This window comes from Syngnathus scovelli, chromosome 7 (assembly GCF_024217435.2).
Source record: "Syngnathus scovelli strain Florida chromosome 7, RoL_Ssco_1.2, whole genome shotgun sequence".
Classification (NCBI taxonomy): domain Eukaryota; kingdom Metazoa; phylum Chordata; class Actinopteri; order Syngnathiformes; family Syngnathidae; genus Syngnathus; species Syngnathus scovelli.
Genome location: NC_090853.1, coordinates 19,950,015 through 20,019,758, shown reverse-complemented (window position 1 = coordinate 20,019,758; position 69,744 = coordinate 19,950,015). Strand labels below are relative to the sequence as shown.

Here is a 69,744-nt window from a genome sequence, read left to right as displayed (position 1 = left end):
AGTCGCTGGTGTCCACTTGCCAGGTGGGCCACCAGAAACGCTGTGCCACCACGTACCTCGTGCGTGCAGCGCCGGGATGACAGGCCAGGCGTGAGTCGTGCGCCCATTGCAGCACGGCCGATCGCAGGCCTTCAGGGACGAACAGGCGACCCTCCGGGCAGTTGCTAGGGCCGGGTTGATCGCGTGATGCGGCTTCCACTTGGCGTTCGATCTCCCATGTAAGAGCCGCCACCCGAACCGAGCTCGGGAGGATAGTGGGAGGCGGACCCTGTCCCTCCTCCCCACCAGGAAACAAACGCGACAGGGCGTCCGCCTTCGCGTTACGGGAACCCGGTCTGTAGGAAAGAGAGAACTCAAACCGGTCAAAGAACAGAGCCCACCGTGCCTGTCTCGCGTTCAGTCTCTTGGCCGATCTCAGATACTCCAAGTTGCGGTGGTCGGTCCAGACAATGAACGGAGTGGTGGCGCCCTCCAGCCAATGTCGCCACTCCTCCAAAGCCAACTTGACGGCGAGGAGCTCCCGATTACCGATGTCATAGTTCCGTTCTGAGGCTGACAAACGGCGAGAGAAGAAGGCGCACGGATGGAGACGATCGTCTTGGCGGCTGCGTTGAGACAACACCGCCCCGACACCCACGTTCGAGGCGTCCACTTCGACCACGAACTGTCTGTCGGGATCGGGAACTCTGAGGATGGGAGCGGATGTGAACCTCCTCTTAAGCTCCTGAAATGCTTGTTCTGCCCGTTCTGTCCATTTGTATGGAGAGGCGGGGCTGGTAAGGGCGGTGAGTGGCGCGGCCGCCGTGCTGTATCCACGGATAAAACGGCGATAAAAGTTCGCGAAACCTAAGAATTGTTGCAGCCGCTTGCGTGTCTCGGGAACAGGCCATGACGTGACCGCCTCCACCTTCCCATGGTCCATTTCGATGGATCCCTCACGCACCACGTAGCCGAGGAATTTGACAGAGGAGGTGTGGAACTCGCACTTCTCTGCCTTCACGTAGAGCGAATTCTCTAGGAGGCGTCGCAGCACCGCCCGAACATGCTTGATGTGTTCAGGAAGCGAGCGGGAGAAGATGAGGATGTCGTCCAAATAAACGAACACAAATTTGTCCAGCATGTCTCGTAACACGTCGTTTATCAGTGACTGGAAAACTGCTGGGGCGTTGGTGAGCCCAAACGGAACCACCAAGTACTCGTAGTGTCCGCTCGGGGTGTTGAAAGCCGTCTTCCACTCGTCTCCCTCCCGGATGCGGATCAGGTGGTAGGCGTTGCGAAGATCCAGCTTGGTGAAGATGGTGGCACCCTGAAGGCTCTCAAAGGCGGAAGAAAGAAGAGGCAGAGGGTATCGGTTCTTTACGGTGATTGCGTTTATTCCCCGGTAGTCGATACACGGACGGAGCGTGCCCTCCTTCTTCTTCACGAAGAAAAACCCCGCTCCCGCAGGTGAAGAGGACGGCCGTATGATGCCGGCTGCCAGGGACTCCCGGATGTACTCCTCCATAGCCCGGCGCTCAGGAGCGGACAGGGAGTAGACGCGCCCCTTGGGAGGGAAGGTGCCGGGCAACAGGTCGATGGCGCAATCGTAGGACCGGTGTGGAGGAAGAGAAGCGGCCCTGGCTTTACTAAAAACCTCCTTGAGTTCGTGATAAACTGCTGGGACCTTGGAGATGTCGGGACTGTACCTGGGCGGGGCTCTGCCGAGTGGGCTGGTGGCCGCCTTCAGGCACACTCGATGGCAGCGTTCGCTCCACTGCCGTACAACCCCCACCTCCCAGTCCAGCACCGGGTTGTGCTGCCGCAACCAAGGGTGCCCCAGGATGAGCTGCTGTCCTGGGAGGGAAAGAAGAAAAAACTGGATGGTCTCGTGGTGATTGCCGGAGAGCAGTACCTTAACCGGTTCTGTCACGAACGCCACCTCGCCAATCAGGCGGCCATCAATGGCACGCGCGGGAATGGGCGGGCTCAGAGGGAGGAAGCCGACACCCCACCGACGCGCCAGGCTAATGTCCATGATGTTCCCCTCCGCGCCGGAATCCACCAAGGCTGCCACGTTCTGGTCGCCCCCCGCAAGCTGGACACGTGCCTGCAGCGTGAGCGTGCTGGGACTGGGAGAGCCGGTGCTGGTCGAGCTCACGCGGATCCCCCGACGCCGCGTGAGCTCCGGCCTTTTAGCGGGCACCCCGCCACCCGATGGCCCCCCTCCCCACAGTAAAAACACAAGCCCAGCGAAAGGCGTCGATGGTGCTCCTCCGAGGAGACCCGAGCCCCTCCCAGATCCATGGGCTCGGCGGGTGGAGTGGTGGGCGGGTCCCCAGCAGACGGAGGAATGTGGCCACGCGGATTCCGCGGGGACCTCCTCTCCCGATCGCGCCGCCGCGTCCGGATCCGCCGGTCTACTCGGGCCGCCAAGTCCATCGCGCCCCTCAGGGTTCGCGGGCGATCGTACGACACCAGTTCGTCCTTCATATAATCCGCGAGGCCGTTTAGGAACGTGCTGACGAGCGCTGGCGCGTTCCATCCGCTGCTGCCGGCCAACGTCTGGAATTTAAGGGCGTACTCCGCGACCGATCGGCTACCCTGACGCAGCGTCGCCAGTTCCTCGGCGGCGTCTTCGGCGGCGGATCCCAGGTCGAACAGGAAGAGCAATTCCTCTGCGAAGGCGTCGAAGGAATCGCATGCCGGGGCCATCCGTTCATACTCTGCCAAACCCCATAGCCGCGCCTCGCCCGTGAGGTGGGTTAGAACGAAACCGACCTTGGCTGATTCTGACGCAAACGTGACGGGCTGGAGGCTGAACATTATGCGACAGTTGGTCACAAACGCCCTCACGTGCTTGGGATCGCCGTTGAACTTTTCAATGTTGCCGAGGCGGGGCTCCGGGACGTCCACGAGCCTCCTGGCCTCGGCAGACGGGCGGTGCGGGGGTGCCATGACAGCCGGGGACGCAGCCACCGACAGTCTCTGGAGGGCTTGGGCCATCTCCTGCTGCTGCAGCTGTTGTTGCTGACCAACCTCGATCAGGTTCCGGATGTCGGCGGACAGGCTGCTGATGGCGGTCTCGGCTCGCTCCAGTCGGCCCAATGCCGTCTCGTCGTTCGCTGACTGCATCGTGTTGGCCAGTCTGTACTGTTAAGGATCGGACAGTACAGCCAAGTGCGTAACGACGGACTTTATTTGAAGGGGATGATGGGAACAGCTGGCGCTGGAGCGGCGATCGGGCTGGAGAGGACAACGATTCTGCGAGGGTTTCGAGTAGTCAAGTGAGTCAATTCTCTCCGGGAATGATGAGCGAAGCAGCATCAAGGGACAGACTGGCACTCGGGTCTGCGCTGGCAGCGCTGATATAGCGCTGTCCATGAACCCGTGGCAGGTGACGGTGATCCCACTGACAGGGGGGCGTGGTCCCGTCGCAGGTGGCACCAGCACGTGACAGTTACGGCCAGATTCTTTTAGACTAGTGGTCCCCAACCTTTCTTGCGCCACGGACCGGCTACGCGTCAGAAATATTTTTGCGGACCTGCCTTTATATATATAAATAAACAATAAATCTATATAAATAAATACTACATTTATAATAAGTATATATACCGTATTTGCCGGTGTATTGGTCGACCTTTTTCGATCCAAAATCGACCGAAAAAAATCGACCTCGACTTATACACCGAGTCATAAAATTTAACTTCGTATTCATCGCTTCAAATGTGATGGTAACCAAGGCCGTTTTTCATGCATCTCATTGTGCGTTGCACTTAGAAAATTTGAACCGGGCGGCGTGCGCGAGTGCGCGGCCCGCTGGAAGTCGAATGAGGCGCCGCGACCACCTCCGCGGTGCTTATAAACAGCCGATCCGCTCGGCGGGGGCTATTTTCGGCCACTTGGCTCGTGCGCACGGCCTCCCGGATGTGCCGGGCGGGTGCGCGAGCTCGCCGGCCGCTGGAAGTCGAATGAGGCGCCGCGACCACCTCCGCGGTGCTTATAAACAGCCGATCCGCTCGGCGGGGGCTATTTTCGGCCACTTGGCTCGTGCGCACGGCCTCCCGGATGTGCCGGGCGGGTGCGCGAGCTCGCCGGCCGCTGGAAGTCGAATGAGGCGCCGCGACCACCTCCGCGGTGCTTATAAACAGCCGATCCGCTCGGCGGGGGCTATTTTCGGCCACTTGGCTCGTGCGCACGGCCTCCCGGATGTGCCGGGCGGGTGCGCGGGCTCGCCGGCCGCTGGAAGTCGAATGAGGCGCCGCGACCACCTCCGCGGTGCTTATAAACAGCCGATCCTCTCGGCGGGGGCTATTTTCGGCCACTTGGCTCGTGCGCACGGCCTCCCGGATGTGCCGGGCGGGTGCGCGAGCTCGCCGCCCGCTGGAAGTCGAATGAGGCGCCGCGACCACCTCCGCGGTGCTTATAAACAGCCGATCCGCTCGGCGGGGCTATTTTCGGCCACTTGGCTCGTGCGCACGGCCTCCCGGATGTGCCGGGCGGGTGCGCGAGCTCGCCGGCCGCTGGAAGTCGAATGAGGCGCCGCGACCACCTCCGCGGTGCTTATAAACAGCCGATCCGCTCGGCGGGGGCTATTTTCGGCCACTTGGCTCGTGCGCACGGCCTCCCGGATGTGCCGGGCGGGTGCGCGATCTCGCCGGCCGCTGGAAGTCGAATGAGGCGCCGCGACCACCTCCGCGGTGCTTATAAACAGCCGATCCGCTCGGCGGGGGCTATTTTCGGCCACTTGGCTCGTGCGCACGGCCTCCCGGATGTGCCGGGCGGGTGCGCGAGCTCGCCGGCCGCTGGAAGTCGAATGAGGCGCCGCGACCACCTCCGCGGTGCTTATAAACAGCCGATCCGCTCGGCGGGGGCTATTTTCGGCCACTTGGCTCGTGCGCACGGCCTCCCGGATGTGCCGGGCGGGTGCGCGATCTCGCCGGCCGCTGGAAGTCGAATGAGGCGCCGCGACCACCTCCGCGGTGCTTATAAACAGCCGATCCGCTCGGCGGGGGCTATTTTCGGCCACTTGGCTCGTGCGCACGGCCTCCCGGATGTGCCGGGCGGGTGCGCGAGCTCGCCGGCCGCTGGAAGTCGAATGAGGCGCCGCGACCACCTCCGCGGTGCTTATAAACAGCCGATCCGCTCGGCGGGGGCTATTTTCGGCCACTTGGCTCGTGCGCACGGCCTCCCGGAGTTGCCGGGCGGGTGCGCGAGCTCGCCGGCCGCTGGAAGTCGAATGAGGCGCCGCGACCACCTCCGCGGTGCTTACAAACAGCCGATCCGCTCGGCTATTTTCGTCCACTTGGCTCGTGCGCACGGCCTCCCGGATGTGCCGGGCGGGTGCGCCAGCTCGCCGGCCGCTGGAAATCGAATGAGGCGCCGCGACCACCTCCGCGGTGCTTACAAACAGCCGATCCGCTCGGCGGGGGCTATTTTCGGCCACTTGGCTCGTGCGCACGGCCTCCCGGATGTGCCGGGCGGGTGCGCGAGCTCGCCGGCCGCTGGAAGTCGAATGAGGCGCCGCGACCACCTCCGCGGTGCTTATAAACAGCCGATCCGCTCGGCGGGGGCTATTTTCGGCCACTTGGCTCGTGCGCACGGCCTCCCGGATGTGCCGGGCGGGTGCGCGAGCTCGCCGGCCGCTGGAAGTCGAATGAGGCGCCGCGACCACCTCCGCGGTGCTTATAAACAGCCGATCCGCTCGGCGGGGGCTATTTTCGGCCACTTGGCTCGTGCGCACGGCCTCCCGGATGTGCCGGGCGGGTGCGCGAGCTTGCCGGCCGCTTGAAGTCGAATGAGGCGCCGCGACCACCTCCGCGGTGCTTATAAACAGCCGATCCGCTCGGCGGGGGCTATTTTCGGCCACTTGGCTCGTGCGCACGGCCTCCCGGATGTGCCGGGCGGGTGCGCGAGCTCGCCGGCCGCTTGAAGTCGAATGAGGCGCCGCGACCACCTCCGCGGTGCTTATAAACAGCCGATCCGCTCGGCGGGGGCTATTTTCGGCCACTTGGCTCGTGCGCACGGCCTCCCGGATGTGCCGGGCGGGTGCGCAAGCTCGCCGGCCGCTGGAAGTCGAATGAGGCGCCGCGACCACCTCCGCGGTGCTTATAAACAGCCGATCCGCTCGGCGGGGGCTATTTTCGGCCACTTGGCTCGTGCGCACGGCCTCCCGGAGTTGCCGGGCGGGTGCGCGAGCTCGCCGGCCGCTGGAAGTCGAATGAGGCGCCGTGACCACCTCCGCGGTGCTTACAAACAGCCGATCCGCTCGGCGGGGGCTATTTTCGTCCACTTGGCTCGTGCGCACGGCCTCCCGGATGTGCCGGGCGGGTGCGCGAGCTCGCCGGCCGCTGGAAATCGAATGAGGCGCCGCGACCACCTCCGCGGTGCTTATAAACAGCCGATCCGCTCGGCGGGGGCTATTTTCGGCCACTTGGCTCGTGCGCACGGCCTCCCGGATGTGCCGGGCGGGTGCGCGAGCTCGCCGGCCGCTGGAAGTCGAATGAGGCGCCGCGACCACCTCCGCGGTGCTTATAAACAGCCGATCCGCTCGGCGGGGGCTATTTTCGGCCACTTGGCTCGTGCGCACGGCCTCCCGGATGTGCCGGGCGGGTGCGCGGGCTCGCCGGCCGCTGGAAGTCGAATGAGGCGCCGCGACCACCTCCGCGGTGCTTATAAACAGCCGATCCGCTCGGCGGGGGCTATTTTCGGCCACTTGGCTCGTGCGCACGGCCTCCCGGATGTGCCGGGCGGGTGCGCGAGCTCTCCGGCCGCTGGAAGTCGAATGAGGCGCCGCGACCACTTCCGCGGTGCTTATAAACAGCCGATCCGCTCGGCGGGGGCTATTTTCGGCCACTTGGCTCGTGCGCACGGCCTCCCGGATGTGCCGGGCGGGTGCGCGAGCTCGCCGGCCGCTGGAAGTCGAATGAGGCGCCGCGACCACCTCCGCGGTGCTTATAAACTGCCGATCCGCTCGGCGGGGGCTATTTTCGGCCACTTGGCTCGTGCGCACGGCCTCCCGGATGTGCCGGGCGGGTGCGCGAGCTCGCCGGCCGCTGGAAGTCGAATGAGGCGCCGCGACCACCTCCGCGGTGCTTATAAACAGCCGATCCGCTCGGCGGGGGCTATTTTCGGCCACTTGGCTCGTGCGCACGACCTCCCGGATGTGCCGGGCGGGTGCGCGAGCTCGCCGGCCGCTGGAAGTCGAATGAGGCGCCGCGACCACCTCTGCGGTGCTTATAAACAGCCGATCCGCTCGGCGGGGGCTATTTTCGGCCACTTGGCTCGTGCGCACGGCCTCCCGGATGTGCCGGGCGGGTGCGCGAGCTCGCCGGCCGCTGGAAGTCGAATGAGGCGCCGCGACCACATCCGCGGTGCTTATAAACAGCCGATCCGCTCGGCGGGGGCTATTTTCGGCCACTTGGCTCGTGCGCACGGCCTCCCGGATGTGCCGGGCGGGTGCGCGAGCTCGCCGGCCGCTGGAAGTCGAATGAGGCGCCGCGACCACCTCCGCGGTGCTTATAAACAGCCGATCCGCTCGGCGGGGGCTATTTTCGGCCACTTGGCTCGTGCGCACGGCCTCCCGGATGTGCCGGGCGGGTGCGCGAGCTCGCTGGCCGCTGGAAGTCGAATGAGGCGCCGCGACCACCTCCGCGGTGCTTATAAACAGCCGATCCGCTCGGCGGGGGCTATTTTCGGCCACTTGGCTCGTGCGCACGGCCTCCCGGATGTGCCGGGCGGGTGCGCGAGCTCGCCGGCCGCTGGAAGTCGAATGAGGCGCCGCGACCACCTCCGCGGTGCTTATAAACAGCCGATCCGCTCGGCGGGGGCTATTTTCGGCCACTTGGCTCGTGCGCACGGCCTCCCGGATGTGCCGGGCGGGTGCGCGAGCTCGCTGGCCGCTGGAAGTCGAATGAGGCGCCGCGACCACCTCCGCGGTGCTTATAAACAGCCGATCCGCTCGGCGGGGGCTATTTTCGGCCACTTGGCTCGTGCGCACGGCCTCCCGGATGTGCCGGGCGGGTGCGCGAGCTCGCCGGCCGCTGGAAGTCGAATGAGGCGCCGCGACCACCTCCGCGGTGCTTATAAACAGCCGATCCGCTCGGCGGGGGCTATTTTCGGCCACTTGGCTCGTGCGCACGGCCTCCCGGATGTGCCGGGCGGGTGCGCGAGCTCGCTGGCCGCTGGAAGTCGAATGAGGCGCCGCGACCACCTCCGCGGTGCTTATAAACAGCCGATCCGCTCGGCGGGGGCTATTTTCGGCCACTTGGCTCGTGCGCACGGCCTCCCGGATGTGCCGGGCGGGTGCGCGAGCTCGCCGGCCGCTGGAAGTCGAATGAGGCGCCGCGACCTCCTCCGCGGTGCTTATAAACAGCCGATCCGCTCGGCGGGGGCTATTTTCGGCCACTTGGCTCGTGCGCACGGCCTCCCGGATGTGCCGGGCGGGTGCGCGAGCTCGCCGGCCGCTGGAAGTCGAATGAGGCGCCGCGACCACCTCCGCGGTGCTTATAAACAGCCGATCCGCTCGGCGGGGGCTATTTTCGGCCACTTGGCTCGTGCGCACGGCCTCCCGGATGTGCCGGGCGGGTGCGCGAGCTCGCCGGCCGCTGGAAGTCGAATGAGGCGCCCGACCACCTCCGCGGTGCTTATAAACAGCCGATCCGCTCGGCGGGGGCTATTTTCGGCCACTTGGCTCGTGCGCACGGCCTCCCGGATGTGCCGGGCGGGTGCGCGAGCTCGCCGTCCGCTGGAAGTCGAATGAGGCGCCGCGACCACCTCCGCGGTGCTTATAAACTGCCGATCCGCTCGGCGGGGGCTATTTTCGGCCACTTGGCTCGTGCGCACGGCCTCCCGGATGTGCCGGGCGGGTGCGCGAGCTCGCCGGCCGCTGGAAGTCGAATGAGGCGCCGCGACCACCTCCGCGGTGCTTATAAACAGCCGATCCGCTCGGCGGGGGCTATTTTCGGCCACTTGGCTCGTGCGCACGGCCTCCCGGATGTGCCGGGCGGGTGCGCGAGCTCGCCGGCCGCTGGAAGTCGAATGAGGCGCCGCGACCACCTCCGCGGTGCTTATAAACAGCCGATCCGCGCGGCGGGGGCTATTTTCGGCCACTTGGCTCGTGCGCACGGCCTCCCGGATGTGCCGGGCGGGTGCGCGAGCTTGCCGGCCGCTTGAAGTCGAATGAGGCGCCGCGACCACCTCCGCGGTGCTTATAAACAGCCGATCCGCTCGGCGGGGGCTATTTTCGGCCACTTGGCTCGTGCGCACGGCCTCCCGGATGTGCCGGGCGGGTGCGCGAGCTCGCCGGCCGCTTGAAGTCGAATGAGGCGCCGCGACCACCTCCGCGGTGCTTATAAACAGCCGATCCGCTCGGCGGGGGCTATTTTCGGCCACTTGGCTCGTGCGCACGGCCTCCCGGATGTGCCGGGCGGGTGCGCGAGCTCGCCGGCCGCTGGAAGTCGAATGAGGCGCCGCGACCACCTCCGCGGTGCTTATAAACAGCCGATCCGCTCGGCGGGGGCTATTTTCGGCCACTTGGCTCGTGCGCACGGCCTCCCGGAGTTGCCGGGCGGGTGCGCGAGCTCGCCGGCCGCTGGAAGTCGAATGAGGCGCCGCGACCACCTCCGCGGTGCTTACAAAAAGCCGATCCGCTCGGCGGGGGCTATTTTCGTCCACTTGGCTCGTGCGCACGGCCTCCCGGATGTGCCGGGCGGGTGCGCGAGCTCGCCGGCCGCTGGAAATCGAATGAGGCGCCGCGACCACCTCCGCGGTGCTTATAAACAGCCGATCCGCTCGGCGGGGGCTATTTTCGGCCACTTGGCTCGTGCGCACGGCCTCCCGGATGTGCCGGGCGGGTGCGCGAGCTCGCCGGCCGCTGGAAGTCGAATGAGGCGCCCCGACCACCTCCGCGGTGCTTATAAACAGCCGATCCGCTCGGCGGGGGCTATTTTCGGCCACTTGGCTCGTGCGCACGGCCTCCCGGATGTGCCGGGCGGGTGCGCGAGCTCGCCGGCCGCTGGAAGTCGAATGAGGCGCCGCGACCACCTCCGCGGTGCTTATAAACAGCCGATCCGCTCGGCGGGGGCTATTTTCGGCCACTTGGCTCGTGCGCACGGCCTCCCGGATGTGCCGGGCGGGTGCGCGGGCTCGCCGGCCGCTGGAAGTCGAATGAGGCGCCGCGACCACCTCCGCGGTGCTTATAAACAGCCGATCCGCTCGGCGGGGGCTATTTTCGGCCACTTGGCTCGTGCGCACGGCCTCCCGGATGTGCCGGGCGGGTGCGCGAGCTCGCCGGCCGCTGGAAGTCGAATGAGGCGCCGCGACCACCTCCGCGGTGCTTATAAACAGCCGATCCGCTCGGCGGGGGCTATTTTCGGCCACTTGGCTCGTGCGCACGGCCTCCCGGATGTGCCGGGCGGGTGCGCGAGCTCGCCGGCCGCTGGAAGTCGAATGAGGCGCCGCGACCACCTCCGCGGTGCTTATAAACAGCCGATCCGCTCGGCGGGGGCTATTTTCGGCCACTTGGCTCGTGCGCACGGCCTCCCGGATGTGCCGGGCGGGTGCGCGATCTCGCCGGCCGCTGGAAGTCGAATGAGGCGCCGCGACCACCTCCGCGGTGCTTATAAACAGCCGATCCGCTCGGCGGGGGCTATTTTCGGCCACTTGGCTCGTGCGCACGGCCTCCCGGATGTGCCGGGCGGGTGCGCGAGCTCGCTGGCCGCTGGAAGTCGAATGAGGCGCCGCGACCACCTCCGCGGTGCTTATAAACAGCCGATCCGCTCGGCGGGGGCTATTTTCGGCCACTTGGCTCGTGCGCACGGCCTCCCGGATGTGCCGGGCGGGTGCGCGAGCTCGCCGGCCGCTGGAAGTCGAATGAGGCGCCGCGACCACCTCCGCGGTGCTTATAAACAGCCGATCCGCTCGGCGGGGGCTATTTTCGGCCACTTGGCTCGTGCGCACGGCCTCCCGGATGTGCCGGGCGGGTGCGCGAGCTCGCCGGCCGCTGGAAGTCGAATGAGGCGCCGCGACCACCTCCGCGGTGCTTATAAACAGCCGATCCGCTCGGCGGGGGCTATTTTCGGCCACTTGGCTCGTGCGCACGGCCTCCCGGATGTGCCGGGCGGGTGCGCGGGCTCGCCGGCCGCTGGAAGTCGAATGAGGCGCCGCGACCACCTCCGCGGTGCTTATAAACAGCCGATCCGCTCGGCGGGGGCTATTTTCGGCCACTTGGCTCGTGCGCACGGCCTCCCGGATGTGCCGGGCGGGTGCGCGAGCTCGCCGGCCGCTGGAAGTCGAATGAGGCGCCGCGACCACCTCCGCGGTGCTTATAAACAGCCGATCCGCTCGGCGGGGGCTATTTTCGGCCACTTGGCTCGTGCGCACGGCCTCCCGGATGTGCCGGGCGGGTGCGCGAGCTCGCCGGCCGCTGGAAGTCGAATGAGGCGCCGCGACCACCTCCGCGGTGCTTATAAACAGCCGATCCGCTCGGCGGGGGCTATTTTCGGCCACTTGGCTCGTGCGCACGGCCTCCCGGATGTGCCGGGCGGGTGCGCGAGCTCGCCGGCCGCTGGAAGTCGAATGAGGCGCCGCGACCACCTCCGCGGTGCTTATAAACAGCCGATCCGCTCGGCGGGGGCTATTTTCGGCCACTTGGCTCGTGCGCACGGCCTCCCGGATGTGCCGGGCGGGTGCGCGGGCTCGCCGGCCGCTGGAAGTCGAATGAGGCGCCGCGACCACCTCCGCGGTGCTTATAAACAGCCGATCCGCTCGGCGGGGGCTATTTTCGGCCACTTGGCTCGTGCGCACGGCCTCCCGGATGTGCCGGGCGGGTGCGCGAGCTCGCCGGCCGCTGGAAGTCGAATGAGGCGCCGCGACCACCTCCGCGGTGCTTATAAACAGCCGATCCGCTCGGCGGGGGCTATTTTCGGCCACTTGGCTCGTGCGCACGGCCTCCCGGATGTGCCGGGCGGGTGCGCGGGCTCGCCGGCCGCTGGAAGTCGAATGAGGCGCCGCGACCACCTCCGCGGTGCTTATAAACAGCCGATCCGCTCGGCGGGGGCTATTTTCGGCCACTTGGCTCGTGCGCACGGCCTCCCGGATGTGCCGGGCGGGTGCGCGAGCTCGCCGGCCGCTGGAAGTCGAATGAGGCGCCGCGACCACCTCCGCGGTGCTTATAAACAGCCGATCCGCTCGGCGGGGGCTATTTTCGGCCACTTGGCTAGTGCGCACGGCCTCCCGGATGTGCCGGGCGGGTGCGCGAGCTCGCCGGCCGCTGGAAGTCGAATGAGGCGCCGCGACCACCTCCGCGGTGCTTATAAACAGCCGATCCGCTCGGCGGGGGCTATTTTCGGCCACTTGGCTCGTGCGCACGGCCTCCCGGATGTGCCGGGCGGGTGCGCGAGCTCGCTGGCCGCTGGAAGTCGAATGAGGCGCCGCGACCACCTCCGCGGTGCTTATAAACAGCCGATCCGCTCGGCGGGGGCTATTTTCGGCCACTTGGCTCGTGCGCACGGCCTCCCGGATGTGCCGGGCGGGTGCGCGAGCTCGCCGGCCGCTGGAAGTCGAATGAGGCGCCGCGACCACCTCCGCGGTGCTTATAAACAGCCGATCCGCTCGGCGGGGGCTATTTTCGGCCACTTGGCTCGTGCGCACGGCCTCCCGGATGTGCCGGGCGGGTGCGCGAGCTCGCCGTCCGCTGGAAGTCGAATGAGGCGCCGCGACCACCTCCGCGGTGCTTATAAACTGCCGATCCGCTCGGCGGGGGCTATTTTCGGCCACTTGGCTCGTGCGCACGGCCTCCCGGATGTGCCGGGCGCGTGCGCGAGCTCGCCGGCCGCTGGAAGTCGAATGAGGCGCCGCGACCACCTCCGCGGTGCTTATAAACAGCCGATCCGCTCGGCGGGGGCTATTTTCGGCCACTTGGCTCGTGCGCACGGCCTCCCGGATGTGCCGGGCGGGTGCGCGAGCTCGCCGGCCGCTGGAAGTCGAATGAGGCGCCGCGACCACCTCCGCGGTGCTTATAAACAGCCGATCCGCTCGGCGGGGGCTATTTTCGGCCACTTGGCTCGTGCGCACGGCCTCCCGGAGTTGCCGGGCGGGTACGCGAGCTCGCCGGCCGCTGGAAGTCGAATGAGGCGCCGCGACCACCTCCGCGGTGCTTACAAACAGCCGATCCGCTCGGCGGGGGCTATTTTCGTCCACTTGGCTCGTGCGCACGGCCTCCCGGATGTGCCGGGCGGGTGCGCGAGCTCGCCGGCCGCTGGAAGTCGAATGAGGCGCCGCGACCACCTCCGCGGTGCTTACAAACAGCCGATCCGCTCGGCGGGGGCTATTTTCGGCCACTTGGCTCGTGCGCACAGCCTCCCGGATGTGCCGGGCGGGTGCGCGAGCTCGCCGGCCGCTGGAAGTCGAATGAGGCGCCGCGGCCACCTCCGCGGTGCTTATAAACAGCCGATACGCTCGGCGGGGGCTATTTTCGGCCACTTGGCTCGTGCGCACGGCCTCCCGGATGTGCCGGGCGGGTGCGCGGGCTCGCCGGCCGCTGGAAGTCGAATGAGGCGCCGCGACCACCTCCGCGGTGCTTATAAACAGCCGATCCGCTCGGCGGGGGCTATTTTCGGCCACTTGGCTCGTGCGCACGGCCTCCCGGATGTGCCGGGCGGGTGCGCGAGCTCGCCGCCCGCTGGAAGTCGAATGAGGCGCCGCGACCACCTCCGCGGTGCTTATAAACAGCCGATCCGCTCGGCGGGGGCTATTTTCAGCCACTTGGCTCGTGCGCACGGCCTCCCGGATGTGCCGGGCGGGTGCGCGGGCTCGCCGGCCGCTGGAAGTCGAATGAGGCGCCGCGACCACCTCCGCGGTGCTTATAAACAGCCGATCCGCTCGGCGGGGGCTATTTTCGGCCACTTGGCTCGTGCGCACGGCCTCCCGGATGTGCCGGGCGGGTGCGCGAGCTCGCCGGCCGCTGGAAGTCGAATGAGGCGCCGCGACCACCTCCGCGGTGCTTATAAACAGCCGATCCGCTCGGCGGGGGCTATTTTCGGCCACTTGGCTCGTGCGCACGGCCTCCCGGATGTGCCGGGCGGGTGCGCGAGCTCGCCGGCCGCTGGAAGTCAAATGAGGCGCCGCGACCACCTCCGCGGTGCTTATAAACAGCCGATCCGCTCGGCGGGGGCTATTTTCGGCCACTTGGCTCGTGCGCACGGCCTCCCGGATGTGCCGGGCGGGTGCGCGAGCTCGCCGGCCGCTGGAAGTCGAATGAGGCGCCGCGACCACCTCCGCGGTGCTTCTAAACAGCCGATCCGCTCGGCGGGGGCTATTTTCGGCCACTTGGCTCGTGCGCACGGCCTCCCGGATGTGCCGGGCGGGTGCGCGAGCTCGCCGGCCGCTGGAAGTCGAATGAGGCGCCCGACCACCTCCGCGGTGCTTATAAACAGCCGATCCGCTCGGCGGGGGCTATTTTCGGCCACTTGGCTCGTGCGCACGGCCTCCCGGATGTGCCGGGCGGGTGCGCGAGCTTGCCGGCCGCTGGAAGTCGAATGAGGCGCCGCGACCACCTCCGCGGTGCTTATAAACAGCCGATCCGCTCGGCGGGGGCTATTTTCGGCCACTTGGCTCGTGCGCACGGCCTCCCGGATGTGCCGGGCGGGTGCGCGAGCTCGCCGGCCGCTGGAAGTCGAATGAGGCGCCCGACCACCTCCGCGGTGCTTATAAACAGCCGATCCGCTCGGCGGGGGCTATTTTCGGCCACTTGTCTCGTGCGCACGGCCTCCCGGATGTGCCGGGCGGGTGCGCGAGCTCGCCGGCCGCTGGAAGTCGAATGAGGCGCCGCGACCACCTCCGCGGTGCTTATAAACAGCCGATCCGCTCGGCGGGGGCTATTTTCGGCCACTTGGCTCGTGCGCACGGCCTCCCGGATGTGCCGGGCGGGTGCGCGAGCTCGCCGGCCGCTGGAAGTCCAATGAGGCGCCGCGATCTCCTCCGCGGTGCTTATAAAGTGCCGATCCGCTCGGCTTGGAGCTATTTCCGGCCTCCCGTTGGTGCCGGGCGGCGTGCGCGAGCTCGCCAGCCGCGATCTCCTCCGCGGTGCTTATAAACAGCAGCATGCGCACGGCCTACCAGAATTTAAAGACATTTCGTCAATAAATTTCGCATATTGAATTTTGAAGTCTAATATAATGCAACAATTGAGCTCGACTTATACAAAGGATATATCATAAAATCGTAAATTTCCGTCGAATTTTAGGGGGTCGACTTATACACCGAGTCGACCTGTACACCGGAAAATACGGTAAATACGATTAAATAAAATGATACGACTGGCATAAAAACAAATATAAAACACATAAAAATAAAAGTCACCATTACGTTGAATTATTGGGAGCACCGAGCTTGTTTCTCAGAAACGAGCCGGTCCCATCCAGGCGTAATCGGAGACAATGAAACCCGAAGTGGTTAAGGTTTGTCTTTTAATGCAGGATGCTTGGTCTCCATGTGCCGAAGCAGTTTTGAAGGCTTCATTGGCTCGCTCGCTAGTTTCAGGGGCGATTGTGTCTATAAAATGCAAAATGTTGGGTCACCTCACGGCTTACGGCCATACTACCCTGAGAACCTCCGATCTCGGAAGCTAAGCAGGGTCGGGCCTGGTTAGTACTTGGATGGGAGACCGCCTGGGAATAACAGGTGCTGTAAGCTTTTTCTTTTTCTTATGTGCACTTCAATCGTTTAAGAAGCTATTTTTTACAACACCCATCACGAATGGCATCTGGAAACAGCAAGCCTAATTTAAACTCCGACATTAAAACTATAACACGAGTTTGAAAGCTATATTATGTGGTGACATCCACAGCATTGTAGTTAAATTTTTTACCGCTAGAGAGCAGACTATGTACAGTGAGCATGGCTCCCTGTGAACTCAAAGCAGCAGGCTTGACTTGTAAAAGAACCCAACACAACACTTCCATGAAGTGTTTTTAAACTTTTCAAGGCATTTATTTTGATTCAGCAAAATGCAGGTCGCAACGGCAAATTCGTGCTACCGCATAAAAAGCTGTCAATAACTTTTCATGATAGCCATGTTTCCAGAAAACACCAAAAGCCTTGGAAGAAAGCCTGTTTCGGCCCTGGTTGTCCATCCATCCATCCATCTTCTTCCGCTTATCCGGGGTCGGGTCGCGGGGGCAACAGCTTCAGGAGGGACTCCCAGACTTCCCTCTCCCCAGCCACTTCATCCAGCTCATCCCGGGGGATCCCAAGGCGTTCCCAGGCCAGCTGAGAGACATAGTCTCTCCAGCGCGTCCTGGGTCGTCCCTGGGGTCTCCTACCGGTGGGACATGCCCGGAACACCTCCCCAGGGAGGCGTCCAGGAGGCATCCTGATAAGATGCCCGAGCCACCTCATCTGGCTCCTCTCAACGTGGAGGAGTAGCGACTCTACTCCGAGTCTCTCCCGGATGACCGAGCTTCTCACCCTATCTCTAAGGGAGAGCCCGGACATCCTGCGGAGAAAACTCATTTCGGCCGCTTGTATCCGAGATCTCGTTCTTTCGGTCACGACCCATAGCTCGTGACCATAGGTGAGGGTAGGAGCATAAATCGACCGGTAAATTGAGAGCTTTGCCTTTTGGCTCAGCTCTCTCTTCACCACAACGGACCGGTACAGGGTCCGCATTACTGCCGACGCTGCACCGATCCGCCTGTCGATCTCACGCTCCATCCTCCCCTCACTCGTGAACAAGACTCCAAGATACTTGAACTCCTCCACTTGGGGCAGGATCTCATCCCCGATCCGGAGAGGGCATTCCACCCTTTTCCGATCGAGGACCATGGACTCGGATTTGGAGGTGCTGACCCTCATCCCGACCGCTTCACACTCGGCTGCGAACCGTTCCAGCGAGAGCTGGAGATCACGGCCTGAAGAAGCCAACAGCACCACGTCATCTGCAAAAAGCAGAGACGCGATGCTGAGGTCCCCAAACCGGACCCCCTCAACGCCTCGGCTGCGCCTAGAAATTCTGTCCATAAAAATTATGAACAGAATCGGTGACAAAGGGCAGCCTTGGCGGAGTCCAACCCTCACTGGGAACGAATCCGACTTACTGCCGGAAATGCGGACCAGACTCTGGCATCGGTGATACAGGGACCGAACCGCCCTTATCAGTTGGCTCGGCACCCCGTACTCCCGAAGCACCCTCCACAGAACCTCCCGAGGGACACGGTCGAACGCCTTCTCCAAGTCCACAAAACACATGTGGACTGGTTGGGCAAACTCCCATGCACCCTCGAGGATCCTGCCGAGGGTGTAGAGCTGGTCCACTGTTCCACGGCCAGGACGAAAGCCACACTGCTCCTCCTGAATCCGAGGTTCGACCTCCCGACGGACCCTCCTCTCCAGCACCCCTGAATAGACCTTACCAGGGAGGCTGAGGAGTGTGATTCCCCTGTAATTGGAACACACCCTCCGGTCCCCCTTCTTAAAGAGGGGAACCACCACCCCAGTCTGCCAATCCAGAGGCACTGTCCCCGATATCCACGCAACGTTGTAGAGGCGTGTCAGCCATGACAGCCCCACAACATCCAGAGCCTTTAAGAACTCTGGGCGGATCTCATCCACCCCCGGGGCCTTGCCACCGAGGAGTTTTTTAACTACCTCAGTGACTTCGACCCCAGAGATTGGAGAATCCGCCTCAGAGTCTCTAGGCCCTGCTTCCTCAATGGAAGGCGTGTAGGTGGAATTGAGGAGGTCTTCGAAGTATTCTCCCCACCGACTCACGACGTCCCGAGTCGAGGTCAGCAGCACGCCATCCCCACTGTAAACAGTGTTGACGTTGCACTGCTTCCCCCTCCTGAGACGCCGGATGGTGGACCAGAATTTCCTCGAAGCCGTCCGAAAGTCATTCTCCATGGCCTCACCGAACTCCTCCCACGCCCGGGTTTTTGCCTCAGCAACCGCCGAAGCCGCGTTCCGCTTGGCCATCCGGTACCTGTCAGCTGCCTCCGGAGTCCCGCAGGCCAAAACGGCCCGATAGGACTCCTTCTTCAGCTTGACGGCATCCCTTACCGCCGGTGTCCACCAGCGGGTTCGGGGGTTGCCGCCACGACAGGCACCAACGACCTTACGGCCACAGCTCCGGTCGGCCGCCTCAACAATGGAGGCGCGGAACATGGTCCACTCGGACTCAATGTCCCCCGCCTCCCCCGGGACGTGGGAAAAGCTCTGCCGGAGGTGGGAGTTGAAGCTCTTCCTGACAGGAGATTCTGCCAGACGTTCCCAGCAGACCCTCACAGAGCGTTTGGGTCTGCCAGGTCGGACCGGCATCTTCCCCCACCATCGGAGCCAACCCACCACCAGGTGGTGATCAGTTGACAGCTCCGCCCCTCTCTTCACCCGAGTGTCCAAAACATGCGGCCGCAAATCCGATGACACGACTACAAAGTCGATCATCGAACTGCGGCCTAGGGTGTCCTGGTGCCAAGTGCACACATGGACACCCTTATGTTTGAACATGGTGTTCATTATTGAAAATCCGTGTCGAGCACAGAAGTCCAACAATAGAACACCGCTCGGGTTCAGATCAGGGGGGCCGTTCCTCCCAATCACGCCCTTCCAGGTCTCACTGTCATTGCCCACGTGAGCATTGAAGTCACCCAGTAGAACGATAGAGTCCCCAGAAGGAGCGCTCTCCAGCACTTCCTCCAGGGACCCCAAGAAGGGTGGGTACTCTGAGCTGCTGTTTGGTGCATAGACACAAACAACAGTCAGGACCCGTCCCCCCACCCGAAGGCGGAGGGAGGCTACCCTCTCGTTCACCGGGGTGAACCCCAATGTGCAGGCGCCCAGCCGGGGGGCAATAAGTATACCCACACCTGCTCGACGCCTCTCACCGTGGGCAACTCCAGAGTGGAAGAGAGTCCAACCCCTCTCGAGAGGGCTTGTACCGGAACCCAAACTGTGTGTGGAGGCTAGTCCGACTATATCTAGTCGGAATCTTTCTGCCTCGCACACCAGCTCGGGCTCCTTTCCAGCCAGAGAGGTGACATTCCATGTCCCAAGAGCCAGCTTCTGCAGCCGGGGATCAGACCGCCAAGGTCCCCGCCTTTGGCTGCCGCCCAGCTAACATTGCACCCGACCCCTTCGGCCCCTCCCACAGGTGGTGAGCCCATGGGAAGGGGGACCCACGTTTCCATTTCGGGCTATGCCCGGCCGGGCCCCATGGGCGAAGGCCCGGCCACCAGACGCTCGCCTTCGAGCCCCGCCTCCAGGCCTGGCTCCAGAGGGAGGCCCCGGTGACCCGCGTCCGGGCGAGGGAAAACTAAGTCCATTTATATTACTCATCATAAGAGGCTTGTGAGCCGTGCTTTGTCTGGCCCCTCACCTAGGACCCGTTTGCCATGGGTGACCCTACCAGGGGCATGAAGCCCCCGACAGCATGGCTCCTAGGATCATAGGGGCACGCAAACCCCTCCACCACGATAAGGTGACGACTCGCGGAGGGGGGCCCTGGTTGTAAAAAAAAAAAGAAAAACAAAAGGGAAGGGTGACCGTCCGGGAATACCAGGTGCTGAAAGCCTTTTTTTTTTTTTTTTTTCCCACGTCAATTGTGAAAGGAAACTTTTACCACAGCCATCAAGTCCCGCCGCTGCTTGGCATGGTTTCAGGGGCGATTGTGTCTATAAAATGAAAAATTCTGAGCGGTCTCACGGCTTACGGCAATACTACCCTGAGAGCGCCCGCTCTCGTCCGATCTCGGAGGCTAAGCAGGGTCGGGCCTGGTTAGTACTTGGATGGGAGACCGCCTGGGAATACCAGTTACCGTAAGCTTTTTTTTTTTTTTTTTTTTTCTTATGTGCACTTCAATCGTTTAAGCCAAGAACTTTTTACAGCACCCATCACGAATGGCATTCGGAAACTGCAAGCCTAGTTTGAACTCCGACACTGAAACTACAACACGAGTTTAAAACCTACATTGTGTGGCGACAGCCATAGCATTGCAGTTCACGTTTTTACCGCTAGAGGACAGACTATGTACAGTGAATAAAGAGCATGGCTCCCTGTGAACTCAAAGCAGCAGTCTTTACTTGTAAAAGAACCCAGCACAACACATTGCGCTTCCATGTAGTGTTTTTACCTTTTTCATGACATTTATTTTGATACAGCCAAATGCAGGTTTTGTGCACTTCACTTTTCCGTTGGGCATTCGCGTAGAACCCTATTCCAGTTACGGCCAGATTCTTTTAGACTAGTGGTCCCCAAACTTTCTTGCGCCACGGACCGGCTACGCGTCAGAAATATTTTTGCGGACCTGCCTTTATATATATAAATAAACAATAAATCTATATAAATAAATACTACATTTATAATAAATATATATAAATAGGATTAAATAAAATGATACGACTGGCATAAAAACAAATATAAACCACATAAAAATAAAAGTCACCATTACGTTGAATTATTGGGAGCACCGAGCTTGTTTCTCAGAAACGAGCCGGTCCCATCCAGGCGTAATCGGAGACAATGAAACCCGAAGTGGTTAAGGTTTGTCTTTTAATGCAGGATGCTTGGTCTCCATGTGCCGAAGCAGTTTTGAAGGCTTCATTGGCTTGCTCGCTAGTTTCAGGGGCGATTGTGTCTATAAAATGCAAAATGTTGGGTCACCTCACGGCTTACGGCCATACTACCCTGAGAACGCCTGATCTCGTCTTATCTCGGAAGCTAAGCAGGGTCGGGCCTGGTTAGTACTTGGATGGGAGACTGCCTGGGAATACGAGGTGCTGTAAGCTTTTTCTTATGTGCACTTCAAGCTCTTTTTTTTTTTTTTTTTTCTTATGTGCACTTCAATCGTTTAAGCCAAGACCTTTTTACAACACCCATCACGAATGGCATTCGGAAACTGCAAGCCTAGTTTGAACTCCGACACTGAAACTACAACACGAGTTCAAAACCTCTATGTACAGTGAATAAAGAGCATGGCTCCCTGTGAACTCAAAGCAGCAGTCTTTACTTGTAAAAGAACCCAGCACAACACATTGCGCTTCCATGTAGTGTTTTTACCTTTTTCATGACATTTATTTTGATACAGCCAAATGCAGGTTTTGTGCACTTCACTTTTCCGTTGGGCATTCGCGTAGAACCCTATTCCAGTTACGGCCAGATTCTTTTAGACTAGTGGTCCCCAACCTTTCTTGCGCCACGGACCGGCTACGCGTCAGAAATATTTTTGCGGACCTGCCTTTATATATATAAATAAACAATAAATCTATATAAATAAATACTACATTTATAATAAGTATATATACCGTATTTGCCGGTGTATTGGTCGACCTTTTTCGATCCAAAATCGACCGAAAAAAATCGACCTCGACTTATACACCGCGTCATAAAATTTAACTTCGTATTCATCGCTTCAAATGTGATGGTAACCAAGGCCGTTTCTCATGCATCTCATTGTGCGTTGCACTTAGAAAATTTGAACCGGGCGGCGTGCGCGAGTGCGCGGCCCGCTGGAAGTCGAATGAGGCGCCGCGACCACCTCCGCGGTGCTTATAAACAGCCGATCCGCTCGGCGGGGGCTATTTTCGGCCACTTGGCTCGTGCGCACGGCCTCCCGGATGTGCCGGGCGGGTGCGCGATCTCGCCGGCCGCTGGAAGTCGAATGAGGCGCCGCGACCACCTCCGCGGTGCTTATAAACAGCCGATCCGCTCGGCGGGGGCTATTTTCGGCCACTTGGCTCGTGCGCACGGCCTCCCGGATGTGCCGGGCGGGTGCGCGAGCTCGCCGGCCGCTGGAAGTCGAATGAGGCGCCGCGACCACCTCCGCGGTGCTTATAAACAGCCGATCCGCTCGGCGGGGGCTATTTTCGGCCACTTGGCTCGTGCGCACGGCCTCCCGGATGTGCCGGGCGGGTGCGCGAGCTCGCCGGCCGCTGGAAGTCGAATGAGGCGCCGCGACCACCTCCGCGGTGCTTATAAACAGCCGATCCGCTCGGCGGGGGCTATTTTCGGCCACTTGGCTCGTGCGCACGGCCTCCCGGATGTGCCGGGCGGGTGCGCGATCTCGCCGGCCGCTGGAAGTCGAATGAGGCGCCGCGACCACCTCCGCGGTGCTTATAAACAGCCGATCCGCTCGGCGGGGGCTATTTTCGGCCACTTGGCTCGTGCGCACGGCCTCCCGGATGTGCCGGGCGGGTGCGCGAGCTCGCCGGCCGCTGGAAGTCGAATGAGGCGCCGCGACCACCTCCGCGGTGCTTATAAACAGCCGATCCGCTCGGCGGGGGCTATTTTCGGCCACTTGGCTCGTGCGCACGGCCTCCCGGATGTGCCGGGCGGGTGCGCGAGCTCGCCGGCCGCTGGAAGTCGAATGAGGCGCCGCGACCACCTCCGCGGTGCTTATAAACAGCCGATCCGCTCGGCGGGGGCTATTTTCGGCCACTTGGCTCGTGCGCACGGCCTCCCGGATGTGCCGGGCGGGTGCGCGAGCTCGCTGGCCGCTGGAAGTCGAATGAGGCGCCGCGACCACCTCCGCGGTGCTTATAAACAGCCGATCCGCTCGGCGGGGGCTATTTTCGGCCACTTGGCTCGTGCGCACGGCCTCCCGGATGTGCCGGGCGGGTGCGCGAGCTCGCCGGCCGCTGGAAGTCGAATGAGGCGCCGCGACCACCTCCGCGGTGCTTATAAACAGCCGATCCGCTCGGCGGGGGCTATTTTCGGCCACTTGGCTCGTGCGCACGGCCTCCCGGATGTGCCGGGCGGGTGCGCGAGCTCGCCGGCCGCTGGAAGTCGAATGAGGCGCCGCGACCACCTCCGCGGTGCTTATAAACAGCCGATCCGCTCGGCGGGGGCTATTTTCGGCCACTTGGCTCGTGCGCACGGCCTCCCGATGTGCCGGGCGGGTGCGCGGGCTCGCCGGCCGCTGGAAGTCGAATGAGGCGCCGCGACCACCTCCGCGGTGCTTATAAACAGCCGATCCGCTCGGCGGGGGCTATTTTCGGCCACTTGGCTCGTGCGCACGGCCTCCCGGATGTGCCGGGCGGGTGCGCGAGCTCGCCGGCCGCTGGAAGTCGAATGAGGCGCCGCGACCACCTCCGCGGTGCTTATAAACAGCCGATCCGCTCGGCGGGGGCTATTTTCGGCCACTTGGCTCGTGCGCACGGCCTCCCGGATGTGCCGGGCGGGTGCGCGAGCTCGCCGGCCGCTGGAAGTCGAATGAGGCGCCGCGACCACCTCCGCGGTGCTTATAAACAGCCGATCCGCTCGGCGGGGGCTATTTTCGGCCACTTGGCTCGTGCGCACGGCCTCCCGGATGTGCCGGGCGGGTGCGCGAGCTCGCCGGCCGCTGGAAGTCGAATGAGGCGCCGCGACCACCTCCGCGGTGCTTATAAACAGCCGATCCGCTCGGCGGGGGCTATTTTCGGCCACTTGGCTCGTGCGCACGGCCTCCCGGATGTGCCGGGCGGGTGCGCGGGCTCGCCGGCCGCTGGAAGTCGAATGAGGCGCCGCGACCACCTCCGCGGTGCTTATAAACAGCCGATCCGCTCGGCGGGGGCTATTTTCGGCCACTTGGCTCGTGCGCACGGCCTCCCGGATGTGCCGGGCGGGTGCGCGAGCTCGCCGGCCGCTGGAAGTCGAATGAGGCGCCGCGACCACCTCCGCGGTGCTTATAAACAGCCGATCCGCTCGGCGGGGGCTATTTTCGGCCACTTGGCTCGTGCGCACGGCCTCCCGGATGTGCCGGGCGGGTGCGCGGGCTCGCCGGCCGCTGGAAGTCGAATGAGGCGCCGCGACCACCTCCGCGGTGCTTATAAACAGCCGATCCGCTCGGCGGGGGCTATTTTCGGCCACTTGGCTCGTGCGCACGGCCTCCCGGATGTGCCGGGCGGGTGCGCGAGCTCGCCGGCCGCTGGAAGTCGAATGAGGCGCCGCGACCACCTCCGCGGTGCTTATAAACAGCCGATCCGCTCGGCGGGGGCTATTTTCGGCCACTTGGCTAGTGCGCACGGCCTCCCGGATGTGCCGGGCGGGTGCGCGAGCTCGCCGGCCGCTGGAAGTCGAATGAGGCGCCGCGACCACCTCCGCGGTGCTTATAAACAGCCGATCCGCTCGGCGGGGGCTATTTTCGGCCACTTGGCTCGTGCGCACGGCCTCCCGGATGTGCCGGGCGGGTGCGCGAGCTCGCTGGCCGCTGGAAGTCGAATGAGGCGCCGCGACCACCTCCGCGGTGCTTATAAACAGCCGATCCGCTCGGCGGGGGCTATTTTCGGCCACTTGGCTCGTGCGCACGGCCTCCCGGATGTGCCGGGCGGGTGCGCGAGCTCGCCGGCCGCTGGAAGTCGAATGAGGCGCCGCGACCACCTCCGCGGTGCTTATAAACAGCCGATCCGCTCGGCGGGGGCTATTTTCGGCCACTTGGCTCGTGCGCACGGCCTCCCGGATGTGCCGGGCGGGTGCGCGAGCTCGCCGTCCGCTGGAAGTCGAATGAGGCGCCGCGACCACCTCCGCGGTGCTTATAAACTGCCGATCCGCTCGGCGGGGGCTATTTTCGGCCACTTGGCTCGTGCGCACGGCCTCCCGGATGTGCCGGGCGCGTGCGCGAGCTCGCCGGCCGCTGGAAGTCGAATGAGGCGCCGCGACCACCTCCGCGGTGCTTATAAACAGCCGATCCGCTCGGCGGGGGCTATTTTCGGCCACTTGGCTCGTGCGCACGGCCTCCCGGATGTGCCGGGCGGGTGCGCGAGCTCGCCGGCCGCTGGAAGTCGAATGAGGCGCCGCGACCACCTCCGCGGTGCTTATAAACAGCCGATCCGCTCGGCGGGGGCTATTTTCGGCCACTTGGCTCGTGCGCACGGCCTCCCGGAGTTGCCGGGCGGGTACGCGAGCTCGCCGGCCGCTGGAAGTCGAATGAGGCGCCGCGACCACCTCCGCGGTGCTTACAAACAGCCGATCCGCTCGGCGGGGGCTATTTTCGTCCACTTGGCTCGTGCGCACGGCCTCCCGGATGTGCCGGGCGGGTGCGCGAGCTCGCCGGCCGCTGGAAGTCGAATGAGGCGCCGCGACCACCTCCGCGGTGCTTACAAACAGCCGATCCGCTCGGCGGGGGCTATTTTCGGCCACTTGGCTCGTGCGCACAGCCTCCCGGATGTGCCGGGCGGGTGCGCGAGCTCGCCGGCCGCTGGAAGTCGAATGAGGCGCCGCGGCCACCTCCGCGGTGCTTATAAACAGCCGATACGCTCGGCGGGGGCTATTTTCGGCCACTTGGCTCGTGCGCACGGCCTCCCGGATGTGCCGGGCGGGTGCGCGGGCTCGCCGGCCGCTGGAAGTCGAATGAGGCGCCGCGACCACCTCCGCGGTGCTTATAAACAGCCGATCCGCTCGGCGGGGGCTATTTTCGGCCACTTGGCTCGTGCGCACGGCCTCCCGGATGTGCCGGGCGGGTGCGCGAGCTCGCCGCCCGCTGGAAGTCGAATGAGGCGCCGCGACCACCTCCGCGGTGCTTATAAACAGCCGATCCGCTCGGCGGGGGCTATTTTCAGCCACTTGGCTCGTGCGCACGGCCTCCCGGATGTGCCGGGCGGGTGCGCGGGCTCGCCGGCCGCTGGAAGTCGAATGAGGCGCCGCGACCACCTCCGCGGTGCTTATAAACAGCCGATCCGCTCGGCGGGGGCTATTTTCGGCCACTTGGCTCGTGCGCACGGCCTCCCGGATGTGCCGGGCGGGTGCGCGAGCTCGCCGGCCGCTGGAAGTCGAATGAGGCGCCGCGACCACCTCCGCGGTGCTTATAAACAGCCGATCCGCTCGGCGGGGGCTATTTTCGGCCACTTGGCTCGTGCGCACGGCCTCCCGGATGTGCCGGGCGGGTGCGCGAGCTCGCCGGCCGCTGGAAGTCAAATGAGGCGCCGCGACCACCTCCGCGGTGCTTATAAACAGCCGATCCGCTCGGCGGGGGCTATTTTCGGCCACTTGGCTCGTGCGCACGGCCTCCCGGATGTGCCGGGCGGGTGCGCGAGCTCGCCGGCCGCTGGAAGTCGAATGAGGCGCCGCGACCACCTCCGCGGTGCTTCTAAACAGCCGATCCGCTCGGCGGGGGCTATTTTCGGCCACTTGGCTCGTGCGCACGGCCTCCCGGATGTGCCGGGCGGGTGCGCGAGCTCGCCGGCCGCTGGAAGTCGAATGAGGCGCCCGACCACCTCCGCGGTGCTTATAAACAGCCGATCCGCTCGGCGGGGGCTATTTTCGGCCACTTGGCTCGTGCGCACGGCCTCCCGGATGTGCCGGGCGGGTGCGCGAGCTTGCCGGCCGCTGGAAGTCGAATGAGGCGCCGCGACCACCTCCGCGGTGCTTATAAACAGCCGATCCGCTCGGCGGGGGCTATTTTCGGCCACTTGGCTCGTGCGCACGGCCTCCCGGATGTGCCGGGCGGGTGCGCGAGCTCGCCGGCCGCTGGAAGTCGAATGAGGCGCCCGACCACCTCCGCGGTGCTTATAAACAGCCGATCCGCTCGGCGGGGGCTATTTTCGGCCACTTGTCTCGTGCGCACGGCCTCCCGGATGTGCCGGGCGGGTGCGCGAGCTCGCCGGCCGCTGGAAGTCGAATGAGGCGCCGCGACCACCTCCGCGGTGCTTATAAACAGCCGATCCGCTCGGCGGGGGCTATTTTCGGCCACTTGGCTCGTGCGCACGGCCTCCCGGATGTGCCGGGCGGGTGCGCGAGCTCGCCGGCCGCTGGAAGTCCAATGAGGCGCCGCGATCTCCTCCGCGGTGCTTATAAAGTGCCGATCCGCTCGGCTTGGAGCTATTTCCGGCCTCCCGTTGGTGCCGGGCGGCGTGCGCGAGCTCGCCAGCCGCGATCTCCTCCGCGGTGCTTATAAACAGCAGCATGCGCACGGCCTACCAGAATTTGAAGACATTTCGTCAATAAATTTCGCATATTGAATTTTGAAGTCTAATATAATGCAACAATTGAGCTCGACTTATACAAAGGATATATCATAAAATCGTAAATTTCCGTCGAATTTTAGGGGGTCGACTTATACACCGAGTCGACCTGTACACCGGAAAATACGGTAAATACGATTAAATAAAATGATACGACTGGCATAAAAACAAATATAAAACACATAAAAATAAAAGTCACCATTACGTTGAATTATTGGGAGCACCGAGCTTGTTTCTCAGAAACGAGCCGGTCCCATCCAGGCGTAATCGGAGACAATGAAACCCGAAGTGGTTAAGGTTTGTCTTTTAATGCAGGATGCTTGGTCTCCATGTGCCGAAGCAGTTTTGAAGGCTTCATTGGCTCGCTCGCTAGTTTCAGGGGCGATTGTGTCTATAAAATGCAAAATGTTGGGTCACCTCACGGCTTACGGCCATACTACCCTGAGAACCTCCGATCTCGGAAGCTAAGCAGGGTCGGGCCTGGTTAGTACTTGGATGGGAGACCGCCTGGGAATAACAGGTGCTGTAAGCTTTTTCTTTTTCTTATGTGCACTTCAATCGTTTAAGAAGCTATTTTTTACAACACCCATCACGAATGGCATCTGGAAACAGCAAGCCTAATTTAAACTCCGACATTAAAACTATAACACGAGTTTGAAAGCTATATTATGTGGTGACATCCACAGCATTGTAGTTAAATTTTTTACCGCTAGAGAGCAGACTATGTACAGTGAGCATGGCTCCCTGTGAACTCAAAGCAGCAGGCTTGACTTGTAAAAGAACCCAACACAACACTTCCATGAAGTGTTTTTAAACTTTTCAAGGCATTTATTTTGATTCAGCAAAATGCAGGTCGCAACGGCAAATTCGTGCTACCGCATAAAAAGCTGTCAATAACTTTTCATGATAGCCATGTTTCCAGAAAACACCAAAAGCCTTGGAAGAAAGCCTGTTTCGGCCCTGGTTGTCCATCCATCCATCCATCTTCTTCCGCTTATCCGGGGTCGGGTCGCGGGGGCAACAGCTTCAGGAGGGACTCCCAGACTTCCCTCTCCCCAGCCACTTCATCCAGCTCATCCCGGGGGATCCCAAGGCGTTCCCAGGCCAGCTGAGAGACATAGTCTCTCCAGCGCGTCCTGGGTCGTCCCTGGGGTCTCCTACCGGTGGGACATGCCCGGAACACCTCCCCAGGGAGGCGTCCAGGAGGCATCCTGATAAGATGCCCGAGCCACCTCATCTGGCTCCTCTCAACGTGGAGGAGTAGCGACTCTACTCCGAGTCTCTCCCGGATGACCGAGCTTCTCACCCTATCTCTAAGGGAGAGCCCGGACATCCTGCGGAGAAAACTCATTTCGGCCGCTTGTATCCGAGATCTCGTTCTTTCGGTCACGACCCATAGCTCGTGACCATAGGTGAGGGTAGGAGCGTAAATCGACCGGTAAATTGAGAGCTTTGCCTTTTGGCTCAGCTCTCTCTTCACCACAACGGACCGGTACAGGGTCCGCATTACTGCCGACGCTGCACCGATCCGCCTGTCGATCTCACGCTCCATCCTCCCCTCACTCGTGAACAAGACTCCAAGATACTTGAACTCCTCCACTTGGGGCAGGATCTCATCCCCGATCCGGAGAGGGCATTCCACCCTTTTCCGATCGAGGACCATGGACTCGGATTTGGAGGTGCTGACCCTCATCCCGACCGCTTCACACTCGGCTGCGAACCGTTCCAGCGAGAGCTGGAGATCACGGCCTGAAGAAGCCAACAGCACCACGTCATCTGCAAAAAGCAGAGACGCGATGCTGAGGTCCCCAAACCGGACCCCCTCAACGCCTCGGCTGCGCCTAGAAATTCTGTCCATAAAAATTATGAACAGAATCGGTGACAAAGGGCAGCCTTGGCGGAGTCCAACCCTCACTGGGAACGAATCCGACTTACTGCCGGAAATGCGGACCAGACTCTGGCATCGGTGATACAGGGACCGAACCGCCCTTATCAGTTGGCTCGGCACCCCGTACTCCCGAAGCACCCTCCACAGAACCTCCCGAGGGACACGGTCGAACGCCTTCTCCAAGTCCACAAAACACATGTGGACTGGTTGGGCAAACTCCCATGCACCCTCGAGGATCCTGCCGAGGGTGTAGAGCTGGTCCACTGTTCCACGGCCAGGACGAAAGCCACACTGCTCCTCCTGAATCCGAGGTTCGACCTCCCGACGGACCCTCCTCTCCAGCACCCCTGAATAGACCTTACCAGGGAGGCTGAGGAGTGTGATTCCCCTGTAATTGGAACACACCCTCCGGTCCCCCTTCTTAAAGAGGGGAACCACCACCCCAGTCTGCCAATCCAGAGGCACTGTCCCCGATATCCACGCAACGTTGTAGAGGCGTGTCAGCCATGACAGCCCCACAACATCCAGAGCCTTTAAGAACTCTGGGCGGATCTCATCCACCCCCGGGGCCTTGCCACCGAGGAGTTTTTTAACTACCTCAGTGACTTCGACCCCAGAGATTGGAGAATCCGCCTCAGAGTCTCTAGGCCCTGCTTCCTCAATGGAAGGCGTGTAGGTGGAATTGAGGAGGTCTTCGAAGTATTCTCCCCACCGACTCACGACGTCCCGAGTCGAGGTCAGCAGCACGCCATCCCCACTGTAAACAGTGTTGACGTTGCACTGCTTCCCCCTCCTGAGACGCCGGATGGTGGACCAGAATTTCCTCGAAGCCGTCCGAAAGTCATTCTCCATGGCCTCACCGAACTCCTCCCACGCCCGGGTTTTTGCCTCAGCAACCGCCGAAGCCGCGTTCCGCTTGGCCATCCGGTACCTGTCAGCTGCCTCCGGAGTCCCGCAGGCCAAAACGGCCCGATAGGACTCCTTCTTCAGCTTGACGGCATCCCTTACCGCCGGTGTCCACCAGCGGGTTCGGGGGTTGCCGCCACGACAGGCACCAACGACCTTACGGCCACAGCTCCGGTCGGCCGCCTCAACAATGGAGGCGCGGAACATGGTCCACTCGGACTCAATGTCCCCCGCCTCCCCCGGGACGTGGGAAAAGCTCTGCCGGAGGTGGGAGTTGAAGCTCTTCCTGACAGGAGATTCTGCCAGACGTTCCCAGCAGACCCTCACAGAGCGTTTGGGTCTGCCAGGTCGGACCGGCATCTTCCCCCACCATCGGAGCCAACCCACCACCAGGTGGTGATCAGTTGACAGCTCCGCCCCTCTCTTCACCCGAGTGTCCAAAACATGCGGCCGCAAATCCGATGACACGACTACAAAGTCGATCATCGAACTGCGGCCTAGGGTGTCCTGGTGCCAAGTGCACACATGGACACCCTTATGTTTGAACATGGTGTTCATTATTGAAAATCCGTGTCGAGCACAGAAGTCCAACAATAGAACACCGCTCGGGTTCAGATCAGGGGGGCCGTTCCTCCCAATCACGCCCTTCCAGGTCTCACTGTCATTGCCCACGTGAGCATTGAAGTCACCCAGTAGAACGATAGAGTCCCCAGAAGGAGCGCTCTCCAGCACTTCCTCCAGGGACCCCAAGAAGGGTGGGTACTCTGAGCTGCTGTTTGGTGCATAGACACAAACAACAGTCAGGACCCGTCCCCCCACCCGAAGGCGGAGGGAGGCTACCCTCTCGTTCACCGGGGTGAACCCCAATGTGCAGGCGCCCAGCCGGGGGGCAATAAGTATACCCACACCTGCTCGACGCCTCTCACCGTGGGCAACTCCAGAGTGGAAGAGAGTCCAACCCCTCTCGAGAGGGCTTGTACCGGAACCCAAACTGTGTGTGGAGGCTAGTCCGACTATATCTAGTCGGAATCTTTCTGCCTCGCACACCAGCTCGGGCTCCTTTCCAGCCAGAGAGGTGACATTCCATGTCCCAAGAGCCAGCTTCTGCAGCCGGGGATCAGACCGCCAAGGTCCCCGCCTTTGGCTGCCGCCCAGCTAACATTGCACCCGACCCCTTCGGCCCCTCCCACAGGTGGTGAGCCCATGGGAAGGGGGACCCACGTTTCCATTTCGGGCTATGCCCGGCCGGGCCCCATGGGCGAAGGCCCGGCCACCAGACGCTCGCCTTCGAGCCCCGCCTCCAGGCCTGGCTCCAGAGGGAGGCCCCGGTGACCCGCGTCCGGGCGAGGGAAAACTAAGTCCATTTATATTACTCATCATAAGAGGCTTGTGAGCCGTGCTTTGTCTGGCCCCTCACCTAGGACCCGTTTGCCATGGGTGACCCTACCAGGGGCATGAAGCCCCCGACAGCATGGCTCCTAGGATCATAGGGGCACGCAAACCCCTCCACCACGATAAGGTGACGACTCGCGGAGGGGGGCCCTGGTTGTAAAAAAAAAAAGAAAAACAAAAGGGAAGGGTGACCGTCCGGGAATACCAGGTGCTGAAAGCCTTTTTTTTTTTTTTTTTTCCCACGTCAATTGTGAAAGGAAACTTTTACCACAGCCATCAAGTCCCGCCGCTGCTTGGCATGGTTTCAGGGGCGATTGTGTCTATAAAATGAAAAATTCTGAGCGGTCTCACGGCTTACGGCAATACTACCCTGAGAGCGCCCGCTCTCGTCCGATCTCGGAGGCTAAGCAGGGTCGGGCCTGGTTAGTACTTGGATGGGAGACCGCCTGGGAATACCAGTTACCGTAAGCTTTTTTTTTTTTTTTTTTTTTTCTTATGTGCACTTCAATCGTTTAAGCCAAGAACTTTTTACAGCACCCATCACGAATGGCATTCGGAAACTGCAAGCCTAGTTTGAACTCCGACACTGAAACTACAACACGAGTTTAAAACCTACATTGTGTGGCGACAGCCATAGCATTGCAGTTCACGTTTTTACCGCTAGAGGACAGACTATGTACAGTGAATAAAGAGCATGGCTCCCTGTGAACTCAAAGCAGCAGTCTTTACTTGTAAAAGAACCCAGCACAACACATTGCGCTTCCATGTAGTGTTTTTACCTTTTTCATGACATTTATTTTGATACAGCCAAATGCAGGTTTTGTGCACTTCACTTTTCCGTTGGGCATTCGCGTAGAACCCTATTCCAGTTACGGCCAGATTCTTTTAGACTAGTGGTCCCCAAACTTTCTTGCGCCACGGACCGGCTACGCGTCAGAAATATTTTTGCGGACCTGCCTTTATATATATAAATAAACAATAAATCTATATAAATAAATACTACATTTATAATAAATATATATAAATAGGATTAAATAAAATGATACGACTGGCATAAAAACAAATATAAACCACATAAAAATAAAAGTCACCATTACGTTGAATTATTGGGAGCACCGAGCTTGTTTCTCAGAAACGAGCCGGTCCCATCCAGGCGTAATCGGAGACAATGAAACCCGAAGTGGTTAAGGTTTGTCTTTTAATGCAGGATGCTTGGTCTCCATGTGCCGAAGCAGTTTTGAAGGCTTCATTGGCTTGCTCGCTAGTTTCAGGGGCGATTGTGTCTATAAAATGCAAAATGTTGGGTCACCTCACGGCTTACGGCCATACTACCCTGAGAACGCCTGATCTCGTCTTATCTCGGAAGCTAAGCAGGGTCGGGCCTGGTTAGTACTTGGATGGGAGACTGCCTGGGAATACGAGGTGCTGTAAGCTTTTTCTTTTTCTTATGTGCACTTCAAGCTCTTTTTTTTTTTTTTTTCTTATGTGCACTTCAATCGTTTAAGCCAAGACCTTTTTACAACACCCATCACGAATGGCATTCGGAAACTGCAAGCCTAGTTTGAACTCCGACACTGAAACTACAACACGAGTTCAAAACCTCTATGTACAGTGAATAAAGAGCATGGCTCCCTGTGAACTCAAAGCAGCAGTCTTTACTTGTAAAAGAACCCAGCACAACACATTGCGCTTCCATGTAGTGTTTTTACCTTTTTCATGACATTTATTTTGATACAGCCAAATGCAGGTTTTGTGCACTTCACTTTTCCGTTGGGCATTCGCGTAGAACCCTATTCCAGTTACGGCCAGATTCTTTTAGACTAGTGGTCCCCAACCTTTCTTGCGCCACGGACCGGCTACGCGTCAGAAATATTTTTGCGGACCTGCCTTTATATATATAAATAAACAATAAATCTATATAAATAAATACTACATTTATAATAAGTATATATACCGTATTTGCCGGTGTATTGGTCGACCTTTTTCGATCCAAAATCGACCGAAAAAAATCGACCTCGACTTATACACCGCGTCATAAAATTTAACTTCGTATTCATCGCTTCAAATGTGATGGTAACCAAGGCCGTTTCTCATGCATCTCATTGTGCGTTGCACTTAGAAAATTTGAACCGGGCGGCGTGCGCGAGTGCGCGGCCCGCTGGAAGTCGAATGAGGCGCCGCGACCACCTCCGCGGTGCTTATAAACAGCCGATCCGCTCGGCGGGGGCTATTTTCGGCCACTTGGCTCGTGCGCACGGCCTCCCGGATGTGCCGGGCGGGTGCGCGATCTCGCCGGCCGCTGGAAGTCGAATGAGGCGCCGCGACCACCTCCGCGGTGCTTATAAACAGCCGATCCGCTCGGCGGGGGCTATTTTCGGCCACTTGGCTCGTGCGCACGGCCTCCCGGATGTGCCGGGCGGGTGCGCGAGCTCGCCGGCCGCTGGAAGTCGAATGAGGCGCCGCGACCACCTCCGCGGTGCTTATAAACAGCCGATCCGCTCGGCGGGGGCTATTTTCGGCCACTTGGCTCGTGCGCACGGCCTCCCGGATGTGCCGGGCGGGTGCGCGAGCTCGCCGGCCGCTGGAAGTCGAATGAGGCGCCGCGACCACCTCCGCGGTGCTTATAAACAGCCGATCCGCTCGGCGGGGGCTATTTTCGGCCACTTGGCTCGTGCGCACGGCCTCCCGGATGTGCCGGGCGGGTGCGCGATCTCGCCGGCCGCTGGAAGTCGAATGAGGCGCCGCGACCACCTCCGCGGTGCTTATAAACAGCCGATCCGCTCGGCGGGGGCTATTTTCGGCCACTTGGCTCGTGCGCACGGCCTCCCGGATGTGCCGGGCGGGTGCGCGAGCTCGCCGGCCGCTGGAAGTCGAATGAGGCGCCGCGACCACCTCCGCGGTGCTTATAAACAGCCGATCCGCTCGGCGGGGGCTATTTTCGGCCACTTGGCTCGTGCGCACGGCCTCCCGGATGTGCCGGGCGGGTGCGCGAGCTCGCCGGCCGCTTGAAGTCGAATGAGGCGCCGCGACCACCTCCGCGGTGCTTATAAACAGCCGATCCGCTCGGCGGGGGCTATTTTCGGCCACTTGGGTCGTGCGCACGGCCTCCCGGATGTGCCGGGCGGGTGCGCGAGCTCGCCGGCCGCTGGAAGTCGAATGAGGCGCCGCGACCACCTCCGCGGTGCTTATAAACAGCCGATCCGCTCGGCGGGGGCTATTTTCGGCCACTTGGCTCGTGCGCACGGCCTCCCGGAGTTGCCGGGCGGGTGCGCGAGCTCGCCGGCCGCTGGAAGTCGAATGAGGCGCCGCGACCACCTCCGCGGTGCTTACAAACAGCCGATCCGCTCGGCGGGGGCTATTTTCGTCCACTTGGCTCGTGCGCACGGCCTCCCGGATGTGCCGGGCGGGTGCGCGAGCTCGCCGGCCGCTGGAAATCGAATGAGGCGCCGCGACCACCTCCGCGGTGCTTATAAACAGCCGATCCGCTCGGCGGGGGCTATTTTCGGCCACTTGGCTCGTGCGCACGGCCTCCCGGATGTGCCGGGCGGGTGCGCGAGCTCGCCGGCCGCTGGAAGTCGAATGAGGCGCCGCGACCACCTCCGCGGTGCTTATAAACAGCCGATCCGCTCGGCGGGGGCTATTTTCGGCCACTTGGCTCGTGCGCACGGCCTCCCGGATGTGCCGGGCGGGTGCGCGAGCTCGCCGGCCGCTTGAAGTCGAATGAGGCGCCGCGACCACATCCGCGGTGCTTATAAACAGCCGATCCGCTCGGCGGGGGCTATTTTCGGCCACTTGGCTCGTGCGCACGGCCTCCCGGATGTGCCGGGCGGGTGCGCGAGCTCGCCGGCCGCTGGAAGTCGAATGAGGCGCCGCGACCACCTCCGCGGTGCTTATAAACAGCCGATCCGCTCGGCGGGGGCTATTTTCGTCCACTTGGCTCGTGCGCACGGCCTCCCGGAGTTGCCGGGCGGGTGCGCGAGCTCGCCGGCCGCTGGAAGTCGAATGAGGCGCCGCGACCACCTCCGCGGTGCTTACAAACAGCCGATCCGCTCGGTGGGGGCTATTTTCGTCCACTTGGCTCGTGCGCACGGCCTCCCGGATGTGCCGGGCGGGTGCGCGAGCTCGCCGGCCGCTGGAAATCGAATGAGGCGCCGCGACCACCTCCGCGGTGCTTATAAACAGCCGATCCGCTCGGCGGGGGCTATTTTCGGCCACTTGGCTCGTGCGCACGGCCTCCCGGATGTGCCGGGCGGGTGCGCGAGCTCGCCGGCCGCTTGAAGTCGAATGAGGCGCCGCGACCACCTCCGCGGTGCTTATAAACAGCCGATCCGCTCGGCGGGGGCTATTTTCGGCCACTTGGCTCGTGCGCACGGCCTCCCGGATGTGCCGGGCGGGTGCGCGAGCTCGCCGCCCGCCGGAAGTCGAATGAGGCGCCGCGACCACCTCTGCGGTGCTTATAAACAGCCGATCCGCTCGGCGGGGGCTATTTTCGGCCACTTGGCTCGTGCGCACGGCCTCCCGGATGTGCCGGGCGGGTGCGCGAGCTCGCCGGCCGCTGGAAGTCGAATGAGGCGCCGCGACCACCTCCGCGGTGCTTATAAACAGCCGATCCGCTCGGCGGGGGCTATTTTCGGCCACTTGGCTCGTGCGCACGGCCTCCCGGATGTGCCGGGCGGGCGCGCGAGCTCGCCGGCCGCTTGAAGTCGAATGAGGCGCCGCGACCACCTCCGCGGTGCTTATAAACAGCCGATCCGCTCGGCGGGGGCTATTTTCGGCCACTTGGCTCGTGCGCACGGCCTCCCGGATGTGCCGGGCGGGTGCGCGAGCTCGCCGGCCGCTGGAAGTCGAATGAGGCGCCGCGACCACCTCCGCGGTGCTTATAAACAGCCGATCCGCTCGGCGGGGGCTATTTTCGGCCACTTGGCTCGTGCGCACGGCCTCCCGGATGTGCCGGGCGGGTGCGCGAGCTCGCCGGCCGCTGGAAGTCGAATGAGGCGCCGCGACCTCCTCCGCGGTGCTTATAAACAGCCGATCCGCTCGGCGGGGCTATTTTCGGCCACTTGGCTCGTGCGCACGGCCTCCCGGATGTGCCGGGCGGGTGCGCGAGCTCGCCGGCCGCTGGAAGTCGAATGAGGCGCCCGACCACCTCCGCGGTGCTTATAAACAGCCGATCCGCTCGGCGGGGGCTATTTTCGGCCACTTGGCTCGTGCGCACGGCCTCCCGGATGTGCCGGGCGGGTGCGCGAGCTTGCCGGCCGCTGGAAGTCGAATGAGGCGCCGCGACCACCTCCGCGGTGCTTATAAACAGCCGATCCGCTCGGCGGGGGCTATTTTCGGCCACTTGGCTCGTGCGCACGGCCTCCCGGATGTGCCGGGCGGGTGCGCGAGCTCGCCGGCCGCTGGAAGTCGAATGAGGCGCCCGACCACCTCCGCGGTGCTTATAAACAGCCGATCCGCTCGGCGGGGGCTATTTTCGGCCACTTGTCTCGTGCGCACGGCCTCCCGGATGTGCCGGGCGGGTGCGCGAGCTCGCCGGCCGCTGGAAGTCGAATGAGGCGCCGCGACCACCTCCGCGGTGCTTATAAACAGCCGATCCGCTCGGCGGGGGCTATTTTCGGCCACTTGGCTCGTGCGCACGGCCTCCCGGATGTGCCGGGCGGGTGCGCGAGCTCGCCGGCCGCTGGAAGTCCAATGAGGCGCCGCGATCTCCTCCGCGGTGCTTATAAAGTGCCGATCCGCTCGGCTTGGAGCTATTTCCGGCCTCCCGTTGGTGCCGGGCGGCGTGCGCGAGCTCGCCAGCCGCGATCTCCTCCGCGGTGCTTATAAACAGCAGCATGCGCACGGCCTACCAGAATTTGAAGACATTTCGTCAATAAATTTCGCATATTGAATTTTGAAGTCTAATATAATGCAACAATTGAGCTCGACTTATACAAAGGATATATCATAAAATCGTAAATTTCCGTCGAATTTTAGGGGGTCGACTTATACACCGAGTCGACCTGTACACCGGAAAATACGGTAAATACGATTAAATAAAATGATACGACTGGCATAAAAACAAATATAAAACACATAAAAATAAAAGTCACCATTACGTTGAATTATTGGGAGCACCGAGCTTGTTTCTCAGAAACGAGCCGGTCCCATCCAGGCGTAATCGGAGACAATGAAACCCGAAGTGGTTAAGGTTTGTCTTTTAATGCAGGATGCTTGGTCTCCATGTGCCGAAGCAGTTTTGAAGGCTTCATTGGCTCGCTCGCTAGTTTCAGGGGTGATTGTGTCTATAAAATGCAAAATGTTGGGTCACCTCACGGCTTACGGCCATACTACCCTGAGAACCTCCGATCTCGGAAGCTAAGCAGGGTCGGGCCTGGTTAGTACTTGGATGGGAGACCGCCTGGGAATAACAGGTGCTGTAAGCTTTTTCTTTTTCTTATGTGCACTTCAATCGTTTAAGAAGCTATTTTTTACAACACCCATCACGAATGGCATCTGGAAACAGCAAGCCTAATTTAAACTCCGACATTAAAACTATAACACGAGTTTGAAAGCTATATTATGTGGTGACATCCACAGCATTGTAGTTAAATTTTTTACCGCTAGAGAGCAGACTATGTACAGTGAGCATGGCTCCCTGTGAACTCAAAGCAGCAGGCTTGACTTGTAAAAGAACCCAACACAACACTTCCATGAAGTGTTTTTAAACTTTTCAAGGCATTTATTTTGATTCAGCAAAATGCAGGTCGCAACGGCAAATTCGTGCTACCGCATAAAAAGCTGTCAATAACTTTTCATGATAGCCATGTTTCCAGAAAACACCAAAAGCCTTGGAAGAAAGCCTGTTTCGGCCCTGGTTGTCCATCCATCCATCCATCTTCTTCCGCTTATCCGGGGTCGGGTCGCGGGGGCAACAGCTTCAGGAGGGACTCCCAGACTTCCCTCTCCCCAGCCACTTCATCCAGCTCATCCCGGGGGATCCCAAGGCGTTCCCAGGCCAGCTGAGAGACATAGTCTCTCCAGCGCGTCCTGGGTCGTCCCTGGGGTCTCCTACCGGTGGGACATGCCCGGAACACCTCCCCAGGGAGGCGTCCAGGAGGCATCCTGATAAGATGCCCGAGCCACCTCATCTGGCTCCTCTCAACGTGGAGGAGTAGCGACTCTACTCCGAGTCTCTCCCGGATGACCGAGCTTCTCACCCTATCTCTAAGGGAGAGCCCGGACATCCTGCGGAGAAAACTCATTTCGGCCGCTTGTATCCGAGATCTCGTTCTTTCGGTCACGACCCATAGCTCGTGACCATAGGTGAGGGTAGGAGCGTAAATCGACCGGTAAATTGAGAGCTTTGCCTTTTGGCTCAGCTCTCTCTTCACCACAACGGACCGGTACAGGGTCCGCATTACTGCCGACGCTGCACCGATCCGCCTGTCGATCTCACGCTCCATCCTCCCCTCACTCGTGAACAAGACTCCAAGATACTTGAACTCCTCCACTTGGGGCAGGATCTCATCCCCGATCCGGAGAGGGCATTCCACCCTTTTCCGATCGAGGACCATGGACTCGGATTTGGAGGTGCTGACCCTCATCCCGACCGCTTCACACTCGGCTGCGAACCGTTCCAGCGAGAGCTGGAGATCACGGCCTGAAGAAGCCAACAGCACCACGTCATCTGCAAAAAGCAGAGACGCGATGCTGAGGTCCCCAAACCGGACCCCCTCAACGCCTCGGCTGCGCCTAGAAATTCTGTCCATAAAAATTATGAACAGAATCGGTGACAAAGGGCAGCCTTGGCGGAGTCCAACCCTCACTGGGAACGAATCCGACTTACTGCCGGAAATGCGGACCAGACTCTGGCATCGGTGATACAGGGACCGAACCGCCCTTATCAGTTGGCTCGGCACCCCGTACTCCCGAAGCACCCTCCACAGAACCTCCCGAGGGACACGGTCGAACGCCTTCTCCAAGTCCACAAAACACATGTGGACTGGTTGGGCAAACTCCCATGCACCCTCGAGGATCCTGCCGAGGGTGTAGAGCTGGTCCACTGTTCCACGGCCAGGACGAAAGCCACACTGCTCCTCCTGAATCCGAGGTTCGACCTCCCGACGGACCCTCCTCTCCAGCACCCCTGAATAGACCTTACCAGGGAGGCTGAGGAGTGTGATTCCCCTGTAATTGGAACACACCCTCCGGTCCCCCTTCTTAAAGAGGGGAACCACCACCCCAGTCTGCCAATCCAGAGGCACTGTCCCCGATATCCACGCAACGTTGTAGAGGCGTGTCAGCCATGACAGCCCCACAACATCCAGAGCCTTTAAGAACTCTGGGCGGATCTCATCCACCCCCGGGGCCTTGCCACCGAGGAGTTTTTTAACTACCTCAGTGACTTCGACCCCAGAGATTGGAGAATCCGCCTCAGAGTCTCTAGGCCCTGCTTCCTCAATGGAAGGCGTGTAGGTGGAATTGAGGAGGTCTTCGAAGTATTCTCCCCACCGACTCACGACGTCCCGAGTCGAGGTCAGCAGCACGCCATCCCCACTGTAAACAGTGTTGACGTTGCACTGCTTCCCCCTCCTGAGACGCCGGATGGTGGACCAGAATTTCCTCGAAGCCGTCCGAAAGTCATTCTCCATGGCCTCACCGAACTCCTCCCACGCCCGGGTTTTTGCCTCAGCAACCGCCGAAGCCGCGTTCCGCTTGGCCATCCGGTACCTGTCAGCTGCCTCCGGAGTCCCGCAGGCCAAAACGGCCCGATAGGACTCCTTCTTCAGCTTGACGGCATCCCTTACCGCCGGTGTCCACCAGCGGGTTCGGGGGTTGCCGCCACGACAGGCACCAACGACCTTACGGCCACAGCTCCGGTCGGCCGCCTCAACAATGGAGGCGCGGAACATGGTCCACTCGGACTCAATGTCCCCCGCCTCCCCCGGGACGTGGGAAAAGCTCTGCCGGAGGTGGGAGTTGAAGCTCTTCCTGACAGGAGATTCTGCCAGACGTTCCCAGCAGACCCTCACAGAGCGTTTGGGTCTGCCAGGTCGGACCGGCATCTTCCCCCACCATCGGAGCCAACCCACCACCAGGTGGTGATCAGTTGACAGCTCCGCCCCTCTCTTCACCCGAGTGTCCAAAACATGCGGCCGCAAATCCGATGACACGACTACAAAGTCGATCATCGAACTGCGGCCTAGGGTGTCCTGGTGCCAAGTGCACACATGGACACCCTTATGTTTGAACATGGTGTTCATTATTGAAAATCCGTGTCGAGCACAGAAGTCCAACAATAGAACACCGCTCGGGTTCAGATCAGGGGGGCCGTTCCTCCCAATCACGCCCTTCCAGGTCTCACTGTCATTGCCCACGTGAGCATTGAAGTCACCCAGTAGAACGATAGAGTCCCCAGAAGGAGCGCTCTCCAGCACTTCCTCCAGGGACCCCAAGAAGGGTGGGTACTCTGAGCTGCTGTTTGGTGCATAGACACAAACAACAGTCAGGACCCGTCCCCCCACCCGAAGGCGGAGGGAGGCTACCCTCTCGTTCACCGGGGTGAACCCCAATGTGCAGGCGCCCAGCCGGGGGGCAATAAGTATACCCACACCTGCTCGACGCCTCTCACCGTGGGCAACTCCAGAGTGGAAGAGAGTCCAACCCCTCTCGAGAGGGCTTGTACCGGAACCCAAACTGTGTGTGGAGGCTAGTCCGACTATATCTAGTCGGAATCTTTCTGCCTCGCACACCAGCTCGGGCTCCTTTCCAGCCAGAGAGGTGACATTCCATGTCCCAAGAGCCAGCTTCTGCAGCCGGGGATCAGACCGCCAAGGTCCCCGCCTTTGGCTGCCGCCCAGCTAACATTGCACCCGACCCCTTCGGCCCCTCCCACAGGTGGTGAGCCCATGGGAAGGGGGACCCACGTTTCCATTTCGGGCTATGCCCGGCCGGGCCCCATGGGCGAAGGCCCGGCCACCAGACGCTCGCCTTCGAGCCCCGCCTCCAGGCCTGGCTCCAGAGGGAGGCCCCGGTGACCCGCGTCCGGGCGAGGGAAAACTAAGTCCATTTATATTACTCATCATAAGAGGCTTGTGAGCCGTGCTTTGTCTGGCCCCTCACCTAGGACCCGTTTGCCATGGGTGACCCTACCAGGGGCATGAAGCCCCCGACAGCATGGCTCCTAGGATCATAGGGGCACGCAAACCCCTCCACCACGATAAGGTGACGACTCGCGGAGGGGGGCCCTGGTTGTAAAAAAAAAAAGAAAAACAAAAGGGAAGGGTGACCGTCCGGGAATACCAGGTGCTGAAAGCCTTTTTTTTTTTTTTTTTTTTCCCACGTCAATTGTGAAAGGAAACTTTTACCACAGCCATCAAGTCCCGCCGCTGCTTGGCATGGTTTCAGGGGCGATTGTGTCTATAAAATGAAAAATTCTGAGCGGTCTCACGGCTTACGGCAATACTACCCTGAGAGCGCCCGCTCTCGTCCGATCTCGGAGGCTAAGCAGGGTCGGGCCTGGTTAGTACTTGGATGGGAGACCGCCTGGGAATACCAGTTACCGTAAGCTTTTTTTTTTTTTTTTTTTTTCTTATGTGCACTTCAATCGTTTAAGCCAAGAACTTTTTACAGCACCCATCACGAATGGCATTCGGAAACTGCAAGCCTAGTTTGAACTCCGACACTGAAACTACAACACGAGTTTAAAACCTACATTGTGTGGCGACAGCCATAGCATTGCAGTTCACGTTTTTACCGCTAGAGGACAGACTATGTACAGTGAATAAAGAGCATGGCTCCCTGTGAACTCAAAGCAGCAGTCTTTACTTGTAAAAGAACCCAGCACAACACATTGCGCTTCCATGTAGTGTTTTTACCTTTTTCATGACATTTATTTTGATACAGCCAAATGCAGGTTTTGTGCACTTCACTTTTCCGTTGGGCATTCGCGTAGAACCCTATTCCAGTTACGGCCAGATTCTTTTAGACTAGTGGTCCCCAAACTTTCTTGCGCCACGGACCGGCTACGCGTCAGAAATATTTTTGCGGACCTGCCTTTATATATATAAATAAACAATAAATCTATATAAATAAATACTACATTTATAATAAATATATATATAAATAGGATTAAATAAAATGATACGACTGGCATAAAAACAAATATAAACCACATAAAAATAAAAGTCACCATTACGTTGAATTATTGGGAGCACCGAGCTTGTTTCTCAGAAACGAGCCGGTCCCATCCAGGCGTAATCGGAGACAATGAAACCCGAAGTGGTTAAGGTTTGTCTTTTAATGCAGGATGCTTGGTCTCCATGTGCCGAAGCAGTTTTGAAGGCTTCATTGGCTTGCTCGCTAGTTTCAGGGGCGATTGTGTCTATAAAATGCAAAATGTTGGGTCACCTCACGGCTTACGGCCATACTACCCTGAGAACGCCTGATCTCGTCTTATCTCGGAAGCTAAGCAGGGTCGGTCCTGGTTAGTACTTGGATGGGAGACTGCCTGGGAATACGAGGTGCTGTAAGCTTTTTCTTTTTCTTATGTGCACTTCAAGCTCTTTTTTTTTTTTTTTTTTCTTATGTGCACTTCAATCGTTTAAGCCAAGACCTTTTTACAACACCCATCACGAATGGCATTCGGAAACTGCAAGCCTAGTTTGAACTCCGACACTGAAACTACAACACGAGTTCAAAACCTCTATGTACAGTGAATAAAGAGCATGGCTCCCTGTGAACTCAAAGCAGCAGTCTTTACTTGTAAAAGAACCCAGCACAACACATTGCGCTTCCATGTAGTGTTTTTACCTTTTTCATGACATTTATTTTGATACAGCCAAATGCAGGTTTTGTGCACTTCACTTTTCCGTTGGGCATTCGCGTAGAACCCTATTCCAGTTACGGCCAGATTCTTTTAGACTAGTGGTCCCCAACCTTTCTTGCGCCACGGACCGGCTACGCGTCAGAAATATTTTTGCGGACCTGCCTTTATATATATAAATAAACAATAAATCTATATAAATAAATACTACATTTATAATAAGTATATATACCGTATTTGCCGGTGTATTGGTCGACCTTTTTCGATCCAAAATCGACCGAAAAAAATCGACCTCGACTTATACACCGAGTCATAAAATTTAACTTCGTATTCATCGCTTCAAATGTGATGGTAACCAAGGCCGTTTCTCATGCATCTCATTGTGCGTTGCACTTAGAAAATTTGAACCGGGCGGCGTGCGCGAGTGCGCGGCCCGCTGGAAGTCGAATGAGGCGCCGCGACCACCTCCGCGGTGCTTATAAACAGCCGATCCGCTCGGCGGGGGCTATTTTCGGCCACTTGGCTCGTGCGCACGGCCTCCCGGATGTGCCGGGCGGGTGCGCGATCTCGCCGGCCGCTGGAAGTCGAATGAGGCGCCGCGACCACCTCCGCGGTGCTTATAAACAGCCGATCCGCTCGGCGGGGGCTATTTTCGGCCACTTGGCTCGTGCGCACGGCCTCCCGGATGTGCCGGGCGGGTGCGCGAGCTCGCCGGCCGCTGGAAGTCGAATGAGGAGCCGCGACCACCTCCGCGGTGCTTATAAACAGCCGATCCGCTCGGCGGGGGCTATTTTCGGCCACTTGGCTCGTGCGCACGGCCTCCCGGATGTGCCGGGCGGGTGCGCGAGCTCGCCGGCCGCTTGAAGTCGAATGAGGCGCCGCGACCACCTCCGCGGTGCTTATAAACAGCCGATCCGCTCGGCGGGGGCTATTTTCGGCCACTTGGCTCGTGCGCACGGCCTCCCGGATGTGCCGGGCGGGTGCGCGAGCTCGCCGCCCGCCGGAAGTCGAATGAGGCGCCGCGACCACCTCTGCGGTGCTTATAAACAGCCGATCCGCTCGGCGGGGGCTATTTTCGGCCACTTGGCTCGTGCGCACGGCCTCCCGGATGTGCCGGGCGGGTGCGCGAGCTCGCCGGCCGCTGGAAGTCGAATGAGGCGCCGCGACCACCTCCGCGGTGCTTATAAACAGCCGATCCGCTCGGCGGGGGCTATTTTCGGCCACTTGGCTCGTGCGCACGGCCTCCCGGATGTGCCGGGCGGGCGCGCGAGCTCGCCGGCCGCTTGAAGTCGAATGAGGCGCCGCGACCACCTCCGCGGTGCTTATAAACAGCCGATCCGCTCGGCGGGGGCTATTTTCGGCCACTTGGCTCGTGCGCACGGCCTCCCGGATGTGCCGGGCGGGTGCGCGAGCTCGCCGGCCGCTGGAAGTCGAATGAGGCGCCGCGACCACCTCCGCGGTGCTTATAAACAGCCGATCCGCTCGGCGGGGGCTATTTTCGGCCACTTGGCTCGTGCGCACGGCCTCCCGGATGTGCCGGGCGGGTGCGCGAGCTCGCCGGCCGCTGGAAGTCGAATGAGGCGCCGCGACCTCCTCCGCGGTGCTTATAAACAGCCGATCCGCTCGGCGGGGCTATTTTCGGCCACTTGGCTCGTGCGCACGGCCTCCCGGATGTGCCGGGCGGGTGCGCGAGCTCGCCGGCCGCTGGAAGTCAAATGAGGCGCCGCGACCACCTCCGCGGTGCTTATAAACAGCCGATCCGCTCGGCGGGGGCTATTTTCGGCCACTTGGCTCGTGCGCACGGCCTCCCGGATGTGCCGGGCGGGTGCGCGAGCTCGCCGGCCGCTGGAAGTCGAATGAGGCGCCGCGACCACCTCCGCGGTGCTTATAAACAGCCGATCCGCTCGGCGGGGGCTATTTTCGGCCACTTGGCTCGTGCGCACGGCCTCCCGGATGTGCCGGGCGGGTGCGCGGGCTCGCCGGCCGCTGGAAGTCGAATGAGGCGCCGCGACCACCTCCGCGGTGCTTATAAACAGCCGATCCGCTCGGCGGGGGCTATTTTCGGCCACTTGGCTCGTGCGCACGGCCTCCCGGATGTGCCGGGCGGGTGCGCGAGCTCGCCGCCCGCTGGAAGTCGAATGAGGCGCCGCAACCACCTCCGCTGTGCTTATAAACAGCCGATCCGCTCGGCGGGGCTATTTTCGGCCACTTGGCTCGTGCGCACGGCCTCCCGGATGTGCCGGGCGGGTGCGCGAGCTCGCCGGCCGCTGGAAGTCGAATGAGGCGCCGCGACCACCTCCGCGGTGCTTATAAACAGCCGATCCGCTCGGCGGGGGCTATTTTCGGCCACTTGGCTCGTGCGCACGGCCTCCCGGATGTGCCGGGCGGGTGCGCGATCTCGCCGGCCGCTGGAAGTCGAATGAGGCGCCGCGACCACCTCCGCGGTGCTTATAAACAGCCGATCCGCTCGGCGGGGGCTATTTTCGGCCACTTGGCTCGTGCGCACGGCCTCCCGGATGTGCCGGGCGGGTGCGCGAGCTCGCCGGCCGCTGGAAGTCGAATGAGGCGCCGCGACCACCTCCGCGGTGCTTATAAACAGCCGATCCGCTCGGCGGGGGCTATTTTCGGCCACTTGGCTCGTGCGCACGGCTTCCCGGATGTGCCGGGCGGGTGCGCGAGCTCGCCGGCCGCTGGAAGTCGAATGAGGCGCCGCGACCACCTCCGCGGTGCTTATAAACAGCCGATCCGCTCGGCGGGGGCTATTTTCGGCCACTTGGCTCGTGCGCACGGCCTCCCGGATGTGCCGGGCGGGTGCGCGAGCTCGCCGGCCGCTTGAAGTCGAATGAGGCGCCGCGACCACCTCCGCGGTGCTTATAAACAGCCGATCCGCTCGGCGGGGGCTATTTTCGGCCACTTGGCTCGTGCGCACGGCCTCCCGGATGTGCCGGGCGGGTGCGCGAGCTCGCCGGCCGCTGGAAGTCGAATGAGGCGCCGCGACCACCTCCGCGGTGCTTATAAACAGCCGATCCGCTCGGCGGGGGCTATTTTCGGCCACTTGGCTCGTGCGCACGGCCTCCCGGAGTTGCCGGGCGGGTGCGCGAGCTCGCCGGCCGCTGGAAGTCGAATGAGGCGCCGCGACCACCTCCGCGGTGCTTACAAACAGCCGATCCGCTCGGCGGGGGCTATTTTCGTCCACTTGGCTCGTGCGCACGGCCTCCCGGATGTGCCGGGCGGGTGCGCGAGCTCGCCGGCCGCTGGAAATCGAATGAGGCGCCGCGACCACCTCCGCGGTGCTTATAAACAGCCGATCCGCTCGGCGGGGGCTATTTTCGGCCACTTGGCTCGTGCGCACGGCCTCCCGGATGTGCCGGGCGGGTGCGCGAGCTCGCCGGCCGCTGGAAGTCGAATGAGGCGCCGCGACCACCTCCGCGGTGCTTATAAACAGCCGATCCGCTCGGCGGGGGCTATTTTCGGCCACTTGGCTCGTGCGCACGGCCTCCCGGATGTGCCGGGCGGGTGCGCGAGCTCGCCGGCCGCTTGAAGTCGAATGAGGCGCCGCGACCACCTCCGCGGTGCTTATAAACAGCCGATCCGCTCGGCGGGGGCTATTTTCGGCCACTTGGCTCGTGCGCACGGCCTCCCGGATGTGCCGGGCGGGTGCGCGAGCTCGCCGGCCGCTGGAAGTCGAATGAGGCGCCGCGACCACCTCCGCGGTGCTTATAAACAGCCGATCCGCTCGGCGGGGGCTATTTTCGTCCACTTGGCTCGTGCGCACGGCCTCCCGGAGTTGCCGGGCGGGTGCGCGAGCTCGCCGGCCGCTGGAAGTCGAATGAGGCGCCGCGACCACCTCCGCGGTGCTTACAAACAGCCGATCCGCTCGGTGGGGGCTATTTTCGTCCACTTGGCTCGTGCGCACGGCCTCCCGGATGTGCCGGGCGGGTGCGCGAGCTCGCCGGCCGCTGGAAATCGAATGAGGCGCCGCGACCACCTCCGCGGTGCTTATAAACAGCCGATCCGCTCGGCGGGGGCTATTTTCGGCCACTTGGCTCGTGCGCACGGCCTCCCGGATGTGCCGGGCGGGTGCGCGAGCTCGCCGGCCGCTGGAAGTCGAATGAGGCGCCGCGACCACCTCCGCGGTGCTTATAAACAGCCGATCCGCTCGGCGGGGGCTATTTTCGGCCACTTGGCTCGTGCGCACGGCCTCCCGGATGTGCCGGGCGGGTGCGCGGGCTCGCCGGCCGCTGGAAGTCGAATGAGGCGCCGCGACCACCTCCGCGGTGCTTATAAACAGCCGATCCGCTCGGCGGGGGCTATTTTCGGCCACTTGGCTCGTGCGCACGGCCTCCCGGATGTGCCGGGCGGGTGCGCGAGCTCGCCGGCCGCTGGAAGTCGAATGAGGCGCCGCGACCACCTCCGCGGTGCTTATAAACAGCCGATCCGCTCGGCGGGGGCTATTTTCGGCCACTTGGCTCGTGCGCACGGCCTCCCGGATGTGCCGGGCGGGTGCGCGAGCTCGCCGGCCGCTGGAAGTCGAATGAGGCGCCGCGACCACCTCCGCGGTGCTTATAAACAGCCGATCCGCTCGGCGGGGGCTATTTTCGGCCACTTGGCTCGTGCGCACGGCCTCCCGGATGTGCCGGGCGGGTGCGCGGGCTCGCCGGCCGCTGGAAGTCGAATGAGGCGCCGCGACCACCTCCGCGGTGCTTATAAACAGCCGATCCGCTCGGCGGGGGCTATTTTCGGCCACTTGGCTCGTGCGCACGGCCTCCCGGATGTGCCGGGCGGGTGCGCGAGCTCGCCGGCCGCTGGAAGTCGAATGAGGTGCCGCGACCACCTCCGCAGTGCTTATAAACAGCCGATCCGCTCGGCGGGGGCTATTTTCGGCCACTTGGCTCGTGCGCACGGCCTCCCGGATGTGCCGGGCGGGTGCGCGAGCTCGCCGGCCGCTGGAAGTCGAATGAGGCGCCGCGACCACCTCCGCGGTGCTTATAAACAGCCGATCCGCTCGGCGGGGGCTATTTTCGGCCACTTGGCTCGTGCGCACGGCCTCCCGGATGTGCCGGGCGGGTGCGCGAGCTCGCCGGCCGCTGGAAGTCGAATGAGGCGCCGCGACCACCTCCGCGGTGCTTATAAACAGCCGATCCGCTCGGCGGGGGCTATTTTCGGCCACTTGGCTCGTGCGCACGGCCTCCCGGATGTGCCGGGCGGGTGCGCGATCTCGCCGGCCGCTGGAAGTCGAATGAGGCGCCGCGACCACCTCCGCGGTGCTTATAAACAGCCGATCCGCTCGGCGGGGGCTATTTTCGGCCACTTGGCTCGTGCGCACGGCCTCCCGGATGTGCCGGGCGGGTGCGCGAGCTCGCCGGCCGCTGGAAGTCGAATGAGGCGCCGCGACCACCTCCGCGGTGCTTATAAACTGCCGATCCGCTCGGCGGGGGCTATTTTCGGCCACTTGGCTCGTGCGCACGGCCTCCCGGATGTGCCGGGCGGGTGCGCGAGCTCGCCGGCCGCTGGAAGTCGAATGAGGCGCCGCGACCACCTCCGCGGTGCTTATAAACAGCCGATCCGCTCGGCGGGGGCTATTTTCGGCCACTTGGCTCGTGCGCACGGCCTCCCGGATGTGCCGGGCGGGTGCGCGAGCTCGCCGGCCGCTTGAAGTCGAATGAGGCCCCGCGACCACCTCCGCGGTGCTTATAAACAGCCGATCCGCTCGGCGGGGGCTATTTTCGGCCACTTGGCTCGTGCGCACGGCCTCCCGGATGTGCCGGGCGGGTGCGCGATCTCGCCGGCCGCTGGAAGTCGAATGAGGCGCCGCGACCACCTCCGCGGTGCTTATAAACAGCCGATCCGCTCGGCGGGGGCTATTTTCGGCCACTTGGCTCGTGCGCACGGCCTCCCGGAGTTGCCGGGCTGGTGCGCGAGCTCGCCGGCCGCTGGAAGTCGAATGAGGCGCCGCGACCACCTCCGCGGTGCTTACAAACAGCCGATCCGCTCGGTGGGGGCTATTTTCGGCCACTTGGCTCGTGCGCACGGCCTCCCGGAGTTGCCGGGCTGGTGCGCGAGCTCGCCGGCCGCTGGAAGTCGAATGAGGCGCCGCGACCACCTCCGCGGTGCTTACAAACAGCCGATCCGCTCGGCGGGGGCTATTTTCGTCCACTTGGCTCGTGCGCACGGCCTCCCGGATGTGCCGGGCGGGTGCGCGAGCTCGCCGGCCGCTGGAAGTCGAATGAGGCGCCGCGACCACCTCCGCGGTGCTTATAAACAGCCGATCCGCTCGGCGGGGGCTATTTTCGGCCACTTGGCTCGTGCGCACGGCCTCCCGGATGTGCCGGGCGGGTGCGCGAGCTCGCCGGCCGCTGGAAGTCGAATGAGGCGCCGCGACCACCTCCGCGGTGCTTATAAACTGCCGATCCGCTCGGCGGGGGCTATTTTCGGCCACTTGGCTCGTGCGCACGGCCTCCCGGATGTGCCGGGCGCGTGCGCGAGCTCGCCGGCCGCTTGAAGTCGAATGAGGCGCCGCGACCACCTCCGCGGTGCTTATAAACAGCCGATCCGCTCGGCGGGGGCTATTTTCGGCCACTTGGCTCGTGCGCACGGCCTCCCGGATGTGCCGGGCGGGTGCGCGAGCTCGCCGGCCGCTGGAAGTCGAATGAGGCGCCGCGACCACCTCCGCGGTGCTTATAAACAGCCGATCCGCTCGGCGGGGGCTATTTTCGGCCACTTGGCTCGTGCGCACGGCCTCCCGGATGTGCCGGGCGGGTGCGCAGGCTCGCCGGCCGCTGGAAGTCGAATGAGGCGCCGCGACCACCTCCGCGGTGCTTATAAACAGCCGATCCGCTCGGCGGGGGCTATTTTCGGCCACTTGGCTCGTGCGCACGGCCTCCCGGATGTGCCGGGCGGGTGCGCGAGCTCGCCGGCCGCTGGAAGTCGAATGAGGCGCCGCGACCACCTCCGCGGTGCTTATAAACAGCCGATCCGCTCGGCGGGGGCTATTTTCGGCCACTTGGCTCGTGCGCACGGCCTCCCGGATGTGCCGGGCGGGTGCGCGGGCTCGCCGGCCGCTGGAAGTCGAATGAGGCGCCGCGACCACCTCCGCGGTGCTTATAAACAGCCGATCCGCTCGGCGGGGGCTATTTTCGGCCACTTGGCTCGTGCGCACGGCCTCCCGGATGTGCCGGGCGGGTGCGCGAGCTCGCCGGCCGCTGGAAGTCGAATGAGGTGCCGCGACCACCTCCGCGGTGCTTATAAACAGCCGATCCGCTCGGCGGGGGCTATTTTCGGCCACTTGGCTAGTGCGCACGGCCTCCCGGATGTGCCGGGCGGGTGCGCGAGCTCGCCGGCCGCTGGAAGTCGAATGAGGCGCCGCGACCACCTCCGCGGTGCTTATAAACAGCCGATCCGCTCGGCGGGGGCTATTTTCGGCCACTTGGCTCGTGCGCACGGCCTCCCGGATGTGCCGGGCGGGTGCGCGAGCTCGCTGGCCGCTGGAAGTCGAATGAGGCGCCGCGACCACCTCCGCGGTGCTTATAAACAGCCGATCCGCTCGGCGGGGGCTATTTTCGGCCACTTGGCTCGTGCGCACGGCCTCCCGGATGTGCCGGGCGGGTGCGCGAGCTCGCCGGCCGCTGGAAGTCGAATGAGGCGCCGCGACCACCTCCGCGGTGCTTATAAACAGCCGATCCGCTCGGCGGGGGCTATTTTCGGCCACTTGGCTCGTGCGCACGGCCTCCCGGATGTGCCGGGCGGGTGCGCGAGCTCGCCGGCCGCTGGAAGTCGAATGAGGCGCCGCGACCACCTCCGCGGTGCTTATAAACAGCCGATCCGCTCGGCGGGGGCTATTTTCGGCCACTTGGCTCGTGCGCACGGCCTCCCGGAGTTGCCGGGCGGGTACGCGAGTGCGCGGCCCGCTGGAAGTCGAATGAGGCGCCGCGACCACCTCCGCGGTGCTTATAAACAGCCGATCCGCTCGGCGGGGGCTATTTTCGGCCACTTGGCTCGTGCGCACGGCCTCCCGGATGTGCCGGGCGGGTGCGCGATCTCGCCGGCCGCTGGAAGTCGAATGAGGCGCCGCGACCACCTCCGCGGTGCTTATAAACAGCCGATCCGCTCGGCGGGGGCTATTTTCGGCCACTTGGCTCGTGCGCACGGCCTCCCGGATGTGCCGGGCGGGTGCGCGAGCTCGCCGGCCGCTGGAAGTCGAATGAGGCGCCCGACCACCTCCGCGGTGCTTATAAACAGCCGATCCGCTCGGCGGGGGCTATTTTCGGCCACTTGGCTCGTGCGCACGGCCTCCCGGATGTGCCGGGCGGGTGCGCGAGCTTGCCGGCCGCTGGAAGTCGAATGAGGCGCCGCGACCACCTCCGCGGTGCTTATAAACAGCCGATCCGCTCGGCGGGGGCTATTTTCGGCCACTTGGCTCGTGCGCACGGCCTCCCGGATGTGCCGGGCGGGTGCGCGAGCTCGCCGGCCGCTGGAAGTCGAATGAGGCGCCCGACCACCTCCGCGGTGCTTATAAACAGCCGATCCGCTCGGCGGGGGCTATTTTCGGCCACTTGTCTCGTGCGCACGGCCTCCCGGATGTGCCGGGCGGGTGCGCGAGCTCGCCGGCCGCTGGAAGTCGAATGAGGCGCCGCGACCACCTCCGCGGTGCTTATAAACAGCCGATCCGCTCGGCGGGGGCTATTTTCGGCCACTTGGCTCGTGCGCACGGCCTCCCGGATGTGCCGGGCGGGTGCGCGAGCTCGCCGGCCGCTGGAAGTCCAATGAGGCGCCGCGATCTCCTCCGCGGTGCTTATAAAGTGCCGATCCGCTCGGCTTGGAGCTATTTCCGGCCTCCCGTTGGTGCCGGGCGGCGTGCGCGAGCTCGCCAGCCGCGATCTCCTCCGCGGTGCTTATAAACAGCAGCATGCGCACGGCCTACCAGAATTTGAAGACATTTCGTCAATAAATTTCGCATATTGAATTTTGAAGTCTAATATAATGCAACAATTGAGCTCGACTTATACAAAGGATATATCATAAAATCGTAAATTTCCGTCGAATTTTAGGGGGTCGACTTATACACCGAGTCGACCTGTACACCGGAAAATACGGTAAATACGATTAAATAAAATGATACGACTGGCATAAAAACAAATATAAAACACATAAAAATAAAAGTCACCATTACGTTGAATTATTGGGAGCACCGAGCTTGTTTCTCAGAAACGAGCCGGTCCCATCCAGGCGTAATCGGAGACAATGAAACCCGAAGTGGTTAAGGTTTGTCTTTTAATGCAGGATGCTTGGTCTCCATGTGCCGAAGCAGTTTTGAAGGCTTCATTGGCTCGCTCGCTAGTTTCAGGGGCGATTGTGTCTATAAAATGCAAAATGTTGGGTCACCTCACGGCTTACGGCCATACTACCCTGAGAACCTCCGATCTCGGAAGCTAAGCAGGGTCGGGCCTGGTTAGTACTTGGATGGGAGACCGCCTGGGAATAACAGGTGCTGTAAGCTTTTTCTTTTTCTTATGTGCACTTCAATCGTTTAAGAAGCTATTTTTTACAACACCCATCACGAATGGCATCTGGAAACAGCAAGCCTAATTTAAACTCCGACATTAAAACTATAACACGAGTTTGAAAGCTATATTATGTGGTGACATCCACAGCATTGTAGTTAAATTTTTTACCGCTAGAGAGCAGACTATGTACAGTGAGCATGGCTCCCTGTGAACTCAAAGCAGCAGGCTTGACTTGTAAAAGAACCCAACACAACACTTCCATGAAGTGTTTTTAAACTTTTCAAGGCATTTATTTTGATTCAGCAAAATGCAGGTCGCAACGGCAAATTCGTGCTACCGCATAAAAAGCTGTCAATAACTTTTCATGATAGCCATGTTTCCAGAAAACACCAAAAGCCTTGGAAGAAAGCCTGTTTCGGCCCTGGTTGTCCATCCATCCATCCATCTTCTTCCGCTTATCCGGGGTCGGGTCGCGGGGGCAACAGCTTCAGGAGGGACTCCCAGACTTCCCTCTCCCCAGCCACTTCATCCAGCTCATCCCGGGGGATCCCAAGGCGTTCCCAGGCCAGCTGAGAGACATAGTCTCTCCAGCGCGTCCTGGGTCGTCCCTGGGGTCTCCTACCGGTGGGACATGCCCGGAACACCTCCCCAGGGAGGCGTCCAGGAGGCATCCTGATAAGATGCCCGAGCCACCTCATCTGGCTCCTCTCAACGTGGAGGAGTAGCGACTCTACTCCGAGTCTCTCCCGGATGACCGAGCTTCTCACCCTATCTCTAAGGGAGAGCCCGGACATCCTGCGGAGAAAACTCATTTCGGCCGCTTGTATCCGAGATCTCGTTCTTTCGGTCACGACCCATAGCTCGTGACCATAGGTGAGGGTAGGAGCGTAAATCGACCGGTAAATTGAGAGCTTTGCCTTTTGGCTCAGCTCTCTCTTCACCACAACGGACCGGTACAGGGTCCGCATTACTGCCGACGCTGCACCGATCCGCCTGTCGATCTCACGCTCCATCCTCCCCTCACTCGTGAACAAGACTCCAAGATACTTGAACTCCTCCACTTGGGGCAGGATCTCATCCCCGATCCGGAGAGGGCATTCCACCCTTTTCCGATCGAGGACCATGGACTCGGATTTGGAGGTGCTGACCCTCATCCCGACCGCTTCACACTCGGCTGCGAACCGTTCCAGCGAGAGCTGGAGATCACGGCCTGAAGAAGCCAACAGCACCACGTCATCTGCAAAAAGCAGAGACGCGATGCTGAGGTCCCCAAACCGGACCCCCTCAACGCCTCGGCTGCGCCTAGAAATTCTGTCCATAAAAATTATGAACAGAATCGGTGACAAAGGGCAGCCTTGGCGGAGTCCAACCCTCACTGGGAACGAATCCGACTTACTGCCGGAAATGCGGACCAGACTCTGGCATCGGTGATACAGGGACCGAACCGCCCTTATCAGTTGGCTCGGCACCCCGTACTCCCGAAGCACCCTCCACAGAACCTCCCGAGGGACACGGTCGAACGCCTTCTCCAAGTCCACAAAACACATGTGGACTGGTTGGGCAAACTCCCATGCACCCTCGAGGATCCTGCCGAGGGTGTAGAGCTGGTCCACTGTTCCACGGCCAGGACGAAAGCCACACTGCTCCTCCTGAATCCGAGGTTCGACCTCCCGACGGACCCTCCTCTCCAGCACCCCTGAATAGACCTTACCAGGGAGGCTGAGGAGTGTGATTCCCCTGTAATTGGAACACACCCTCCGGTCCCCCTTCTTAAAGAGGGGAACCACCACCCCAGTCTGCCAATCCAGAGGCACTGTCCCCGATATCCACGCAACGTTGTAGAGGCGTGTCAGCCATGACAGCCCCACAACATCCAGAGCCTTTAAGAACTCTGGGCGGATCTCATCCACCCCCGGGGCCTTGCCACCGAGGAGTTTTTTTAACTACCTCAGTGACTTCGACCCCAGAGATTGGAGAATCCGCCTCAGAGTCTCTAGGCCCTGCTTCCTCAATGGAAGGCGTGTAGGTGGAATTGAGGAGGTCTTCGAAGTATTCTCCCCACCGACTCACGACGTCCCGAGTCGAGGTCAGCAGCACGCCATCCCCACTGTAAACAGTGTTGACGTTGCACTGCTTCCCCCTCCTGAGACGCCGGATGGTGGACCAGAATTTCCTCGAAGCCGTCCGAAAGTCATTCTCCATGGCCTCACCGAACTCCTCCCACGCCCGGGTTTTTGCCTCAGCAACCGCCGAAGCCGCGTTCCGCTTGGCCATCCGGTACCTGTCAGCTGCCTCCGGAGTCCCGCAGGCCAAAACGGCCCGATAGGACTCCTTCTTCAGCTTGACGGCATCCCTTACCGCCGGTGTCCACCAGCGGGTTCGGGGGTTGCCGCCACGACAGGCACCAACGACCTTACGGCCACAGCTCCGGTCGGCCGCCTCAACAATGGAGGCGCGGAACATGGTCCACTCGGACTCAATGTCCCCCGCCTCCCCCGGGACGTGGGAAAAGCTCTGCCGGAGGTGGGAGTTGAAGCTCTTCCTGACAGGAGATTCTGCCAGACGTTCCCAGCAGACCCTCACAGAGCGTTTGGGTCTGCCAGGTCGGACCGGCATCTTCCCCCACCATCGGAGCCAACCCACCACCAGGTGGTGATCAGTTGACAGCTCCGCCCCTCTCTTCACCCGAGTGTCCAAAACATGCGGCCGCAAATCCGATGACACGACTACAAAGTCGATCATCGAACTGCGGCCTAGGGTGTCCTGGTGCCAAGTGCACACATGGACACCCTTATGTTTGAACATGGTGTTCATTATTGAAAATCCGTGTCGAGCACAGAAGTCCAACAATAGAACACCGCTCGGGTTCAGATCAGGGGGGCCGTTCCTCCCAATCACGCCCTTCCAGGTCTCACTGTCATTGCCCACGTGAGCATTGAAGTCACCCAGTAGAACGATAGAGTCCCCAGAAGGAGCGCTCTCCAGCACTTCCTCCAGGGACCCCAAGAAGGGTGGGTACTCTGAGCTGCTGTTTGGTGCATAGACACAAACAACAGTCAGGACCCGTCCCCCCACCCGAAGGCGGAGGGAGGCTACCCTCTCGTTCACCGGGGTGAACCCCAATGTGCAGGCGCCCAGCCGGGGGGCAATAAGTATACCCACACCTGCTCGACGCCTCTCACCGTGGGCAACTCCAGAGTGGAAGAGAGTCCAACCCCTCTCGAGAGGGCTTGTACCGGAACCCAAACTGTGTGTGGAGGCTAGTCCGACTATATCTAGTCGGAATCTTTCTGCCTCGCACACCAGCTCGGGCTCCTTTCCAGCCAGAGAGGTGACATTCCATGTCCCAAGAGCCAGCTTCTGCAGCCGGGGATCAGACCGCCAAGGTCCCCGCCTTTGGCTGCCGCCCAGCTAACATTGCACCCGACCCCTTCGGCCCCTCCCACAGGTGGTGAGCCCATGGGAAGGGGGACCCACGTTTCCATTTCGGGCTATGCCCGGCCGGGCCCCATGGGCGAAGGCCCGGCCACCAGACGCTCGCCTTCGAGCCCCGCCTCCAGGCCTGGCTCCAGAGGGAGGCCCCGGTGACCCGCGTCCGGGCGAGGGAAAACTAAGTCCATTTATATTACTCATCATAAGAGGCTTGTGAGCCGTGCTTTGTCTGGCCCCTCACCTAGGACCCGTTTGCCATGGGTGACCCTACCAGGGGCATGAAGCCCCCGACAGCATGGCTCCTAGGATCATAGGGGCACGCAAACCCCTCCACCACGATAAGGTGACGACTCGCGGAGGGGGGCCCTGGTTGTAAAAAAAAAAAGAAAAACAAAAGGGAAGGGTGACCGTCCGGGAATACCAGGTGCTGAAAGCCTTTTTTTTTTTTTTTTTTCCCACGTCAATTGTGAAAGGAAACTTTTACCACAGCCATCAAGTCCCGCCGCTGCTTGGCATGGTTTCAGGGGCGATTGTGTCTATAAAATGAAAAATTCTGAGCGGTCTCACGGCTTACGGCAATACTACCCTGAGAGCGCCCGCTCTCGTCCGATCTCGGAGGCTAAGCAGGGTCGGGCCTGGTTAGTACTTGGATGGGAGACCGCCTGGGAATACCAGTTACCGTAAGCTTTTTTTTTTTTTTTTTTTTTCTTATGTGCACTTCAATCGTTTAAGCCAAGAACTTTTTACAGCACCCATCACGAATGGCATTCGGAAACTGCAAGCCTAGTTTGAACTCCGACACTGAAACTACAACACGAGTTTAAAACCTACATTGTGTGGCGACAGCCATAGCATTGCAGTTCACGTTTTTACCGCTAGAGGACAGACTATGTACAGTGAATAAAGAGCATGGCTCCCTGTGAACTCAAAGCAGCAGTCTTTACTTGTAAAAGAACCCAGCACAACACATTGCGCTTCCATGTAGTGTTTTTACCTTTTTCATGACATTTATTTTGATACAGCCAAATGCAGGTTTTGTGCACTTCACTTTTCCGTTGGGCATTCGCGTAGAACCCTATTCCAGTTACGGCCAGATTCTTTTAGACTAGTGGTCCCCAAACTTTCTTGCGCCACGGACCGGCTACGCGTCAGAAATATTTTTGCGGACCTGCCTTTATATATATAAATAAACAATAAATCTATATAAATAAATACTACATTTATAATAAATATATATAAATAGGATTAAATAAAATGATACGACTGGCATAAAAACAAATATAAACCACATAAAAATAAAAGTCACCATTACGTTGAATTATTGGGAGCACCGAGCTTGTTTCTCAGAAACGAGCCGGTCCCATCCAGGCGTAATCGGAGACAATGAAACCCGAAGTGGTTAAGGTTTGTCTTTTAATGCAGGATGCTTGGTCTCCATGTGCCGAAGCAGTTTTGAAGGCTTCATTGGCTTGCTCGCTAGTTTCAGGGGCGATTGTGTCTATAAAATGCAAAATGTTGGGTCACCTCGCGGCTTACGGCCATACTACCCTGAGAACGCCTGGTCTCGTCTTATCTCGGAAGCTAAGCAGGGTCGGTCCTGGTTAGTACTTGGATGGGAGACTGCCTGGGAATACGAGGTGCTGTAAGCTTTTTCTTTTTCTTATGTGCACTTCAAGCTCTTTTTTTTTTTTTTATTCTTATGTGCACTTCAATCGTTTAAGCCAAGACCTTTTTACAACACCCATCACGAATGGCATTCGGAAACTGCAAGCCTAGTTTGAACTCCGACACTGAAACTACAACACGAGTTCAAAACCTCTATGTACAGTGAATAAAGAGCATGGCTCCCTGTGAACTCAAAGCAGCAGTCTTTACTTGTAAAAGAACCCAGCACAACACATTGCGCTTCCATGTAGTGTTTTTACCTTTTTCATGACATTTATTTTGATACAGCCAAATGCAGGTTTTGTGCACTTCACTTTTCCGTTGGGCATTCGCGTAGAACCCTATTCCAGTTACGGCCAGATTCTTTTAGACTAGTGGTCCCCAACCTTTCTTGCGCCACGGACCGGCTACGCGTCAGAAATATTTTTGCGGACCTGCCTTTATATATATAAATAAACAATAAATCTATATAAATAAATACTACATTTATAATAAGTATATATACCGTATTTGCCGGTGTATTGGTCGACCTTTTTCGATCCAAAATCGACCAAAAAAAATCGACCTCGACTTATACACCGAGTCATAAAATTTAACTTCGTATTCATCGCTTCAAATGTGATGGTAACCAAGGCCGTTTCTCATGCATCTCATTGTGCGTTGCACTTAGAAAATTTGAACCGGGCGGCGTGCGCGAGTGCGCGGCCCGCTGGAAGTCGAATGAGGCGCCGCGACCACCTCCGCGGTGCTTATAAACAGCCGATCCGCTCGGCGGGGGCTATTTTCGGCCACTTGGCTCGTGCGCACGGCCTCCCGGATGTGCCGGGCGGGTGCGCGATCTCGCCGGCCGCTGGAAGTCGAATGAGGCGCCGCGACCACCTCCGCGGTGCTTATAAACAGCCGATCCGCTCGGCGGGGGCTATTTTCGGCCACTTGGCTCGTGCGCACGGCCTCCCGGATGTGCCGGGCGGGTGCGCGAGCTCGCCGGCCGCTGGAAGTCGAATGAGGCGCCCGACCACCTCCGCGGTGCTTATAAACAGCCGATCCGCTCGGCGGGGGCTATTTTCGGCCACTTGTCTCGTGCGCACGGCCTCCCGGATGTGCCGGGCGGGTGCGCGAGCTCGCCGGCCGCTGGAAGTCGAATGAGGCGCCGCGACCACCTCCGCGGTGCTTATAAACAGCCGATCCGCTCGGCGGGGGCTATTTTCGGCCACTTGGCTCGTGCGCACGGCCTCCCGGATGTGCCGGGCGGGTGCGCGAGCTCGCCGGCCGCTGGAAGTCCAATGAGGCGCCGCGATCTCCTCCGCGGTGCTTATAAAGTGCCGATCCGCTCGGCTTGGAGCTATTTCCGGCCTCCCGTTGGTGCCGGGCGGCGTGCGCGAGCTCGCCAGCCGCGATCTCCTCCGCGGTGCTTATAAACAGCAGCATGCGCACGGCCTACCAGAATTTGAAGACATTTCGTCAATAAATTTCGCATATTGAATTTTGAAGTCTAATATAATGCAACAATTGAGCTCGACTTATACAAAGGATATATCATAAAATCGTAAATTTCCGTCGAATTTTAGGGGGTCGACTTATACACCGAGTCGACCTGTACACCGGAAAATACGGTAAATACGATTAAATAAAATGATACGACTGGCATAAAAACAAATATAAAACACATAAAAATAAAAGTCACCATTACGTTGAATTATTGGGAGCACCGAGCTTGTTTCTCAGAAACGAGCCGGTCCCATCCAGGCGTAATCGGAGACAATGAAACCCGAAGTGGTTAAGGTTTGTCTTTTAATGCAGGATGCTTGGTCTCCATGTGCCGAAGCAGTTTTGAAGGCTTCATTGGCTCGCTCGCTAGTTTCAGGGGCGATTGTGTCTATAAAATGCAAAATGTTGGGTCACCTCACGGCTTACGGCCATACTACCCTGAGAACCTCCGATCTCGGAAGCTAAGCAGGGTCGGGCCTGGTTAGTACTTGGATGGGAGACCGCCTGGGAATAACAGGTGCTGTAAGCTTTTTCTTTTTCTTATGTGCACTTCAATCGTTTAAGAAGCTATTTTTTACAACACCCATCACGAATGGCATCTGGAAACAGCAAGCCTAATTTAAACTCCGACATTAAAACTATAACACGAGTTTGAAAGCTATATTATGTGGTGACATCCACAGCATTGTAGTTAAATTTTTTACCGCTAGAGAGCAGACTATGTACAGTGAGCATGGCTCCCTGTGAACTCAAAGCAGCAGGCTTGACTTGTAAAAGAACCCAACACAACACTTCCATGAAGTGTTTTTAAACTTTTCAAGGCATTTATTTTGATTCAGCAAAATGCAGGTCGCAACGGCAAATTCGTGCTACCGCATAAAAAGCTGTCAATAACTTTTCATGATAGCCATGTTTCCAGAAAACACCAAAAGCCTTGGAAGAAAGCCTGTTTCGGCCCTGGTTGTCCATCCATCCATCCATCTTCTTCCGCTTATCCGGGGTCGGGTCGCGGGGGCAACAGCTTCAGGAGGGACTCCCAGACTTCCCTCTCCCCAGCCACTTCATCCAGCTCATCCCGGGGGATCCCAAGGCGTTCCCAGGCCAGCTGAGAGACATAGTCTCTCCAGCGCGTCCTGGGTCGTCCCTGGGGTCTCCTACCGGTGGGACATGCCCGGAACACCTCCCCAGGGAGGCGTCCAGGAGGCATCCTGATAAGATGCCCGAGCCACCTCATCTGGCTCCTCTCAACGTGGAGGAGTAGCGACTCTACTCCGAGTCTCTCCCGGATGACCGAGCTTCTCACCCTATCTCTAAGGGAGAGCCCGGACATCCTGCGGAGAAAACTCATTTCGGCCGCTTGTATCCGAGATCTCGTTCTTTCGGTCACGACCCATAGCTCGTGACCATAGGTGAGGGTAGGAGCGTAAATCGACCGGTAAATTGAGAGCTTTGCCTTTTGGCTCAGCTCTCTCTTCACCACAACGGACCGGTACAGGGTCCGCATTACTGCCGACGCTGCACCGATCCGCCTGTCGATCTCACGCTCCATCCTCCCCTCACTCGTGAACAAGACTCCAAGATACTTGAACTCCTCCACTTGGGGCAGGATCTCATCCCCGATCCGGAGAGGGCATTCCACCCTTTTCCGATCGAGGACCATGGACTCGGATTTGGAGGTGCTGACCCTCATCCCGACCGCTTCACACTCGGCTGCGAACCGTTCCAGCGAGAGCTGGAGATCACGGCCTGAAGAAGCCAACAGCACCACGTCATCTGCAAAAAGCAGAGACGCGATGCTGAGGTCCCCAAACCGGACCCCCTCAACGCCTCGGCTGCGCCTAGAAATTCTGTCCATAAAAATTATGAACAGAATCGGTGACAAAGGGCAGCCTTGGCGGAGTCCAACCCTCACTGGGAACGAATCCGACTTACTGCCGGAAATGCGGACCAGACTCTGGCATCGGTGATACAGGGACCGAACCGCCCTTATCAGTTGGCTCGGCACCCCGTACTCCCGAAGCACCCTCCACAGAACCTCCCGAGGGACACGGTCGAACGCCTTCTCCAAGTCCACAAAACACATGTGGACTGGTTGGGCAAACTCCCATGCACCCTCGAGGATCCTGCCGAGGGTGTAGAGCTGGTCCACTGTTCCACGGCCAGGACGAAAGCCACACTGCTCCTCCTGAATCCGAGGTTCGACCTCCCGACGGACCCTCCTCTCCAGCACCCCTGAATAGACCTTACCAGGGAGGCTGAGGAGTGTGATTCCCCTGTAATTGGAACACACCCTCCGGTCCCCCTTCTTAAAGAGGGGAACCACCACCCCAGTCTGCCAATCCAGAGGCACTGTCCCCGATATCCACGCAACGTTGTAGAGGCGTGTCAGCCATGACAGCCCCACAACATCCAGAGCCTTTAAGAACTCTGGGCGGATCTCATCCACCCCCGGGGCCTTGCCACCGAGGAGTTTTTTAACTACCTCAGTGACTTCGACCCCAGAGATTGGAGAATCCGCCTCAGAGTCTCTAGGCCCTGCTTCCTCAATGGAAGGCGTGTAGGTGGAATTGAGGAGGTCTTCGAAGTATTCTCCCCACCGACTCACGACGTCCCGAGTCGAGGTCAGCAGCACGCCATCCCCACTGTAAACAGTGTTGACGTTGCACTGCTTCCCCCTCCTGAGACGCCGGATGGTGGACCAGAATTTCCTCGAAGCCGTCCGAAAGTCATTCTCCATGGCCTCACCGAACTCCTCCCACGCCCGGGTTTTTGCCTCAGCAACCGCCGAAGCCGCGTTCCGCTTGGCCATCCGGTACCTGTCAGCTGCCTCCGGAGTCCCGCAGGCCAAAACGGCCCGATAGGACTCCTTCTTCAGCTTGACGGCATCCCTTACCGCCGGTGTCCACCAGCGGGTTCGGGGGTTGCCGCCACGACAGGCACCAACGACCTTACGGCCACAGCTCCGGTCGGCCGCCTCAACAATGGAGGCGCGGAACATGGTCCACTCGGACTCAATGTCCCCCGCCTCCCCCGGGACGTGGGAAAAGCTCTGCCGGAGGTGGGAGTTGAAGCTCTTCCTGACAGGAGATTCTGCCAGACGTTCCCAGCAGACCCTCACAGAGCGTTTGGGTCTGCCAGGTCGGACCGGCATCTTCCCCCACCATCGGAGCCAACCCACCACCAGGTGGTGATCAGTTGACAGCTCCGCCCCTCTCTTCACCCGAGTGTCCAAAACATGCGGCCGCAAATCCGATGACACGACTACAAAGTCGATCATCGAACTGCGGCCTAGGGTGTCCTGGTGCCAAGTGCACACATGGACACCCTTATGTTTGAACATGGTGTTCATTATTGAAAATCCGTGTCGAGCACAGAAGTCCAACAATAGAACACCGCTCGGGTTCAGATCAGGGGGGCCGTTCCTCCCAATCACGCCCTTCCAGGTCTCACTGTCATTGCCCACGTGAGCATTGAAGTCACCCAGTAGAACGATAGAGTCCCCAGAAGGAGCGCTCTCCAGCACTTCCTCCAGGGACCCCAAGAAGGGTGGGTACTCTGAGCTGCTGTTTGGTGCATAGACACAAACAACAGTCAGGACCCGTCCCCCCACCCGAAGGCGGAGGGAGGCTACCCTCTCGTTCACCGGGGTGAACCCCAATGTGCAGGCGCCCAGCCGGGGGGCAATAAGTATACCCACACCTGCTCGACGCCTCTCACCGTGGGCAACTCCAGAGTGGAAGAGAGTCCAACCCCTCTCGAGAGGGCTTGTACCGGAACCCAAACTGTGTGTGGAGGCTAGTCCGACTATATCTAGTCGGAATCTTTCTGCCTCGCACACCAGCTCGGGCTCCTTTCCAGCCAGAGAGGTGACATTCCATGTCCCAAGAGCCAGCTTCTGCAGCCGGGGATCAGACCGCCAAGGTCCCCGCCTTTGGCTGCCGCCCAGCTAACATTGCACCCGACCCCTTCGGCCCCTCCCACAGGTGGTGAGCCCATGGGAAGGGGGACCCACGTTTCCATTTCGGGCTATGCCCGGCCGGGCCCCATGGGCGAAGGCCCGGCCACCAGACGCTCGCCTTCGAGCCCCGCCTCCAGGCCTGGCTCCAGAGGGAGGCCCCGGTGACCCGCGTCCGGGCGAGGGAAAACTAAGTCCATTTATATTACTCATCATAAGAGGCTTGTGAGCCGTGCTTTGTCTGGCCCCTCACCTAGGACCCGTTTGCCATGGGTGACCCTACCAGGGGCATGAAGCCCCCGACAGCATGGCTCCTAGGATCATAGGGGCACGCAAACCCCTCCACCACGATAAGGTGACGACTCGCGGAGGGGGGCCCTGGTTGTAAAAAAAAAAAGAAAAACAAAAGGGAAGGGTGACCGTCCGGGAATACCAGGTGCTGAAAGCCTTTTTTTTTTTTTTTTTTTCCCACGTCAATTGTGAAAGGAAACTTTTACCACAGCCATCAAGTCCCGCCGCTGCTTGGCATGGTTTCAGGGGCGATTGTGTCTATAAAATGAAAAATTCTGAGCGGTCTCACGGCTTACGGCAATACTACCCTGAGAGCGCCTGCTCTCGTCCGATCTCGGAGGCTAAGCAGGGTCGGGCCTGGTTAGTACTTGGATGGGAGACCGCCTGGGAATACCAGTTACCGTAAGCTTTTTTTTTTTTTTTTTTTTTCTTATGTGCACTTCAATCGTTTAAGCCAAGAACTTTTTACAGCACCCATCACGAATGGCATTCGGAAACTGCAAGCCTAGTTTGAACTCCGACACTGAAACTACAACACGAGTTTAAAACCTACATTGTGTGGCGACAGCCATAGCATTGCAGTTCACGTTTTTACCGCTAGAGGACAGACTATGTACAGTGAATAAAGAGCATGGCTCCCTGTGAACTCAAAGCAGCAGTCTTTACTTGTAAAAGAACCCAGCACAACACATTGCGCTTCCATGTAGTGTTTTTACCTTTTTCATGACATTTATTTTGATACAGCCAAATGCAGGTTTTGTGCACTTCACTTTTCCGTTGGGCATTCGCGTAGAACCCTATTCCAGTTACGGCCAGATTCTTTTAGACTAGTGGTCCCCAAACTTTCTTGCGCCACGGACCGGCTACGCGTCAGAAATATTTTTGCGGACCTGCCTTTATATATATAAATAAACAATAAATCTATATAAATAAATACTACATTTATAATAAATATATATAAATAGGATTAAATAAAATGATACGACTGGCATAAAAACAAATATAAACCACATAAAAATAAAAGTCACCATTACGTTGAATTATTGGGAGCACCGAGCTTGTTTCTCAGAAACGAGCCGGTCCCATCCAGGCGTAATCGGAGACAATGAAACCCGAAGTGGTTAAGGTTTGTCTTTTAATGCAGGATGCTTGGTCTCCATGTGCCGAAGCAGTTTTGAAGGCTTCATTGGCTTGCTCGCTAGTTTCAGGGGCGATTGTGTCTATAAAATGCAAAATGTTGGGTCACCTCGCGGCTTACGGCCATACTACCCTGAGAACGCCTGGTCTCGTCTTATCTCGGAAGCTAAGCAGGGTCGGTCCTGGTTAGTACTTGGATGGGAGACTGCCTGGGAATACGAGGTGCTGTAAGCTTTTTCTTTTTCTTATGTGCACTTCAAGCTCTTTTTTTTTTTTTTATTCTTATGTGCACTTCAATCGTTTAAGCCAAGACCTTTTTACAACACCCATCACGAATGGCATTCGGAAACTGCAAGCCTAGTTTGAACTCCGACACTGAAACTACAACACGAGTTCAAAACCTCTATGTACAGTGAATAAAGAGCATGGCTCCCTGTGAACTCAAAGCAGCAGTCTTTACTTGTAAAAGAACCCAGCACAACACATTGCGCTTCCATGTAGTGTTTTTACCTTTTTCATGACATTTATTTTGATACAGCCAAATGCAGGTTTTGTGCACTTCACTTTTCCGTTGGGCATTCGCGTAGAACCCTATTCCAGTTACGGCCAGATTCTTTTAGACTAGTGGTCCCCAACCTTTCTTGCGCCACGGACCGGCTACGCGTCAGAAATATTTTTGCGGACCTGCCTTTATATATATAAATAAACAATAAATCTATATAAATAAATACTACATTTATAATAAGTATATATACCGTATTTGCCGGTGTATTGGTCGACCTTTTTCGATCCAAAATCGACCAAAAAAAATCGACCTCGACTTATACACCGAGTCATAAAATTTAACTTCGTATTCATCGCTTCAAATGTGATGGTAACCAAGGCCGTTTCTCATGCATCTCATTGTGCGTTGCACTTAGAAAATTTGAACCGGGCGGCGTGCGCGAGTGCGCGGCCCGCTGGAAGTCGAATGAGGCGCCGCGACCACCTCCGCGGTGCTTATAAACAGCCGATCCGCTCGGCGGGGGCTATTTTCGGCCACTTGGCTCGTGCGCACGGCCTCCCGGATGTGCCGGGCGGGTGCGCGATCTCGCCGGCCGCTGGAAGTCGAATGAGGCGCCGCGACCACCTCCGCGGTGCTTATAAACAGCCGATCCGCTCGGCGGGGGCTATTTTCGGCCACTTGGCTCGTGCGCACGGCCTCCCGGATGTGCCGGGCGGGTGCGCGAGCTCGCCGGCCGCTGGAAGTCGAATGAGGCGCCCGACCACCTCCGCGGTGCTTATAAACAGCCGATCCGCTCGGCGGGGGCTATTTTCGGCCACTTGTCTCGTGCGCACGGCCTCCCGGATGTGCCGGGCGGGTGCGCGAGCTCGCCGGCCGCTGGAAGTCGAATGAGGCGCCGCGACCACCTCCGCGGTGCTTATAAACAGCCGATCCGCTCGGCGGGGGCTATTTTCGGCCACTTGGCTCGTGCGCACGGCCTCCCGGATGTGCCGGGCGGGTGCGCGAGCTCGCCGGCCGCTGGAAGTCCAATGAGGCGCCGCGATCTCCTCCGCGGTGCTTATAAAGTGCCGATCCGCTCGGCTTGGAGCTATTTCCGGCCTCCCGTTGGTGCCGGGCGGCGTGCGCGAGCTCGCCAGCCGCGATCTCCTCCGCGGTGCTTATAAACAGCAGCATGCGCACGGCCTACCAGAATTTGAAGACATTTCGTCAATAAATTTCGCATATTGAATTTTGAAGTCTAATATAATGCAACAATTGAGCTCGACTTATACAAAGGATATATCATAAAATCGTAAATTTCCGTCGAATTTTAGGGGGTCGACTTATACACCGAGTCGACCTGTACACCGGAAAATACGGTAAATACGATTAAATAAAATGATACGACTGGCATAAAAACAAATATAAAACACATAAAAATAAAAGTCACCATTACGTTGAATTATTGGGAGCACCGAGCTTGTTTCTCAGAAACGAGCCGGTCCCATCCAGGCGTAATCGGAGACAATGAAACCCGAAGTGGTTAAGGTTTGTCTTTTAATGCAGGATGCTTGGTCTCCATGTGCCGAAGCAGTTTTGAAGGCTTCATTGGCTCGCTCGCTAGTTTCAGGGGCGATTGTGTCTATAAAATGCAAAATGTTGGGTCACCTCACGGCTTACGGCCATACTACCCTGAGAACCTCCGATCTCGGAAGCTAAGCAGGGTCGGGCCTGGTTAGTACTTGGATGGGAGACCGCCTGGGAATAACAGGTGCTGTAAGCTTTTTCTTTTTCTTATGTGCACTTCAATCGTTTAAGAAGCTATTTTTTACAACACCCATCACGAATGGCATCTGGAAACAGCAAGCCTAATTTAAACTCCGACATTAAAACTATAACACGAGTTTGAAAGCTATATTATGTGGTGACATCCACAGCATTGTAGTTAAATTTTTTACCGCTAGAGAGCAGACTATGTACAGTGAGCATGGCTCCCTGTGAACTCAAAGCAGCAGGCTTGACTTGTAAAAGAACCCAACACAACACTTCCATGAAGTGTTTTTAAACTTTTCAAGGCATTTATTTTGATTCAGCAAAATGCAGGTCGCAACGGCAAATTCGTGCTACCGCATAAAAAGCTGTCAATAACTTTTCATGATAGCCATGTTTCCAGAAAACACCAAAAGCCTTGGAAGAAAGCCTGTTTCGGCCCTGGTTGTCCATCCATCCATCCATCTTCTTCCGCTTATCCGGGGTCGGGTCGCGGGGGCAACAGCTTCAGGAGGGACTCCCAGACTTCCCTCTCCCCAGCCACTTCATCCAGCTCATCCCGGGGGATCCCAAGGCGTTCCCAGGCCAGCTGAGAGACATAGTCTCTCCAGCGCGTCCTGGGTCGTCCCTGGGGTCTCCTACCGGTGGGACATGCCCGGAACACCTCCCCAGGGAGGCGTCCAGGAGGCATCCTGATAAGATGCCCGAGCCACCTCATCTGGCTCCTCTCAACGTGGAGGAGTAGCGACTCTACTCCGAGTCTCTCCCGGATGACCGAGCTTCTCACCCTATCTCTAAGGGAGAGCCCGGACATCCTGCGGAGAAAACTCATTTCGGCCGCTTGTATCCGAGATCTCGTTCTTTCGGTCACGACCCATAGCTCGTGACCATAGGTGAGGGTAGGAGCGTAAATCGACCGGTAAATTGAGAGCTTTGCCTTTTGGCTCAGCTCTCTCTTCACCACAACGGACCGGTACAGGGTCCGCATTACTGCCGACGCTGCACCGATCCGCCTGTCGATCTCACGCTCCATCCTCCCCTCACTCGTGAACAAGACTCCAAGATACTTGAACTCCTCCACTTGGGGCAGGATCTCATCCCCGATCCGGAGAGGGCATTCCACCCTTTTCCGATCGAGGACCATGGACTCGGATTTGGAGGTGCTGACCCTCATCCCGACCGCTTCACACTCGGCTGCGAACCGTTCCAGCGAGAGCTGGAGATCACGGCCTGAAGAAGCCAACAGCACCACGTCATCTGCAAAAAGCAGAGACGCGATGCTGAGGTCCCCAAACCGGACCCCCTCAACGCCTCGGCTGCGCCTAGAAATTCTGTCCATAAAAATTATGAACAGAATCGGTGACAAAGGGCAGCCTTGGCGGAGTCCAACCCTCACTGGGAACGAATCCGACTTACTGCCGGAAATGCGGACCAGACTCTGGCATCGGTGATACAGGGACCGAACCGCCCTTATCAGTTGGCTCGGCACCCCGTACTCCCGAAGCACCCTCCACAGAACCTCCCGAGGGACACGGTCGAACGCCTTCTCCAAGTCCACAAAACACATGTGGACTGGTTGGGCAAACTCCCATGCACCCTCGAGGATCCTGCCGAGGGTGTAGAGCTGGTCCACTGTTCCACGGCCAGGACGAAAGCCACACTGCTCCTCCTGAATCCGAGGTTCGACCTCCCGACGGACCCTCCTCTCCAGCACCCCTGAATAGACCTTACCAGGGAGGCTGAGGAGTGTGATTCCCCTGTAATTGGAACACACCCTCCGGTCCCCCTTCTTAAAGAGGGGAACCACCACCCCAGTCTGCCAATCCAGAGGCACTGTCCCCGATATCCACGCAACGTTGTAGAGGCGTGTCAGCCATGACAGCCCCACAACATCCAGAGCCTTTAAGAACTCTGGGCGGATCTCATCCACCCCCGGGGCCTTGCCACCGAGGAGTTTTTTAACTACCTCAGTGACTTCGACCCCAGAGATTGGAGAATCCGCCTCAGAGTCTCTAGGCCCTGCTTCCTCAATGGAAGGCGTGTAGGTGGAATTGAGGAGGTCTTCGAAGTATTCTCCCCACCGACTCACGACGTCCCGAGTCGAGGTCAGCAGCACGCCATCCCCACTGTAAACAGTGTTGACGTTGCACTGCTTCCCCCTCCTGAGACGCCGGATGGTGGACCAGAATTTCCTCGAAGCCGTCCGAAAGTCATTCTCCATGGCCTCACCGAACTCCTCCCACGCCCGGGTTTTTGCCTCAGCAACCGCCGAAGCCGCGTTCCGCTTGGCCATCCGGTACCTGTCAGCTGCCTCCGGAGTCCCGCAGGCCAAAACGGCCCGATAGGACTCCTTCTTCAGCTTGACGGCATCCCTTACCGCCGGTGTCCACCAGCGGGTTCGGGGGTTGCCGCCACGACAGGCACCAACGACCTTACGGCCACAGCTCCGGTCGGCCGCCTCAACAATGGAGGCGCGGAACATGGTCCACTCGGACTCAATGTCCCCCGCCTCCCCCGGGACGTGGGAAAAGCTCTGCCGGAGGTGGGAGTTGAAGCTCTTCCTGACAGGAGATTCTGCCAGACGTTCCCAGCAGACCCTCACAGAGCGTTTGGGTCTGCCAGGTCGGACCGGCATCTTCCCCCACCATCGGAGCCAACCCACCACCAGGTGGTGATCAGTTGACAGCTCCGCCCCTCTCTTCACCCGAGTGTCCAAAACATGCGGCCGCAAATCCGATGACACGACTACAAAGTCGATCATCGAACTGCGGCCTAGGGTGTCCTGGTGCCAAGTGCACACATGGACACCCTTATGTTTGAACATGGTGTTCATTATTGAAAATCCGTGTCGAGCACAGAAGTCCAACAATAGAACACCGCTCGGGTTCAGATCAGGGGGGCCGTTCCTCCCAATCACGCCCTTCCAGGTCTCACTGTCATTGCCCACGTGAGCATTGAAGTCACCCAGTAGAACGATAGAGTCCCCAGAAGGAGCGCTCTCCAGCACTTCCTCCAGGGACCCCAAGAAGGGTGGGTACTCTGAGCTGCTGTTTGGTGCATAGACACAAACAACAGTCAGGACCCGTCCCCCCACCCGAAGGCGGAGGGAGGCTACCCTCTCGTT

The 69,744-nt window shown here is 59.9% G+C and overlaps 16 pseudogenes; all 16 read left to right on the top strand.

Annotated features, from left to right (window-relative positions):
* Positions 1-15,560: 15,560 nt before the first annotated feature.
* LOC125972974 (5S ribosomal RNA) lies at positions 15,561-15,669 on the top strand (annotated as a pseudogene).
* A 4,006-nt stretch (positions 15,670-19,675) lies between these two features.
* LOC125972960 (5S ribosomal RNA) lies at positions 19,676-19,794 on the top strand (annotated as a pseudogene).
* Positions 19,795-20,637: 843 nt separating this feature from the next.
* LOC125972953 (5S ribosomal RNA) lies at positions 20,638-20,756 on the top strand (annotated as a pseudogene).
* Positions 20,757-27,326: 6,570 nt separating this feature from the next.
* Positions 27,327-27,435, top strand: LOC125972973 (5S ribosomal RNA; annotated as a pseudogene).
* Positions 27,436-31,441: 4,006 nt separating this feature from the next.
* LOC125972959 (5S ribosomal RNA) lies at positions 31,442-31,560 on the top strand (annotated as a pseudogene).
* An 844-nt stretch (positions 31,561-32,404) lies between these two features.
* Positions 32,405-32,523, top strand: LOC125972952 (5S ribosomal RNA; annotated as a pseudogene).
* A 4,882-nt stretch (positions 32,524-37,405) lies between these two features.
* LOC125972972 (5S ribosomal RNA) lies at positions 37,406-37,514 on the top strand (annotated as a pseudogene).
* A 4,008-nt stretch (positions 37,515-41,522) lies between these two features.
* Positions 41,523-41,641, top strand: LOC125972958 (5S ribosomal RNA; annotated as a pseudogene).
* An 845-nt stretch (positions 41,642-42,486) lies between these two features.
* Positions 42,487-42,605, top strand: LOC125972966 (5S ribosomal RNA; annotated as a pseudogene).
* Positions 42,606-52,282: 9,677 nt separating this feature from the next.
* Positions 52,283-52,391, top strand: LOC125972971 (5S ribosomal RNA; annotated as a pseudogene).
* Positions 52,392-56,398: 4,007 nt separating this feature from the next.
* On the top strand, positions 56,399-56,517 carry LOC125972956 (5S ribosomal RNA; annotated as a pseudogene).
* An 843-nt stretch (positions 56,518-57,360) lies between these two features.
* On the top strand, positions 57,361-57,479 carry LOC125972976 (5S ribosomal RNA; annotated as a pseudogene).
* Positions 57,480-59,403: 1,924 nt separating this feature from the next.
* On the top strand, positions 59,404-59,512 carry LOC125972970 (5S ribosomal RNA; annotated as a pseudogene).
* A 4,007-nt stretch (positions 59,513-63,519) lies between these two features.
* On the top strand, positions 63,520-63,638 carry LOC125972964 (5S ribosomal RNA; annotated as a pseudogene).
* Positions 63,639-64,481: 843 nt separating this feature from the next.
* On the top strand, positions 64,482-64,600 carry LOC125972975 (5S ribosomal RNA; annotated as a pseudogene).
* Positions 64,601-66,524: 1,924 nt separating this feature from the next.
* On the top strand, positions 66,525-66,633 carry LOC125972969 (5S ribosomal RNA; annotated as a pseudogene).
* The last annotated feature ends 3,111 nt before the right edge of the window (positions 66,634-69,744 follow it).